Source organism: Tachypleus tridentatus, chromosome 10, assembly GCF_004210375.1.
Source record: "Tachypleus tridentatus isolate NWPU-2018 chromosome 10, ASM421037v1, whole genome shotgun sequence".
Taxonomy (NCBI): domain Eukaryota; kingdom Metazoa; phylum Arthropoda; class Merostomata; order Xiphosura; family Limulidae; genus Tachypleus; species Tachypleus tridentatus.
This window is the reverse complement of record NC_134834.1, coordinates 154352846-154419734: the sequence shown is the minus strand read 5'-3', so window position 1 is coordinate 154419734 and position 66889 is coordinate 154352846. Positions and strand designations below refer to the sequence as shown.

The window sequence follows — 66889 nt, the reverse complement described above, 5'->3', positions numbered from 1 at the left end:
TCACTTTGTATTTTAAATGTTGTTGTGTTATTTTTATCATTTTATCACTTTGTATTTTAAATGTTGTTGTGTTATTTTTATCATTTTATCACTTTGTATTTTTAAATGTTGTTGTGTTATTTTTATCATTTTATCACTTTGTATTTTAAATGTTGTTGTGTTATTTTTATCATTTTATCACTTTGTATTTTAAATGTTGTTTGTTTTTTATCATTTTATCACTTTGTATTTTTAAATGTTGTTTGTTATTTTTATCATTTTATCACTTTGTATTTTTAAATGTTGTTGTGTTATTTTTATCATTTTATCACTTTGTATTTTAAATGTTGTTGTGTTATTTTTATCATTTTATCACTTTTGTATTTTAAATGTGTTATTTTTATCATTTTATCACTTTGTATTTTAAATGTTTGTTTTTATCATTTTATCACTTTGTATTTTTAAATGTTGTGTTATTTTTATCATTTTATCACTTTGTATTTTAAATGTTGTTGTGTTTTTTTTATCATTTTATCACTTTGTATTTTTAAATGTTGTTGTGTTATTTTTATCATTTTATCACTTTGTATTTTAAATGTTGTTGTGTTATTTTTTATCATTTTATCACTTTGTATTTTAAATGTTGTTGTGTTATTTTTATCATTTTATCACTTTGTATTTTAAATGTTGTTTGTTATTTTTATCATTTTATCACTTTGTATTTTTAAATGTTGTTGTGTTATTTTTATCATTTTAACTTTGTATTTTTTAAATGTTGTTGTTTTTTTATCATTTTATCACTTTGTATTTTAAATGTTGTTGTGTTATTTTTATCATTTTATCACTTTGTATTTTAAATGTTGTTGTGTTATTTTTATCATTTTATCACTTTGTATTTTAAATGTTGTGTTATTTTTATCATTTTATCACTTTGTATTTTAAATGTTGTTGTGTTATTTTTATCATTTTATCACTTTGTATTTTAAATGTTGTTGTGTTATTTTTATCATTTTATCACTTTGTATTTTAAATGTTGTTGTGTTATTTTTATCATTTTATCACTTTGTATTTTAAATGTTGTGTTATTTTTATCATTTTATCACTTTGTATTTTAAATGTTGTTGTGTTATTTTTATCATTTTATCACTTTGTATTTTTAAATGTTGTTTGTTGTTTTTTATCATTTTATCACTTTGTATTTTAAATGTTGTTGTGTTATCATTTTATTGTATTTTAAATGTTTTGTATTTTTAAATGTTATTGTTATTTTTATTATTTTATCACTTTGTATTTTTAAATGTTGTTGTGTTATTTTTATCATTTTATCACTTTGTATTTTTAAATGTTGTTGTGTTATTTTTATCATTTTATCACTTTGTATTTTAAAATGTTGTGTTATTTTTATCATTTTATCACTTTGTATTTTTAAATGTTGTTATTGTTATTTTATCATTTTATCACTTTGTATTTTAAAATGTTGTGTTATTTTTATCATTTTATCACTTTGTATTTTAAATGTTGTTGTGTTATTTTTATCATTTTATCACTTTGTATTTTTAAATGTTGTTGTGTTATTTTTATCATTTTATCACTTTGTATTTTAAATGTTGTTGTTATTTTTATCATTTTATCACTTTGTATTTTTAAATGTTGTTGTGTTATTTTTTATCATTTTATCACTTTGTATTTTAAATGTTGTTGTGTTATTTTTATCATTTTATCACTTTGTATTTTAAATGTTGTTGTGTTATTTTTATCATTTTATCACTTTGTATTTTAAATGTTGTTGTGTTATTTTTTCATTTTATCACTTTGTATTTTAAATGTTGTTGTTTATTTTTATCATTTTATCACTTTGTATTTTAAAATGTTGTGTTATTTTTATCATTTTATCACTTTGTATTTTTAAATGTTGTGTTATTTTTATCATTTTATCACTTTGTATTTTTAAATGTTGTTGTGTTATTTTTATCATTTTATCACTTTGTATTTTAAATGTTGTTGTGTTATTTTTATCATTTTATCACTTTGTATTTTTAAATGTTGTTGTATTTTATTTTTATCATTTTATCACTTTGTATTTTTAAATGTTGTTGTGTTATTTTTATCATTTTATCACTTTGTATTTTTAAATGTTTGTTATTTTTATCATTTTATCACTTTGTATTTTTAAATGTTGTTGTTATTTTTTCATTTTATCACTTTGTATTTTGTTGTGTTATTTTTTATTTTTATCATTTTATCACTTTGTATTTTATCATTTTAAATTTTAAATGTTGTTTTTATTATCATTTTATCACTTTGTATTTTTAAATGTTGTTGTGTTATTTTTATCATTTTATCACTTTGTATTTTAAATGTTGTTGTGTTATTTTTATCATTTTATCACTTTGTATTTTAAATGTTCTTGTGTTATTTTTATCATTTTATCACTTTGTATTTTAAATGTTGTTGTGTTATTTTTATCATTTTATCACTTTGTATTTTAAATGTTGTGTGTTTTTTTATCATTTTATCACTTTGTATTTTAAATGTTGTTGTGTTATTTTTATCATTTTATCACTTTGTATTTTAAATGTTGTGTTATTTTTATCATTTTATCACTTTGTATTTTAAATGTTGTTGTGTTATTTTTATTTTTATCATTTTGTACTTTTGTTTTTAAATGTTGTTGTGTTATTTTTATCATTTTATCACTTTGTATTTTTAAATGTTTTTGTTGTTATTTTTATCATTTTATCACTTTGTATTTTAAATGTTGTTGTGTTATTTTTTATCATTTTATCACTTTGTATTTTAAATGTTTGTTATTTTTATCATTTTATCACTTTGTATTTTAAATGTTGTGTTGTTTTTTTATCATTTTATCACTTTGTATTTTTAAATGTTGTTGTGTTATTTTTATTTTTTATCACTTTGTATTTTAAATGTTGTTTGTTATTTTTATCATTTTATCACTTTGTATTTTTAAATGTTGTTGTGTTATTTTTATCATTTTATCACTTTGTATTTTTAAATGTTGTGTTATTTTTATCATTTTATCACTTTGTATTTTTTTAAATGTTGTGTTATTTTTATCATTTTATCACTTTGTATTTTTAAATGTTGTTGTGTTATTTTTATCATTTTATCACTTTGTATTTTAAATGTTGTTGTGTTATTTTTATCATTTTATCACTTTGTATTTTAAATGTTGTTGTGTTATTTTTATCATTTTATCACTTTGTATTTTAAATGTTGTTGTGTTATTTTTATCATTTTATCACTTTGTATTTTAAATGTTGTGTTGTTATTTTTATCATTTTATCACTTTGTATTTTTAAATGTTGTTGTGTTATTTTTATCATTTTATCACTTTGTATTTTAAATGTTGTTGTGTTATTTTTATCATTTTATCACTTTGTATTTTTAAATGTTGTTGTTTTTCATTTTATCACTTTGTATTTTTAAATGTTGTTGTGTTATTTTTATCATTTTATCACTTTGTATTTTTAAATGTTGTTGTGTTATTTTTATCACTTTGTATTTTAAATGTTGTTGTGTTATTTTTATCATTTTATCACTTTTTTTTTAAATGTTGTGTTATTTTTATCATTTTATCACTTTGTATTTTAAATGTTGTTGTGTTATTTTTATCACTTTGTGTTTTAAATGTATTTGTGTTATTTTTATCATTTTATCACTTTGTATTTTAAATGTTGTTGTGTTATTTTTATCATTTTATCACTTTGTATTTTAAATGTTGTTTGTTATTTTTATCATTTTATCACTTTGTGTTTTAAATGTTGTTGTGTTATTTTTATCATTTTATCACTTTGTATTTTAAATGTTGTGTTATTTTTATCATTTTATCACTTTGTATTTTTAAATGTTTGTTGTGTTATTTTTATCACTTTTATAACTTTGTTATTTTTAAATGTTGTTGTGTTATTTTTATCATTTTATCACTTTGTATTTTTCACTTTGTTTTTTGTTATTTTTATCATTTTATCACTTTGTATTTTTAAATGTTGTTTGTTATTTTTATCATTTTATCACTTTGTATTTTTAAATGTTGTTGTGTTATTTTTATCATTTTATCACTTTGTATTTTAAATGTTGTTTGTTATTTTTATCATTTTATCACTTTGTATTTTTAAATGTTGTTGTGTTATTTTTATCATTTTATCACTTTGTATTTTAAATGTTGTTGTGTTATTTTTATCATTTTATCACTTTGTATTTTTAAATGTTGTTGTGTTATTTTTTTCATTTTATCACTTTGTATTTTTAAATGTTGTTGTTTTTTATATTTTATCACTTTGTATTTTAAATGTTGTTGTGTTTTTTTATCATTTTATCACTTTGTATTTTAAATGTTGTTGTGTTATTTTTATCATTTTATCACTTTGTATTTTAAATGTTGTTGTGTTATTTTTATCATTTTATCACTTTGTATTTTAAATGTTGTTGTGTTATTTTTATCATTTTATCACTTTGTATTTTAAATGTTGTTGTGTTATTTTTATCATTTTATCACTTTGTATTTTAAATGTTGTTGTGTTATTTTTATCATTTTATCACTTTGTATTTTTAAATGTTCTTGTGTTATTTTTATCATTTTATCACTTTGTATTTTAAATGTTGTTGTGTTATTTTTATCATTTTATCACTTTGTATTTTAAATGTTCTTATGTTATTTTTATCATTTTATCACTTTGTATTTTTAAATGTTCTTGTGTTATTTTTATCATTTTATCACTTTGTATTTTAAATGTTGTTGTGTTATTTTTATCATTTTATCACTTTGTATTTTAAATGTTGTTGTGTTATTTTTATCATTTTATCACTTTGTATTTTAAATGTTGTTGTGTTATTTTTATCATTTTATCACTTTGTATTTTTAAATGTTCTTGTGTTATTTTTATCATTTTATCACTTTGTATTTTAAATGTTGTTGTGTTATTTTTATCATTTTATCACTTTGTATTTTAAATGTTGTGTTATTTTTATCATTTTATCACTTTGTATTTTAAATGTTGTTGTGTTATTTTTATTATTTTATCACTTTGTATTTTAAATGTTGTTGTGTTATTTTTATCATTGTATCACTTTGTATTTTAAATGTTGTTTGTTATTTTATCACTTTGTATTTTTAAATGTTGTTGTGTTATTTTTATCATTTTATTACTTTGTATTTTAAATGTTGTGTTATTTTTATCATTTTATCACTTTGTATTTTAAATGTTGTTGTGTTATTTTTATCATTTTATCACTTTGTATTTTAAATGTTGTGTTATTTTTTATCATTTTATCACTTTGTATTTTTAAATGTTGTTGTTTTTTATCATTTTATCACTTTGTATTTTTAAATGTTGTTGTGTTATTTTTATCATTTTATCACTTTGTATTTTTAAATGTTGTTGTGTTATTTTTATCATTTTATCACTTTGTATTTTTAAATGTTGTTGTGTTATGTTGTTTTTTATCATTTTATCACTTTGTATTTTAAATGTTGTTGTGTTATTTTTATCATTTTATCACTTTGTATTTTAAATGTTCTTATGTTATTTTTATCATTTTATCACTTTGTATTTTTAAATGTTCTTGTGTTATTTTTATCATTTTATCACTTTGTATTTTAAATGTTTTTGTGTTATTTTTATCATTTTATCACTTTGTATTTTAAATGTTGTTGTGTTATTTTTATCATTTTATCACTTTGTATTTTAAATGTTGTTGTGTTATTTTTATCATTTTATCACTTTGTATTTTAAATGTTGTGTTATTTTTATCATTTTATCACTTTGTATTTTAAATGTTGTTTGTTATTTTTATCATTTTATCACTTTGTATTTTAAATGTTGTTGTGTTATTTTTATCATTTTATAAACTTTGTGTTATTTTTAACTTTGTATTGTTGTGTTATTTTTATCATTTTATCACTTTGTTATTTTTTTTTATGTTGTTGTTAAATTTTTATCATTTTATCACTTTGTATTTTTAAATGTTGTTGTGTTATTTTTATCATTTTATCACTTTTTTTTTAAATGTTGTTGTGTTATTTTTATCATTTTATCACTTTGTATTTTAAATGTTGTTGTGTTATTTTTATCATTTTATCACTTTGTATTTTAAATGTTGTTGTGTTATTTTTATCATTTTATCACTTTGTATTTTAAATGTTGTTGTGTTATTTTTATCATTTTATCACTTTGTATTTTAAATGTTGTTGTGTTATTTTTATCATTTTATCACTTTGTATTTTAAATGTTGTGTTATTTTTATCATTTTATCACTTTGTATTTTAAATGTTGTTGTGTTATTTTTATCATTTTATCACTTTGTATTTTTAAATGTTGTTGTGTTATTTTTTATCATTTTATCACTTTGTATTTTAAATGTTGTTGTGTTATTTTTATCATTTTATCACTTTGTATTTTTAAATGTTGTTGTTATTTTTTATTTTATCACTTTGTATTTTAAATGTTGTGTTATTTTTATCATTTTATCACTTTGTATTTTAAATGTTGTGTTATTTTTATCATTTTATCACTTTGTATTTTAAATGTTTGTTATTTTTATCATTTTATCACTTTGTATTTTAAATGTTGTTGTGTTATTTTTATCATTTTATCACTTTGTATTTTAAATGTTGTTTGTCATTTTTATCACTTTGTATTTTTAAATGTTTGTGTTATTTTTATCATTTTATCACTTTGTATTTTAAATGTTGTTGTGTTATTTTTTTTTATCATTTTATCACTTTGTATTTTAAATGTTGTTGTGTTATTTTTATCATTTTATCACTTTGTATTTTAAATGTTGTGTTATTTTTATCATTTTATCACTTTGTATTTTTAAATGTTGTTGTGTTATTTTTATCATTTTATCACTTTGTATTTTTAAATGTTGTTGTTTATTTTTATCATTTTATCACTTTGTATTTTAAATGTTGTTGTTATTTTTATCATTTTATCACTTTGTATTTTAAATGTTGTTGTGTTATTTTTATCATTTTATCACTTTGTATTTTAAATGTTGTTGTGTTATTTTTATCATTTTATCACTTTGTATTTTTAAAATGTTGTGTTATTTTTATTTTTATCACTTTGTATTTTTAAATGTTGTTGTGTTATTTTTATTTTATCACTTTGTATTTTTAAATGTTGTTGTTATTTTTATCATTTTATCACTTTGTATTTTAAATGTTGTTTGTTGTTTTATTTTTATCACTTTGTATTTTTAAATGTTTTTGTTGTTGTTTTTTATCATTTTATCACTTTGTATTTTTAAATGTTGTTGTGTTATTTTTATCATTTTATCACTTTTGTATTTTTAAATCACTTTGTATTTTAAATGTTTATTTTTATCATTTTATCACTTTGTATTTTAAATGTTGTTGTGTTATTTTTATCATTTTATCACTTTGTATTTTAAATGTTGTTGTGTTATTTTTATCATTTTATCACTTTGTATTTTAAATGTTGTTGTGTTATTTTTATCATTTTATCACTTTGTATTTTAAATGTTGTTTGTTATTTTTTCATTTTATCACTTTGTATTTTAAATGTTGTGTTATTTTTATCATTTTATCACTTTGTATTTTTAAATGTTGTTGTGTTATTTTTATCATTTTATCACTTTGTATTTTAAATGTTGTTGTGTTATTTTTATCATTTTATCACTTTGTATTTTAAATGTTGTTGTGTTATTTTTATCATTTTATCACTTTGTATTTTTAAATGTTGTGTTATTTTTATCATTTTATCACTTTGTATTTTAAATGTTGTTGTGTTATTTTTATCATTTTATCACTTTGTATTTTTAAATGTTGTGTTATTTTTATCATTTTATCACTTTGTATTTTTAAATGTTGTTGTGTTATTTTTATCATTTTATCACTTTGTATTTTAAATGTTGTTGTGTTATTTTTATCATTTTATCACTTTGTATTTTTAAATGTTGTTGTGTTATTTTTATCATTTTATCACTTTGTATTTTTAAATGTTGTGTTATTTTTATCATTTTATCACTTTGTATTTTAAATGTTGTTGTGTTATTTTTATCATTTTATCACTTTGTATTTTAAATGTTTTGTTATTTTTATCATTTTATCACTTTGTATTTTAAATGTTTTTGTGTTATTTTTATCATTTTATCACTTTGTATTTTAAATGTTGTTGTGTTATTTTTATCATTTTATCACTTTGTATTTTTAAATGTTGTGTTATTTTATTTTTATCACTTTGTATTTTAAATGTTGTGTGTTATTTTTTATTTTATCACTTTGTATTTTAAATGTTGTTGTGTTATTTTTATCATTTTATCACTTTGTATTTTAAATGTTGTTGTGTTATTTTTATCATTTTATCACTTTGTATTTTAAACTTTGTTGTTTTAAATGTTGTTTTTTATCATTTTATCACTTTGTATTTTTAAATGTTGTTGTGTTATTTTTATCATTTTATCACTTTGTATTTTAAATGTTGTTGTGTTATTTTTATCATTTTATCACTTTGTATTTTTAAATGTTGTTGTGTTATTTTTATCATTTTATCACTTTGTATTTTAAATTTTGTGTTATTTTTATCATCACTTTGTATTTTAAATGTTGTTGTGTTGTTTTTTATCATTTTATCACTTTGTATTTTAAATGTTGTTGTGTTATTTTATCATTTTACTTTGTATTTTTAAATTTTTGTGTTGTTATTTTTATCATTTTATCACTTTGTATTTTTAAATGTTGTTGTGTTATTTTTATCATTTTATCACTTTGTATTTTTAAATGTTGTTGTGTTATTTTTATCATTTTATCACTTTGTATTTTTAAATGTTGTTGTGTTATTTTTATCATTTTATCACTTTGTATTTTTTAAATGTTGTGTTATTTTTATCATTTTATCACTTTGTATTTTTAAATGTTGTGTTATTTTTATCATTTTATCACTTTGTATTTTAAATGTTGTTGTGTTATTTTTATCATTTTATCACTTTGTATTTTAAATGTTGTTGTGTTATTTTTATCATTTTATCACTTTGTATTTTAAATGTTGTTGTGTTATTTTTATCACTTTTATTTTAAATTTGTATTTTAAACTTTGTATTTTAAATGTTGTGTTATTTTTATCATTTTATCACTTTGTATTTTAAATGTTGTTGTGTTATTTTTATCATTTTATCACTTTGTATTTTTAAATGTTGTTGTGTTATTTTTATCATTTTATCACTTTGTGTATTTTAAATGTTGTTGTGTTATTTTTATCATTTTATCACTTTGTATTTTAAAATGTTGTGTTATTTTTATCATTTTATCACTTTGTATTTTAAATGTTGTTGTTATTTTTATCATTTTATCACTTTGTATTTTAAATGTTGTTGTTATTTTTATCATTTTATCACTTTGTATTTTAAATGTTGTTATGTTATTTTTATCATTTTATCACTTTGTATTTTTAAATGTTCTTGTGTTATTTTTATCATTTTATCACTTTGTATTTTAAATGTTGTTGTGTTATTTTTATCATTTTATCACTTTGTATTTTAAATGTTCTTATGTTATTTTTATCATTTTATCACTTTGTATTTTTAAATGTTCTTGTGTTATTTTTATCATTTTATCACTTTGTATTTTTAAATGTTGTTTGTTATTTTTATCATTTTATCACTTTGTATTTTTTAAATTTAAATGTTGTGTTATTTTTATCATTTTATCACTTTGTATTTTAAATGTTGTTGTGTTATTTTTATCATTTTATCACTTTGTATTTTAAATGTTGTTGTGTTATTTTTATCACATTTTATACTTTGTATTTTAAATGTATTTTTGTGTTGTGTTTTTTATCATTTTATCACTTTGTATTTTTAAATGTTGTTGTGTTATTTTTTTATCATTTTATCACTTTGTATTTTAAATGTTGTTGTGTTATTTTTATCATTTTATCACTTTTGTATTTTAAATGTTGTGTTATTTTTATCATTTTATCACTTTGTATTTTAAATGTTGTTTTATTTTTTTAAACTTTGTATTTTAAATGTTGTTTTTTTATCATTTTATCACTTTGTATTTTTAAATGTTGTTGTGTTATTTTTATCATTTTATCACTTTGTATTTTTAAATGTTGTTGTGTTATTTTTATCATTTTATCACTTTGTATTTTTAAATGTTGTTGTGTTATTTTTATCACTTTATCACTTTGTATTTTAAATGTTGTTGTGTTATTTTTATCATTTTATCACTTTGTATTTTAAATGTTGTTTGTTGTTGTTTTTTATCATTTTATCACTTTGTATTTTAAATGTTGTGTTATTTTTATCATTTTATCACTTTGTATTTTAAATGTTGTTGTGTTATTTTTATCATTTTATCACTTTGTATTTTAAATGTTGTTGTGTTATTTTTATCATTTTATCACTTTGTATTTTTAAATGTTGTTGTGTTATTTTTATCATTTTATCACTTTGTATTTTAAAATGTTGTTATTGTTATTTTTATCACTTTTATTAACTTTGTATTTTAAATGTTGTTTTAAATGTTATTTTTATCATTTTATCACTTTGTATTTTTAAATGTTGTTGTGTTATTTTTATCATTTTATCACTTTGTATTTTAAATGTTGTTGTGTTATTTTTATCATTTTATCACTTTGTATTTTAAATGTTGTTGTGTTATTTTTATCATTTTATCACTTTGTATTTTAAATGTTTTTGTGTTATTTTTATCATTTTATCACTTTGTATTTTAAATGTTGTGTTATTTTTATCATTTTATCACTTTGTATTTTTAAATGTTGTTGTTATTTTTATCATTTTATCACTTTGTATTTTTAAATGTTGTTGTGTTATTTTTATCATTTTATCACTTTGTATTTTTTGTATTTTATTTTTATCAAATGTTGTTGTGTTATTTTTATCATTTTATCACTTTGTATTTTAAATGTTGTGTTATTTTTATCATTTTATCACTTTGTATTTTTTAAATGTTGTTGTGTTATTTTTATCATTTTATCACTTTGTATTTTTAAAATGTTGTGTTATTTTTATCATTTTATCACTTTGTATTTTTAAATGTTGTTGTGTTATTTTTATCATTTTATCACTTTGTATTTTAAATGTTGTGTTATTTTTATCATTTTATCACTTTGTATTTTAAATGTTGTTGTGTTATTTTTATCATTTTATATTTTTTTGTGTTATTTTTATCATCACTTTGTATTTTAAATGTTGTTGTGTTATTTTTTTTATCACTTTGTATTTTTAAATGTTGTTGTGTTATTTTTATCATTTTATCACTTTGTATTTTTAAATGTTGTTGTGTTATTTTTATCATTTTATCACTTTGTATTTTAAATGTTGTGTTATTTTTATCATTTTATCACTTTGTATTTTAAATGTTGTTGTGTTATTTTTATCATTTTATCACTTTGTTATTTTTAATGTTTTGTTTTATTTTTATCATTTTATCACTTTGTATTTTTAAATGTTTGTTATTTTTATCATTTTATCACTTTGTATTTTAAATGTTGTGTTTTTTTTATCATTTTATCACTTTGTATTTTTAAATGTTGTTGTGTTATTTTTATCATTTTATCACTTTGTATTTTTAAATGTTGTTGTGTTATTTTTATCATTTTATCACTTTGTTTTTTAAATGTTGTTGTGTTATGTTTTTTATCATTTTATCACTTTGTATTTTTTAAATGTTGTTGTTTTATTTTTATCACTTTTATCACTTTGTATTTTAAATGTTGTTGTGTTATTTTTATCATTTTATCACTTTGTATTTTAAATGTTGTGTTATTTTTATCATTTTATCACTTTGTATTTTTAAATGTTGTTGTGTTATTTTTATCATTTTATCACTTTGTATTTTTAAATGTTGTGTTATTTTTATCATTTTATCACTTTGTATTTTAAATGTTGTTGTGTTATTTTTATCATTTTATCACTTTGTATTTTAAATGTTTGTATTTTAAATGTTGTAAATGTTGTTATTTTTTATCATTTTATCACTTTGTATTTTAAATGTTGTTGTGTTATTTTTATCATTTTATCACTTTGTATTTTAAATGTTGTTGTGTTATTTTTATCATTTTATCACTTTGTATTTTAAATGTTGTTGTGTTATTTTTATCATTTTATCACTTTGTATTTTTTAAATGTTGTGTTATTTTTATCATTTTATCACTTTGTATTTTTAAATGTTGTGTTATTTTTATCATTTTATCACTTTGTATTTTAAATGTTGTTGTGTTATTTTTATCATTTTATCACTTTGTATTTTAAAATGTTGTGTTATTTTTATCATTTTATCACTTTGTATTTTAAATGTTGTGTTGTTTTTTATCATTTTATCACTTTGTATTTTTAAATCACTTTGTATTTTTGTGTTATTTTTATCATTTTATCACTTTGTATTTTTAAATGTTGTTGTGTTATTTTTATCACTTTGTATTTTTAAATGTTGTTGTTTTATTTTTATCACTTTGTATTTTAAATGTTGTTGTGTTATTTTTATCATTTTATCACTTTGTATTTTAAATGTTGTTGTGTTATTTTTATCATTTTATCACTTTGTATTTTTAAATGTTTGTTATTTTTATCATTTTATCACTTTGTATTTTTAAATGTTGTTATTGTTATTTTTATCATTTTTGTATTTTTAAATGTTGTTGTGTTATTTTTATCATTTTATCACTTTGTATTTTAAATGTTGTTATTTTTATCATTTTATCACTTTGTATTTTAAATGTTGTTGTGTTATTTTTATCATTTTATCACTTTGTATTTTAAATGTTGTGTTATTTTTATCATTTTATCACTTTGTATTTTAAATGTTGTGTTATTTTTATCATTTTATCACTTTGTATTTTAAATGTTGTGTTATTTTTATCATTTTATCACTTTGTATTTTAAATGTTGTTGTGTTATTTTTATCACTTTTTATCACTTTGTATTTTAAACTTTGTTTTTAAATGTTGTTGTGTTTTATCATTTTATCACTTTGTATTTTTAAATTGTGTTATTTCACTTATCATTTTATCACTTTGTATTTTTTAAATGTTTTTAAATGTTGTTGTTTATTTTTATCACTTTGTATTTTTAAATGTTGTTTGTTATTTTTATCATTTTATCACTTTTTGTTTTTAAATGTTGTTGTGTTATTTTTATCATTTTATCACTTTGTATTTTAAATGTTGTTGTGTTATTTTTATCACTTTGTGTTTTAAATGTTGTTGTGTTTTTTATCATTTTATCACTTTGTATTTTAAAAATGTTGTTATGTTTTTATCATTTTATCACTTTGTATTTTTAAATGTTTGTTATTTTTATCATTTTATCACTTTGTATTTTTAAATGTTGTTTGTTATTTTTATCACTTTTATCATGTTTGTTATTTTTAAATCACTTTGTTTTTAAATGTGTGTTATTTTTATCATTTTATCACTTTGTATTTTAAATGTTGTTGTGTTATTTTTATCATTTTATCACTTTGTATTTTAAATGTTGTTGTGTTATTTTTATCATTTTATCACTTTGTATTTTTAAATGTTGTTGTGTTATTTTTATTTTTATCACTTTGTATTTTTAAATGTTGTTGTGTTATTTTTATCATTTTATCACTTTGTATTTTTAAATGTTGTTTTTTTATCATTTTATCACTTTGTATTTTAAATGTTGTTGTGTTATTTTTATCATTTTAAATGTTGTTGTGTTATTTTAAATTTTAAATGTTGTTTTTTATCATTTTATCACTTTGTATTTTAAAATGTTTGTTATTTTTATCATTTTATCACTTTGTATTTTAAATGTTGTTTGTTATTTTTATCATTTTATCACTTTGTATTTTAAATGTTGTTGTGTTATTTTTATCATTTTATCACTTTTATTTTTTAAATGTTGTCATTTTTATCATTTTATCACTTTGTATTTTAAATGTTGTGTTATTTTTATCATTTTATCACTTTGTATTTTTAAATGTTGTGTTTGTTTTATCATTTTATCACTTTGTATTTTAAATGTTGTTGTGTTATTTTTATCACTTTGTATTTTAAATGTTGTTGTTTTTTATCATTTTATCACTTTGTATTTTAAATGTTGTGTTATTTTTATCATTTTATCACTTTGTATTTTTAAATGTTGTTGTGTTATTTTTATCATTTTATCACTTTGTATTTTAAATGTTGTTGTGTTATTTTTATCATTTTATCACTTTGTATTTTTAAATGTTGTTGTGTTATTTTTATCACTTTTATCACTTTGTATTTTTAAATGTTGTTGTTGTTGTTATTTTTATCATTTTATCACTTTGTATTTTTTAAATGTTGTTTTATGTTTTTTATCATTTTATCACTTTGTATTTTAAATGTTGTTGTGTTATTTTTATCATTTTATCACTTTGTATTTTAAATGTTGTTTGTGTTATTTTTATCATTTTATCACTTTGTATTTTAAATGTTGTTGTGTTATTTTTTATCATTTTATCACTTTGTATTTTAAATGTTGTTTTTTATCATTTTATCACTTTGTATTTTAAATGTTGTGTTATTTTTATCATTTTATCACTTTTATTTTTAAATGTTGTTGTGTTATTTTTATCATTTTATCACTTTGTATTTTAAATGTTTGTTATTTTTATCATTTTATCACTTTGTATTTTAAATGTTGTTGTGTTATTTTTATCATTTTATCACTTTGTATTTTAAAATGTTGTGTTATTTTTATCATTTTATCACTTTGTATTTTTAAATGTTGTGTTATTTTTATCATTTTATCACTTTGTATTTTAAATGTTTGTTGTGTTATTTTTATCATTTTATCACTTTGTATTTTTAAATGTTTTGTTGTTTTTTATCATTTTATCACTTTGTATTTTAAATGTTGTTGTTTATTTTTATCATTTTATCACTTTGTATTTTAAATGTTGTTGTTATTTTTATTTTTATCATTTTATCACTTTGTATTTTAAATGTTGTTGTGTTATTTTTATCACTTTATACTTTGTATTTTAAATGTTATTTTTATCACTTTGTATTTTTAAATGTTGTTTTTTTATCATTTTATCACTTTGTATTTTAAATGTTGTTGTGTTATTTTTATGTATTTTATCACTTTGTATTTTTTAAATGTTGTTTTTGTGTTATTTTTATCATTTTATCACTTTGTATTTTAAATGTTGTTGTGTTATTTTTATCACTTTGTATTTTAAATGTTGTTGTGTTATTTTTATCATTTTATCACTTTGTATTTTTAAATGTTGTTGTGTTATTTTTATCATTTTATCACTTTGTATTTTTAAATGTTGTGTTATTTTTATCATTTTATCACTTTGTATTTTAAATGTTGTTGTGTTATTTTTATCATTTTATCACTTTGTATTTTAAAATGTTGTGTTATTTTTATCATTTTATCACTTTGTATTTTTAAATGTTGTTGTGTTATTTTTTTATCACTTTTATTTTAAATGTTTTGTATTTTTATCATTTTATCACTTTGTTTTTGTGTTGTTTTTTTATCATTTTATCACTTTGTATTTTAAATGTTGTTGTGTTATTTTTATCATTTTATCACTTTGTATTTTTAAATGTTGTGTTATTTTTATCATTTTATCACTTTGTATTTTAAATGTTTGTGTTATTTTTATCATTTTATCACTTTGTATTTTTAAATGTTGTTTGTGTTATTTTTTTTATCATTTTATCACTTTGTATTTTAAATGTTGTTGTGTTAATGTTTTTTATCATTTTATCACTTTGTATTTTTAAATGTTGTTGTGTTATTTTTATCATTTTATCACTTTGTATTTTAAATGTTGTTGTGTTATTTTTATCATTTTATCACTTTGTATTTTAAATGTTGTTGTTTATTTTATCATTTTATCACTTTGTATTTTAAATGTTGTTGTGTTATTTTTATCACTTTGTATTTTTAAATGTTGTTTGTTATTTTTTCATTTTATCACTTTGTATTTTAAATGTTGTTGTGTTTTTTATCATTTTATCACTTTGTATTTTTAAATGTTGTTGTGTTATTTTTATCACTTTATCACTTTGTATTTTTAAATGTTGTTGTGTTATCATTTTATCACTTTGTATTTTTTTAAATGTTGTTATTTTTATCATTTTATCACTTTGTATTTTTAAATGTTGTGTTATTTTTATCATTTTATCACTTTGTATTTTAAATGTTGTTGTTATTTTTATCATCACTTTTTTATCACTTTGTATTTTAAATGTTGTTGTGTTATTTTTATCATTTTATCACTTTGTATTTTAAATGTTGTTGTGTTATTTTTATCATTTTATCACTTTGTATTTTAAATGTTGTTGTGTTATTTTTATCATTTTATCACTTTGTATTTTAAAATGTTGTTGTTATTTTTATCATTTTATCACTTTGTATTTTTAAATGTTGTTGTGTTATTTTTATCATTTTATCACTTTGTATTTTTAAATGTTGTTGTGTTATTTTTATCATTTTATCACTTTGTATTTTTTTTAAATGTTGTTTTTTTATCATTTTATCACTTTGTATTTTTAAATGTTGTTGTGTTATTTTTATCATTTTATCACTTTGTATTTTAAATGTTGTTGTTATTTTTATCATTTTATCACTTTGTATTTTAAATGTTGTTATTTTTTATTTTTATCACTTTGTATTTTAAATGTTGTTGTGTTATTTTTTATTTTATCACTTTGTATTTTAAATGTTGTTGTGTTATTTTTATCATTTTATCACTTTGTATTTTAAATGTTGTTTGTGTTATTTTTATCATTTTATCACTTTGTATTTTAAATGTTGTTGTGTTATTTTTATCATTTTATCACTTTGTATTTTAAATGTTGTTGTGTTATTTTTATGTATTTTATCACTTTGTATCACTTTTTTTAAATGTTGTTGTGTTGTTTTTTATCATTTTATCACTTTGTATTTTAAATGTTGTTGTGTTATTTTTATCACTTTTATTTTAAACTTTTTATCATTTTATCACTTTGTATTTTAAATGTTGTTGTTGTTTTTTTATCATTTTATCACTTTGTATTTTAAAATGTTGTGTTATTTTTATCATTTTATCACTTTGTATTTTTAAATGTTGTGTTATTTTTATCATTTTATCACTTTGTATTTTTAAATGTTGTTGTGTTATTTTTATCATTTTATCACTTTGTATTTTTAAATGTTTTGTGTTATTTTTATCATTTTATCACTTTGTATTTTTTTAAATGTTGTTGTGTTTGTTTTTTATCATTTTATCACTTTGTATTTTTAAATGTTGTTGTGTTATTTTTATCATTTTATCACTTTGTATTTTTAAATGTTGTTATTTTTATCATTTTATCACTTTGTATTTTTAAATGTTGTTGTGTTGTTTTTTATCATTTTATCACTTTGTATTTTTAAATGTTGTTGTGTTATTTTTATCATTTTATCACTTTTATTTTTAAATGTTGTGTTATTTTTATCATTTTATCACTTTGTATTTTAAAATGTTTGTTATTTTTATCATTTTATCACTTTGTATTTTAAATGTTGTGTGTTATTTTTTATCATTTTATCACTTTGTATTTTTAAATGTTGTTTGTTATTTTTATCATTTTATCACTTTGTATTTTAAATGTTGTTGTGTTATTTTTATCATTTTATCACTTTGTATTTTTAAATGTTGTTGTGTTATTTTTATCATTTTATCACTTTGTATTTTTAAATGTTGTTGTGTTATTTTTATCATTTTATCACTTTGTATTTTAAATGTTGTTGTGTTATTTTTATCATTTTATCACTTTGTATTTTAAATGTTGTTGTGTTATTTTTATCATTTTATCACTTTGTATTTTAAATGTTGTTGTGTTATTTTTATCATTTTATCACTTTGTATTTTAAATGTTGTTGTGTTATTTTTATTTTTATTGTTTTTTATCATTTTATCACTTTGTATTTTAAATGTTGTTGTTATTTTTATCATTTTATCACTTTGTATTTTTAAATTTTTTGTTATTTTTATCATTTTATCACTTTGTATTTTAAATGTTGTTGTGTTATTTTTATCACTTTATCACTTTGTATTTTAAATGTTGTGTTATTTTTATCATTTTATCACTTTGTATTTTAAATGTTGTTGTGTTATTTTTATCACTTTGTATTTTAAATGTTGTTGTGTTTATTTTTATCACTTTCTATTTTAAATGTTGTTGTGATATTTTTTATTTTTAAATGTTGTTGTGTTATTTTTATCATTTTATCACTTTGTATTTTAAATGTTGTTGTGTTATTTTTATCATTTTATCACTTTGTATTTTAAATGTTGTTGTGTTATTTTTATCATTTTATCACTTTGTACTTTTTTTAAATGTTGTTGTGTTATTTTTATCATTTTATCACTTTGTATTTTTAAATGTTGTTGTGTTATTTTTATCATTTTATCACTTTGTATTTTAAATGTTGTTGTGTTATTTTTATCATTTTATCACTTTGTATTTTAAATGTTGTTGTGTTATTTTTATCATTTTATCACTTTGTATTTTTAAATGTTGTTGTGTTATCATTTTATCACTTTGTATTTTTAAATGTTGTTGTGTTATTTTTATCATTTTATCACTTTGTATTTTTAAATGTTGTTGTGTTATTTTTATCATTTTATCACTTTGTATTTTAAATGTTGTGTTTTTATTTTTATCACTTTGTATTTTAAATGTTGTTGTTATTTTTATCATTTTATCACTTTGTATTTTTAAATGTTGTTGTGTTTTTTTTTATCATTTTATCACTTTGTATTTTAAATGTGTTTGTTATTTTTATCATTTTATCACTTTGTATTTTAAATGTTGTTGTGTTGTTTTTTATCATTTTATCACTTTGTATTTTAAATGTTGTTGTGTTATTTTTATCATTTTATCACTTTGTATTTTAAATGTTGTTGTGTTATTTTTATCATTTTATCACTTTTGTATTTTAAATGTTGTTGTGTTATTTTTATCATTTTATCACTTTGTATTTTTAAATGTTGTGTTATTTTTATCATTTTATCACTTTGTATTTTAAATGTTGTTGTGTTATTTTTATCATTTTATCACTTTGTATTTTAAATGTTGTTGTGTTATTTTTATCATTTTATCACTTTGTATTTTTAAATGTTGTTGTGTTATTTTTATTTTTATCATCACTTTGTATTTTAAATGTTGTTGTGTTATTTTTATCACTTTGTACTTTTTAAATGTTGTTGTGTTATTTTTATCATTTTGTATTTGTTTTTTTGTTTTTATTTTTATCATTTTATCACTTTGTATTTTAAATGTTGTTGTGTTATTTTTATCATTTTATCACTTTGTGTTTTTGTAAATGTTGTTATTTTTATCATTTTATCACTTTGTATTTTAAATGTTGTTGTGTTATTTTTATCATTTTATCACTTTGTATTTTAAATGTTGTTGTGTTTTTTATCATTTTATCACTTTGTATTTTAAAATGTTTGTTATTTTTATCATTTTATCACTTTGTATTTTTTTTAAATGTTTGTTATTTTTATCATTTTATCACTTTGTATTTTTAAATGTTGTTGTGTTATTTTTATCATTTTATCACTTTGTATTTTAAATGTTGTTTTTTTATCATTTTATCACTTTGTATTTTTAAATGTTGTTGTGTTATTTTTATTTTTATCACTTTGTATTTTAAATGTTGTGTGTGTTATCATTTTATCACTTTGTATTTTTAAATGTTGTGTTATTTTTATCATTTTATCACTTTGTATTTTTAAATGTTGTTGTGTTATTTTTATCATTTTATCACTTTGTATTTTTAAATGTTGTTGTGTTATTTTTATCATTTTATCACTTTGTTTTTAAATGTTGTGTTATTTTTATCATTTTATCACTTTGTATTTTTAAATGTTGTTGTGTTATTTTTTATCATTTTATCACTTTGTATTTTAAATGTTGTTGTGTTATTTTTATCATTTTATCACTTTGTATTTTAAATGTTGTTGTGTTATTTTTATCATTTTATCACTTTGTATTTTAAATGTTGTTGTGTTATTTTTATGTATTTTAAATTTTATCATCTTTGTATTTTAAATGTTGTTGTGTTATTTTTATTTTTATCACTTTGTATTTTTAAATGTTGTTGTGTTATTTTTATCATTTTATCACTTTGTATTTTTAAATGTTGTTTATTATCATTTTATCACTTTGTATTTTAAATGTTGTTGTGTTATTTTTATCATTTTATCACTTTGTATTTTAAATGTTGTTGTGTTATTTTTATCATTTTATCACTTTGTATTTTTAAATGTTGTTGTGTTATTTTTATCATTTTATCACTTTGTATTTTTAAATGTTGTTGTGTTATTTTATCACTTTGTATTTTAAATGTTGTTGTGTTATTTTTATCATTTTATCACTTTGTATTTTATCAATGTTCACTTTTATTTTAAATGTTTTATCATTTTATCACTTTGTATTTTAAATGTTGTTTGTTATTTTTATCATTTTATCACTTTGTATTTTAAATGTTGTTTGTTATTTTTATCATTTTATCACTTTGTATTTTTAAATGTTGTTGTGTTATTTTTATCATTTTATCACTTTGTATTTTAAATGTTGTTGTGTTATTTTTATCATTTTATCACTTTGTATTTTTAAATGTTGTGTTATTTTTATCATTTTATCACTTTGTATTTTAAATGTTGTTTGTTATTTTTATCATTTTATCACTTTGTATTTTAAATGTTGTTATTTTTATCATTTTATCACTTTGTATTTTAAATGTTGTTGTGTTATTTTTATTTTTATCACTTTGTATTTTTAAATGTTTTGTATTTTTAAACTTTGTTTGTTGTTTATTATTTTATCACTTTGTATTTTAAATGTTGTTGTGTTATTTTTATCATTTTATCACTTTGTATTTTTAAATGTTGTTGTGTTATTTTTATCATTTTATCACTTTGTATTTTTAAATGTTGTTGTGTTATTTTTATTTTTATCACTTTGTATTTTAAATGTTGTTGTGTTATTTTATCACTTTGTATTTTAAATGTTGTTGTGTTATTTTTATCACTTTGTATTTTAAATGTTGTTGTGTTATTTTTTATCACTTTGTATTTTAAATGTTTGTTATTTTTATCATTTTATCACTTTGTATTTTAAATGTTGTTGTGTTATTTTTATCATTTTATAAACTTTGTTATTTTTATCATTTTATTTTTAAATGTTGTTATTTTTATCATTTTATCACTTTGTATTTTTAAATGTTGTTATTTTTATCATTTTATCACTTTGTATTTTAAATGTTGTTGTTATTTTTATCATTTTATCACTTTGTATTTTAAATGTTGTTTGTGTTATTTTTATCATTTTATCACTTTGTATTTTTAAATGTTGTGTTATTTTTATCATTTTATCACTTTGTATTTTTAAATGTTGTGTTATTTTTATCATTTTATCACTTTGTATTTTTAAATGTTGTTGTGTTATTTTTATCACTTTGTATTTTAAATGTTGTTGTGTTATTTTTATCATTTTATCACTTTTATTTATTTTGTTGTTTGTTATTTTTATCATTTTATCACTTTGTATTTTTAAATGTTGTTGTGTTATTTTTATCATTTTAAATTTTTAAATGTTTGTATTTTTATCAATGTTGTTGTTTTAAATGTTGTTTTGTTATTTTTATCACTTTGTATTTTAAATGTTGTTGTGTTATTTTTATCATTTTATCACTTTGTATTTTAAATGTTGTTGTGTTATTTTTATCATTTTATCACTTTGTATTTTTAAATGTTGTTGTGTTATTTTTATCACTTTTATTTTAAATGTTTTGTGTTATTTTTATCATTTTATTGTTTTTGTATTTTATCACTTTGTATTTTAAATGTTGTTTATTTTTATCATTTTATCACTTTGTATTTTAAATGTTGTTATTTTTATCATTTTATCACTTTGTATTTTTAAATGTTGTTGTGTTATTTTTATCATTTTATCACTTTGTATTTTTAAATGTTGTTGTGTTATTTTTATCATTTTATCACTTTGTATTTTAAATGTTGTTTGTTATTTTTATCATTTTATCACTTTGTATTTTAAATGTTGTTTGTTTTTTTATCATTTTATCACTTTGTATTTTAAATGTTGTTGTGTTTATTTTTATCACTTTGTATTTTAAATGTTGTTGTGTTATTTTTATCACTTTGTATTTTAAATGTTGTTGTGTTATTTTTTATCACTTTTGTATTTTAAATGTTGTTGTTATTTTTTATTTTTATCACTTTGTATTTTAAATGTTGTTGTGTTATTTTTTATTTTTATCACTTTGTATTTTTAAATGTTGTTGTGTTATTTTTATCATTTTATCACTTTGTATTTTAAATGTTGTTGTGTTATTTTTATCATTTTATCACTTTGTATTTTAAATGTTTGTTATTTTTATCATTTTATCACTTTGTATTTTAAATGTTTGTTATTTTTATCATTTTATCACTTTGTATTTTTAAATGTTGTTGTGTTTTTTATCATTTTATCACTTTGTATTTTTAAATGTTGTATTGTTATGTTTTTTCATTTTATCACTTTGTATTTTAAATGTTGTTGTGTTATTTTTATCATTTTATCACTTTGTATTTTAAATGTTGTTGTGTTATTTTTATTTTTATCACTTTGTATTTTAAATGTTGTTGTATTTTTATCATTTTATCACTTTGTATTTTAAATGTTGTGATTTTTATTATTTTATCACTTTGTATTTTAAATGTTGTTGTGTTATTTTTATCATTTTATCACTTTGTATTTTAAATGTTGTTGTGTTATTTTTATCATTTTATCACTTTGTTATTTTTATTTTAAATGTTTTAAATGTGTTATTTTTATCATTTTATCACTTTGTATTTTTAAATGTTGTTGTGTTATTTTTATCATTTTATCACTTTGTATTTTTAAATGTTTGTGTTATTTTTATCATTTTATCACTTTGTATTTTAAATGTTGTTGTTATTTTTTATCATTTTATCACTTTTATTTTTAAATGTTGTGTTATTGTTATCATTTTATCACTTTGTATTTTTAAATGTTGTTGTGTTATTTTTATCATTTTATCACTTTGTATTTTAAAAATGTTGTGTTATTTTTATCATTTTATCACTTTGTATTTTTAAATGTTGTTGTGTTATTTTTATCATTTTATCACTTTGTATTTTAAATGTTTTGTTATTTTTATCATTTTATCACTTTGTATTTTAAATGTTGTTGTGTTATTTTTATCATTTTATCACTTTGTATTTTAAATGTTGTTGTGTTATTTTTATCACTTTGTATTTTAAATGTTGTTATTGTTATTTTTATCACTTTGTATTTTAAATGTTGTGTTATTTTTATCATTTTATCACTTTGTATTTTAAATGTTGTTGTGTTATTTTTATCATTTTATCACTTGATATTTTAAATGTTGTTGTGTTATTTTTATCACTTTATCACTTTGTATTTTTAAATGTTGTTGTGTTTTTATTTTATCACTTTTATCACTTTGTTATTTTTATCATTTTATCACTTTGTATTTTAAATGTTTGTTTTTTTATCATTTTATCACTTTGTATTTTAAATGTTGTTGTGTTATTTTTATCATTTTATCACTTTGTATTTTAAATGTTGTTGTGTTATTTTTATCATTTTATCACTTTGTATTTTTAAATGTTGTTGTGTTATTTTTTCATTTTATCACTTTGTATTTTATCACTTTGTATTTTTAAATGTTTTTAAATGTTGTTGTGTTATTTTTTATCATTTTATCACTTTGTATTTTAAATGTTGTTGTGTTATTTTTATCATTGTTGTGTTTTTTTTTATCACTTTGTATTTTAAATGTTGTTGTATTATTTTTATCACTTTGTATTTTTAAATGTTGTTGTGTTATTTTTATCATTTTATCACTTTGTATTTTTAAATGTTGTTGTTTTATCATTTTATCACTTTGTATTTTAAATGTTGTTGTGTTATTTTTATCATTTTATCACTTTGTATTTTAAATGTTGTTGTTATTTTATCATTTTATCACTTTGTATTTTAAAATGTTGTGTTATTTTTATCATTTTATCACTTTGTATTTTTAAATGTTGTTGTGTTATTTTTATCATTTTATCACTTTGTATTTTAAATGTTGTTGTTATTTTTATCATTTTATCACTTTGTATTTTAAATGTTGTTGTGTTATTTTTATCATTTTATCACTTTGTATTTTTAAATGTTGTTGTGTTTTTTTTTATCACTTTGTATTTTAAACTTTGTTATTTTATTTTATTGTATTGTGTTATTTTTATCATTTTTATCACTTTGTATTTTAAATGTTGTTGTGTATTTTTATCATTTTATCACTTTGTATTTTAAATGTTGTTGTTATTTTTATCATTTTATCACTTTGTATTTTAAAATGTTGTGTTATTTTTATCATTTTATCACTTTGTATTTTAAAATGTTGTGTTATTTTTATCATTTTATCACTTTGTATTTTAAATGTTGTTGTGTTATTTTTATCATTTTATCACTTTGTATTTTAAATGTTGTTGTGTTATTTTTATCATTTTATCTTTGTATTTTGTGTTTTTATCATTGTTGTTGTGTTAAATGTTTTTTTATCATTTTATCACTTTGTATTTTTAAATGTTGTTGTGTTATTTTTATCATTTTATCACTTTGTATTTTTAACTTTGTTTGTTATGTTTTTATATTATTTTATCACTTTGTATTTTAAATGTTGTTGTGTTATTTTTATCATTTTATCACTTTGTATTTTTAAATGTTGTGTTATTTTTATCATTTTATCACTTTGTATTTTTAAATGTTGTTGTTGTTATTTTTATCATTTTATCACTTTGTATTTTAAATGTTGTTGTGTTATTTTTATCATTTTATCACTTTGTATTTTTAAATGTTGTTTGTTTTTTATCATTTTATCACTTTGTATTTTTAAATGTTGTTGTTATTTTTATCATTTTATCACTTTGTATTTTAAATGTTGTTGTGTTATTTTTATCATTTTATCACTTTTTTTTAAATGTTGTTGTGTTATTTTTATCATTTTATCACTTTGTATTTTAAATGTTGTTGTGTTATTTTTATCATTTTATCACTTTGTATTTTAAATGTTGTTGTGTTATTTTTATCACTTTATCACTTGATATTTTAAATGTTGTTGTGTTATTTTTATCACTTTGTATTTTAAATGTTGTTGTGTTATTTTTATCACTTTGTATTTTAAATGTTTGTTATTGTGTTATATTTTTATCACTTTGTATTTTAAATGTTGTTGTGTTATTTTTATCATTTTATCACTTTGTATTTTAAATGTTGTTGTGTTATTTTTATCATTTTATCACTTTGTATTTTAAATGTTGTTGTGTTATTTTTATCATTTTATCACTTTGTATTTTAAATGTTGTTGTGTTATTTTTATCATTTTATCACTTTGTATTTTAAATGTTGTTGTGTTATTTTTATCATTTTATCACTTTGTATTTTAAATGTTGTTGTGTTATTTTTATCATTTTATCACTTTGTATTTTAAATGTTGTGTTTTTTTATCATTTTATCACTTTGTATTTTAAATGTTGTTGTGTTATTTTTATCATTTTATCACTTTGTATTTTAAATGTTGTTGTGTTATTTTTATCATTTTATCACTTTGTATTTTTAAATGTTGTTGTGTTATTTTTATCATTTTATCACTTTGTATTTTTAAATGTTGTTGTGTTATTTTTATCATTTTATCACTTTGTATTTTTAAATGTTGTTGTGTTATTTTTATCATTTTATCACTTTGTATTTTTAAATGTTTGTTATTTTTATTTTTATCACTTTGTATTTTAAATGTTTGTTATTTTTATCATTTTTTATCACTTTGTATTTTAAATGTTGTTGTGTTATTTTTATATCACTTTGTATTTTTAAATGTTGTTGTGTTATTTTTATCATTTTATCACTTTGTATTTTAAAATGTTGTTGTGTTATCATTTTATCACTTTGTATTTTAAATGTTGTTGTGTTTTTATTTTATCACTTTGTATTTTAAATGTTGTTGTTGTTTTATTTTTATCACTTTGTATTTTAAATGTTGTTGTGTTATTTTTATCATTTTGTACTTTGTATTTTAAATGTTGTGTTATTTTTATCATTTTATCACTTTGTATTTTAAATGTTGTTGTGTTATTTTTATTTTATCACTTTGTATTTTAAATGTTGTTGTGTTATTTTTATCATTTTATCACTTTGTATTTTAAATGTTGTTGTGTTATTTTTATCACTTTGTATTTTAAATGTTGTTTATGTTTTTTATCATTTTATCACTTTGTATTTTAAATGTTGTGTTATTTTTATCATTTTATCACTTTGTATTTTAAATGTTGTTGTGTTATTTTTATCATTTTATCACTTTGTATTTTTAAATGTTGTTGTGTTATTTTTATCACTTTGTTTTTAATGTTGTTTTTAAATGTTGTGTTGTGTTTTTTATCATTTTATCACTTTGTATTTTATCACTTTGTATTTTAAATGTTGTTATTTTTATCATTTTATCACTTTGTATTTTAAATGTTGTTGTGTTATTTTTATCATTTTATCACTTTTGTTTTTAAATGTTGTTGTTATTTTTATCATTTTATCACTTTGTATTTTTAAATGTTGTTGTGTTATTTTTATCATTTTATCACTTTGTATTTTTAAATGTTGTTGTGTTATTTTTATCATTTTATCACTTTGTATTTTTAAATGTTGTTTGTTATTTTTATCATTTTATCACTTTGTATTTTTAAATGTTGTTGTGTTATTTTTATCACTTTTATCACTTTGTATTTTGTTGTGTTATTTTTATTATCATTTTATCACTTTGTATTTTAAATGTTGTTGTGTTATTTTTATCATTTTATCACTTTGTGTATTTTTAAATGTTGTTGTTATTTTTATCATTTTATCACTTTGTATTTTAAATGTTGTTGTGTTATTTTTATCATTTTATCACTTTGTATTTTAAATGTTGTTTGTTATTTTTATCATTTTATCACTTTGTATTTTTAAATGTTGTTGTGTTGTATTTTTTTTATCATTTTATCACTTTGTATTTTTAAATGTTTGTTATTTTTTATCATTTTATCACTTTGTATTTTAAATGTTGTTGTGTTATTTTTATCATTTTATCACTTTGTATTTTAAATGTTGTTGTGTTATTTTTATCATTTTATCACTTTGTATTTTTAAATGTTGTGTTATTGTTATCATTTTATCACTTTGTATTTTTAAATGTTTGTTATTTTTATCATTTTATCACTTTGTATTTTAAATGTTGTTGTGTTATTTTTATCATTTTATCACTTTGTATTTTAAATGTTGTTGTGTTATTTTTATCACTTTGTATTTTTAAATGTTGTTGTGTTATTTTTATCATTTTGTATTTTAAATGTTGTTGTGTTATTTTTATTTTTATTTTTAAATGTTGTCACTTTTTATTTTAAATGTTTTAAATGTTGTTGTTTTATCATTTTATCACTTTGTATTTTAAATGTTGTTGTGTTATTTTTATCATTTTATCACTTTGTATTTTAAATGTTGTTATTTTTATCATTTTATCACTTTGTATTTTAAATGTTGTTGTGTTATTTTTATCATTTTATCATTTGTATTTTAAATGTTGTTGTTATTTTTATCATTTTATCACTTTGTATTTTAAATGTTGTTGTGTTATTTTTATCATTTTATCACTTTGTATTTTAAATGTTGTTGTGTTATTTTTATCATTTTATCACTTTGTATTTTAAATGTTGTTGTGTTATTTTTATCATTTTATCACTTTGTATTTTAAATGTTTGTTGTTTTATCATTTTATCACTTTGTATTTTAAATGTTGTTGTGTTATTTTTATCACTTTGTATTTTAAATGTTGTTGTGTTATTTTTAAATGTTGTAAATGTTGTATTTTTTATTTTTATCACTTTGTATTTTAAATGTTGTTGTGTTATTTTTTTATTTTTAAATCACTTTGTATTTTAAATGTTGTATTTTAAATGTTGTTTGTTATTTTTATCATTTTATCACTTTGTATTTTTAAATGTTGTTGTGTTATTTTTATCATTTTATCACTTTGTATTTTTAAATGTTGTTGTTATTTTTATCATTTTATCACTTTGTATTTTAAATGTTGTTGTGTTATTTTTATCATTTTATCACTTTGTATTTTAAATGTTGTTTGTTATTTTTATCATTTTATCACTTTGTATTTTAAATGTTGTTGTGTTATTTTTATCACTTTGTATTTTAAATGTTGTTGTGTTATTTTTATCATTTTGTATTTTAAATGTTGTTGTGTTATTTTTATCATTTTATCACTTTGTATTTTAAATGTTGTTGTGTTATTTTTATCATTTTATCACTTTGTATTTTTAAACTTTGTTTGTTTTTTAAATGTTGTTTGTTATTTTATCACTTTGTATTTTTAAATGTTGTTGTGTTATTTTTATCATTTTATCACTTTGTATTTTAAATGTTGTTGTGTTATTTTTATCATTTTATCACTTTGTATTTTTAAATGTTGTTTGTTTTTTATCATTTTATCACTTTGTATTTTAAATGTTGTTGTGTTATTTTTATCATTTTATCACTTTGTATTTTTAAATGTTGTTGTGTTATTTTTATCATTTTATCACTTTTGTATTTTAAATGTTGTTGTTATTTTTATCATTTTATCACTTTGTATTTTAAATGTTGTTATTTTTATCATTTTATCACTTTGTATTTTTAAATGTTGTTGTTATTTTTATCATTTTATCACTTTGTATTTTAAATGTTGTTATTTTTATCATTTTATCACTTTGTATTTTAAATGTTGTTGTGTTATTTTTATCATTTTATCACTTTGTATTTTAAATGTTGTTGTGTTATTTTTATCATTTTATCACTTTGTATTTTAAATGTTGTTTGTTATTTTTATCATTTTATCACTTTGTATTTTTAAATGTTGTTGTGTTATTTTTATCATTTTATCACTTTGTTTTTTAAATGTGTTTGTTAAATTTTATCATTTTATCACTTTGTATTTTTAAATGTTGTTGTTTTATCATTTTATCACTTTGTATTTTTTAAATGTTGTTGTGTTATTTTTATCATTTTATCACTTTGTATTTTTAAATGTTGTTGTGTTATTTTTATCATTTTATCACTTTGTATTTTTAAATGTTGTGTTATTTTTATCATTTTATCACTTTGTATTTTAAATGTTTTTGTGTTATTTTTATCATTTTATCACTTTGTATTTTAAATGTTGTTGTGTTATTTTTATCATTTTATCACTTTTATTTTTAAATGTTTGTTGTGTTATTTTTATCACTTTGTATTTTAAATGTTGTTGTGTTATTTTTATCATTTTATCACTTTGTATTTTAAATGTTGTTGTTGTTATTTTATCACTTTGTATTTTTAAATGTTGTGTTATTTTTATCATTTATCACTTTGTTTTTTAAATGTTGTTGTGTTATTTTTATCACTTTGTATTTTAAATGTTGTTGTGTTATTTTTATCATTTTATCACTTTGTATTTTTAAATGTTGTTGTGTTATTTTTATTTTTATCACTTTGTATTTTTAAATGTTGTTGTGTTATTTTTATCACTTTGTATTTTAAATGTTGTTGTGTTATTTTTATCAACTTTGTATTTTAAATGTTGTTTGTTATTTTTATCATTTTATCACTTTTGTATTTTAAATGTTTGTTATTTTTTATTTTATCACTTTGTATTTTATTTTTATCATTTTATCACTTTGTATTTTTTAAATGTTGTTTGTTATTTTTTATCATTTTATCACTTTTGTATTTTAAATGTTGTTGTGTTATTTTTATCATTTTATCACTTTGTATTTTAAATGTTTGTTGTTTTATTTTTATCACTTTGTATTTTAAATGTTGTTGTGTTATTTTTATCACTTTGTATTTTAAATGTTGTGTTATTTTTATCATTTTATCACTTTGTATTTTAAATGTTGTTGTGTTATTTTTATCATTTTATCACTTTGTATTTTAAATGTTGTTGTGTTATTTTTATTTTTATCACTTTGTATTTTAAATGTTGTATTGTTATGTTTTTATTATTTTATCACTTTGTATTTTAAATGTTGTTGTTATTTTTTTATATTTTATCACTTTGTATTTTTAAATGTTGTTTTTTTATCATTTTATCACTTTGTATTTTTAAATGTTGTTTGTGTTTTTTATTTTTTATCACTTTGTATTTTTAAATGTTGTTGTTGTTATTTTTATCACTTTGTATTTTTAAATGTTGTGTTATTTTTATCATTTTATCACTTTGTATTTTTAAATGTTGTGTTATTTTTATCATTTTATCACTTTGTATTTTAAATGTTGTTGTGTTATTTTTATCATTTTATCACTTTGTATTTTTAAATGTTGTTGTGTTATTTTTATCATTTTATCACTTTGTATTTTTAAATGTTGTTATTTTATTTTTATCACTTTGTATTTTAAATGTTGTTGTGTTATTTTTATTTTTATCACTTTGTATTTTAAAATGTTGTTATTTTTTATTTTATCACTTTGTATTTTAAATGTTGTTTGTTATTTTTATCATTTTATCACTTTGTATTTTAAAATGTTGTGTTATTTTTATCATTTTATCACTTTGTATTTTAAATGTTGTTGTTTTATCATTTTATCACTTTTATTTTTTTTAACTTTGTTTTTTATGTTATTTTTATCACTTTGTATTTTAAATGTTGTTGTTATTTGTTATTTTTATCACTTTGTATTTTAAATGTTGTTGTGTTATTTATATCATTTTATCACTTTGTATTTTAAATGTTGTTGTGTTATTTTTATCACTTTGTATTTTAAATGTTGTTGTGTTATTTTTATCACTTTGTATTTTAAATGTTGTTGTTATTTTTATTTTATCACTTTGTATTTTTAAATGTTGTTGTGTTATTTTTATCATTTTATCACTTTGTATTTTAAATGTTGTTGTGTTATTTTTATCATTTTATCACTTTGTCACTTTGTTTTTAAAATGTTGTTATTTTTATTTTTTATCACTTTGTATTTTAAATGTTGTGTGTATTTTTATCATTTTATCACTTTGTATTTTTAAATGTTGTTTGTTATTTTTATCATTTTATCACTTTGTATTTTAAATGTTGTTGTGTTATTTTTATCATTTTATCACTTTGTATTTTTAAATGTTGTTTGTTATTTTTATCATTTTATCACTTTGTATTTTAAATGTTGTTTGTTTTTTTATCATTTTATCACTTTGTATTTTTAAATGTTTGTTATTTTTATCATTTTATCACTTTGTATTTTTAAATGTTGTTGTGTTATCATTTTATCACTTTGTATTTTAAATGTTGTGTTATTTTTATCATTTTATCACTTTGTATTTTAAATGTTTTTGTGTTATTTTTATCATTTTATCACTTTGTATTTTAAATGTTGTTGTGTTATTTTTATCATTTTATCACTTTGTATTTTAAATGTTGTTGTGTTATTTTTATCATTTTATCACTTTGTATTTTAAATGTTGTTGTGTTATTTTTATCATTTTATCACTTTGTATTTTAAATGTTGTCATTTTTATCATTTTATCACTTTGTATTTTAAATGTTGTCATTTTTATCATTTTATCACTTTGTATTTTAAATGTTGTTGTGTTATTTTTATTTTTACTTTGTATTTTAAATGTTGTTGTGTTATTTTTATCATTTTATCACTTTGTATTTTTAAATGTTGTTAAATGTTGTTGTTTATTTTTATCACTTTGTATTTTAAATGTTGTTGTGTTATTTTTATCATTTTTGTATTTTAAATGTTGTTGTGTTATTTTTATCACTTTTATTTTTAAATGTTGTTGTTATTTTTATATTTTTAAAATGTTGTTGTAATTTGTTGTTTTATCATTTTATCACTTTGTATTTTTTTAAATGTTGTGTTATTTTTATCATTTTATCACTTTGTATTTTAAATGTTGTTGTGTTATTTTTATCATTTTATCACTTTGTATTTTAAATGTTGTTGTGTTATTTTTATCATTTTATCACTTTGTATTTTAAATGTTGTTGTGTTATTTTTATCATTTTATCACTTTGTATTTTAAATGTTGTTGTGTTATTTTTATCATTTTATCACTTTGTATTTTAAATGTTTGTTATTTTTTATCATTTTATCACTTTGTATTTTAAATGTTGTGTTATTTTTATCATTTTATCACTTTGTATTTTTAATGTTGTTTGTTATTTTTATCATTTTATCACTTTGTATTTTAAATGTTGTTGTGTTATTTTTATCATTTTATCACTTTGTATTTTAAATGTTGTTGTGTTATTTTTATCACTTTGTATTTTAAATGTTGTGTTATTTTTATCACTTTATCACTTGATATTTTAAATGTTGTTGTGTTATTTTTATCATTTTATAAATTTGTTTTTAAATGTTATTGTGTTATTTTTTTATCATTTTATCACTTTGTATTTTTAAATGTTGTTGTGTTATTTTTATCATTTTATCACTTTGTATTTTAAATGTTGTTGTGTTATTTTTTATCATTTTATCACTTTGTATTTTAAATGTTGTTTGTTATTTTTATCATTTTATCACTTTGTATTTTAAATGTTGTGTGTTATTTTTATCATTTTATCACTTTGTATTTTAAATGTTGTTGTTATTTTTATCATTTTATCACTTTGTATTTTTAAATGTTGTTGTGTTATTTTTATCATTTTTGTACTTTGTATTTTTGTTGTTGTTGTGTTATTTTTTATCACTTTGTATTTTAAATCACTTTGTATTTTTATAATTTTATCACTTTGTTTTTAAATGTTGTTGTGTTATTTTTATCATTTTTGTATTTTAAATGTTGTGTTATTTTTATCATTTTATCACTTTGTATTTTTAAATGTTGTGTTATTTTTATCATTTTATCACTTTGTATTTTAAATGTTGTTGTGTTATTTTATCATTTTATCACTTTGTATTTTAAATGTTGTTGTGTTTTTTATCATTTTATCACTTTGTATTTTAAAATGTTTGTTATTTTTATCATTTTATCACTTTGTATTTTAAATGTTGTTATTGTTATCATTTTATCACTTTGTATTTTAAATGTTGTTGTGTTATTTTTATCACTTTGTATTTTAAATGTTGTTGTGTTATTTTTATCATTTTATCACTTTTTTTTAAATGTTGTTTGTTATTTTTATCATTTTATCACTTTGTATTTTAAATGTTGTTGTGTTATTTTTATCATTTTATCACTTTGTTTTTAAATGTTGTTGTGTTATTTTTATCATTTTATCACTTTGTATTTTAAATGTTGTTGTGTTATTTTTATCATTTTATCACTTTGTATTTTTAAATGTTTGTTATTTTTATCATTTTATCACTTTGTATTTTAAATGTTGTTGTGTTATTTTTATCATTTTATCACTTTGTATTTTAAATGTTGTTGTGTTATTTTTATCATTTTATCACTTTGTATTTTAAATGTTGTTGTGTTATTTTTATCACTTTGTATTTTAAATGTTGTTGTGTTATTTTTATCTTTTTATCACTTTGTATTTTTAAATGTTGTTGTTGTTTTATTATTTTTATCACTTTGTATTTTAAATGTTGTGTGTTATTTTTATCATTTTATCACTTTGTATTTTAAATGTTGTGTTATTTTTATCATTTTATCACTTTGTATTTTAAATGTTGTTGTTATTTTTATCACTTTGTATTTTAAATGTTGTTATTTTTATCATTTTATCACTTTGTATTTTAAATGTTGTTGTGTTATTTTTATTTTTATCACTTTGTATTTTAAATGTTGTTGTGTTATTTTTATCATTTTATCACTTTGTATTTTAAATGTTGTTGTGTTATTTTTATCATTTTATCACTTTGTATTTTAAATGTTGTTGTGTTATTTTTATCATTTTATCACTTTGTATTTTAAATGTTGTTGTGTTTTATCATTTTATCACTTTGTATTTTTAAATGTTGTTGTGTTATTTTTATCACTTTGTATTTTAAATGTTGTTGTGTTATTTTTATCACTTTGTATTTTAAATGTTGTTGTGTTATTTATATCACTTTATCACTTTGTATTTTAAATGTTGTGTTATTTTTATCATTTTATCACTTTGTATTTTTTAAATGTTGTTGTGTTATTTTTATCATTTTATCACTTTGTATTTTAAATGTTGTTGTGTTATCATTTTATCACTTTGTATTTTTAAATGTTGTTGTGTTATTTTTTATCACTTTGTATTTTTAAATGTTGTTGTGTTATTTTTATCATTTTATCACTTTGTATTTTTAAATGTTGTTGTGTTATTTTTATTTTTATCACTTTGTATTTTTAAATGTTGTGTTATCATTTTTTTATCATTTTATCACTTTGTATTTTAAATGTTGTTGTGTTATGTTTTATTATTTTTATCACTTTGTATTTTAAAATGTTGTTATTTTTATCATTTTATCACTTTGTATTTTAAATGTTGTTGTTTTTTTATCATTTTATCACTTTGTATTTTTAAATGTTGTTGTGTTATTTTTATCATTTTATCACTTTGTATTTTAAATGTTGTTGTGTTATTTTTATCATTTTATCACTTTGTATTTTAAATGTTGTTGTTATTTTTATCATTTTATCACTTTGTATTTTAAATGTTGTTGTGTTATTTTTATTTTATCACTTTGTATTTTAAATGTTGTTGTGTTATTTTTATCATTTTATCACTTTGTATTTTAAATGTTGTTGTGTTATTTTTATCATTTTATCACTTTGTATTTTAAATGTTGTTGTGTTATTTTTTATCATTTTATCACTTTGTATTTTAAATGTTGTTGTGTTATTTTTATCATTTTATCTTTTGTATTTTAAATGTTGTTGTGTTATTTTTATCACTTTGTATTTTAAATGTTGTTGTTTTTTTATCATTTTATCACTTTGTATTTTAAATGTTTGTTGTTTTATCATTTTATCACTTTGTATTTTAAATGTTGTTGTGTTATTTTTTATCATTTTATCACTTTGTATTTTAAATGTTGTTGTGTTATTTTTATCACTTTGTATTTTAAATGTTGTTGTGTTATTTTTATCATTTTGTATTTTAAAATGTTGTGTTATTTTTATCATTTTATCACTTTGTATTTTAAATGTTGTTTTTGTTATTTTTATCATTTTATCACTTTGTATTTTAAATGTTGTTGTGTTATTTTTATCACTTTGTATTTTAAATGTTTGTTGTTTTATTTTTTATCACTTTGTATTTTAAATGTTGTTGTGTTATTTTTATCATTTTATCACTTTGTATTTTAAATGTTGTTGTGTTATTTTTATCATTTTATCACTTTGTATTTTAAATGTTGTTATTTTTATCATTTTATCACTTTGTATTTTAAATGTTGTTGTTATTTTTATTTTTATCACTTTGTATTTTAAATGTTGTTGTGTTATTTTTATCATTTTACTTTGTATTTTTAAATGTTGTGTTATTTTTATCATTTTATCACTTTGTATTTTTAAATGTTGTTGTGTTATTTTTATCATTTTATAAATGTTGTTTTATTATTTTAACTTTTATTTTAAATGTTGTGTTATTTTTATCATTTTATCACTTTGTATTTTAAATGTTGTTGTTTGTTATCATTTTATCACTTTGTATTTTAAATGTTGTTGTGTTATTTTTATTATTTTATCACTTTGTATTTTTAAATGTTGTTGTGTTATTTTTATCATTTTATCACTTTGTATTTTAAATGTTGTTGTGTTATTTTTATCATTTATTTTATCACTTTGTATTTTTTAAATGTTGTTGTTATGTTATTTTTATCACTTTGTATTTTTTAAATGTTGTTGTGTTATTTTTATCATTTTATCACTTTGTATTTTAAATGTTGTTGTGTTATTTTATCACTTTGTATTTTTAAATGTTGTTGTGTTATTTTTATCACTTTGTATTTTTAAATGTTGTGTTATTTTTATCATTTTATCACTTTGTATTTTAAATGTTGTTGTGTTATTTTTATCATTTTATCACTTTGTATTTTAAATGTTGTTTTTTATCATTTTATCACTTTGTATTTTAAATGTTGTTGTGTTATTTTTATCATTTTATCACTTTGTATTTTAAATGTTGTTGTTATTTTTATTTTTATCACTTTGTATTTTTAAATGTTGTTATTTTTATCATTTTATCACTTTGTATTTTAAATGTTGTTTGTTGTTTTTTATCATTTTATCACTTTGTATTTTAAATGTTGTTGTGTTATTTTTTATCATTTTATCACTTTGTATTTTAAATGTTGTTGTGTTATTTTTATCATTTTATCACTTTGTATTTTTAAATGTTTGTTTATTTTATCATTTTATCACTTTGTATTTTAAATGTTGTTGTGTTATTTTTTATCATTTTATCACTTTGTATTTTAAAATGTTGTGTTATTTTTATCATTTTATCACTTTGTATTTTAAATGTTGTTTGTTATTTTTATCATTTTATCACTTTGTATTTTAAATGTTGTTGTGTGTTTTTATCATTTTATCACTTTGTATTTTAAATGTTGTTGTGTTATTTTTATCATTTTATCACTTTGTATTTTAAATGTATTTGTTGTGTTATTTTTATCATTTTATCACTTTGTATTTTTAAATGTTGTTGTGTATTTTTATCATTTTATCACTTTGTATTTTAAATGTTGTTATTTTTATCATTTTATCACTTTGTATTTTAAATGTTGTTGTGTTATTTTTATCACTTTGTATTTTAAATGTTGTTGTGTTATTTTTATCATTTTATCACTTTGTATTTTAAATGTTGTTGTGTTATTTTTATCACTTTGTATTTTAAATGTTGTTGTGTTATTTTTATTTTATCACTTTGTATTTTAAATGTTGTTGTGTTATTTTTATCATTTTATCACTTTTATTTTAAATGTTGTTATTTTTATTTTTATCACTTTGTATTTTAAATGTTGTTGTTGTTATTTTTATCACTTTGTATTTTAAATGTTGTTGTGTTATTTTTATCATTTTATCACTTTGTTTTTAAATGTTGTTGTTATTTTTATCATTTTATCACTTTGTATTTTAAATGTTGTTGTGTTATTTTTTATCATTTTATCACTTTGTATTTTAAATGTTGTTGTGTTATTTTTATCATTTTATCACTTTGTATTTTAAATGTTGTTGTGTTATTTTTATCATTTTATCACTTTGTATTTTAAATGTTGTTGTGTTATTTTTATCATTTTATCACTTTGTATTTTAAATGTTGTTGTTATTTTTATCATTTTATCACTTTGTATTTTAAATGTTGTTGTGTTATTTTTATCATTTTATCACTTTGTATTTTAAATGTTGTTGTGTTATTTTTATCATTTTATCACTTTGTATTTTAAATGTTGTTATTTGTTATTTTTATCACTTTGTATTTTAAATGTTGTTGTGTTATTTTTATCACTTTGTATTTTAAATGTTGTTGTGTTATTTTTATCATTTTATCACTTTGTATTTTAAATGTTGTTGTGTTATTTTTATTATTTTTATTTTATCACTTTGTATTTTTTAAATGTTGTGTGTTATTTTTTATTTTTATCATTTTATCACTTTGTATTTTAAATGTTGTTGTGTTATTTTTATCATTTTATCACTTTGTATTTTAAATGTTGTTGTGTTATTTTTATCATTTTATCACTTTGTATTTTAAATGTTGTTGTGTTATTTTTATCACTTTGTATTTTAAAATGTTGTTTTTTATATTTTTATCACTTTGTATTTTAAATGTTGTTGTTATTTTTATCATTTTTGTGTATTTTAAATGTTGTTGTGTTTTATTTTTATCACTTTGTATTTTAAATGTTGTTGTTTTTTATCATTTTATCACTTTGTATTTTAAATGTTGTTGTTATTGTTATTTTTATCACTTTGTATTTTAAATGTTGTTGTGTTATTTTTTTATCACTTTGTATTTTAAATGTTGTTGTGTTATTTTTTATCACTTTGTATTTTTAAATGTTGTGTTATTTTTTATCATTTTATCACTTTGTATTTTAAATGTTGTTGTGTTATTTTTATCATTTTATCACTTTGTATTTTAAATGTTGTTGTTTTATCATTTTATCACTTTGTATTTTAAATGTTTGTGTTATTTTTAAATGTTGTTGTGTTATTTTTATCACTTTGTATTTTAAATGTTGTTGTGTTATTTTATCACTTTGTATTTTAAATGTTGTTGTTTTATTTTTATCACTTTGTACTTTGTATTTTAAATGTTGTTGTGTTATTTTTATCACTTTGTATTTTAAATGTTGTTTGTTATCATTTTATCACTTTGTATTTTAAATGTTGTTTGTGTTATTTTTTATCACTTTGTATTTTAAATGTTGTTGTGTTATTTTTATCATTTTTGTTTGTATTTTAAATGTTATTTTTATCATTTTACTTTTGTATTTTAAATGTTGTTGTGTTATTTTTTATCACTTTGTATTTTAAATGTTGTTGTGTTATTTTTATCATTTTATCACTTTGTATTTTAAATGTTGTTGTGTTATTTTTATCATTTTATCACTTTGTATTTTAAATGTTGTTGTGTTATTTTTATCACTTTATCACTTGATATTTTAAATGTTGTTGTGTTATTTTTATCACTTTGTATTTTAAATGTTGTTGTGTTATTTTTATCACTTTGTATTTTAAATGTTGTTGTGTTATTTTTATCACTTTGTATTTTAAATGTTGTTTGTGTTATTTTTTATCACTTTGTATTTTAAATGTTGTTGTGTTATTTTTATCATTTTATCACTTTGTATTTTAAATGTTTGTTGTGTTATTTTTATCACTTTGTATTTTAAATGTTGTTGTGTTATTTTTATCATTTTATACTTTGTTTTTTAAATGTTGTTGTGTTATTTTTTATCACTTTTCACTTTGTATTTTAAATGTTGTTGTGTTATTTTTTATCACTTTGTATTTTAAATGTTGTTGTGTTATTTTTTATCACTTTGTATTTTAAATGTTGTTGTGTTATTTTATCACTTTGTATTTTAAATGTTGTTGTGTTATTTTTATCATTTATCACTTTGTATTTTAAATGTTGTTGTGTTATTTTTATCACTTTGTATTTTAAATGTTGTTGTTATTTTTATCATTTTATCACTTTGTATTTTAAATGTTGTTGTTATTTTTATCATTTTATCACTTTGTATTTTAAATGTTGTTGTTATTTTATCATTTTATCACTTTGTATTTTAAATGTTGTTGTGTTATCATTTTATCACTTTGTATTTTAAATGTTGTTGTGTTATTTTTCATTTTATCACTTTGTATTTTAAATGTTGTTGTGTTATTTTTATCATTTTATCACTTTGTATTTTAAATGTTGTTGTGTTTTATCATTTTATCACTTTGTATTTTAAATGTTGTTGTGTTATTTTATCACTTTGTATTTTTAAATGTTGTTGTGTTATTTTTTATCACTTTGTATTTTAAATGTTGTTGTGTTATTTTATCACTTTTTTATCACTTTGTATTTTAAATGTTGTTGTGTTATTTTTATCATTTTATCACTTTGTATTTTAAATGTTGTTGTGTTATTTTTATCACTTTGTATTTTAAATGTTGTTGTGTTATTTTTATCACTTTGTATTTTAAATGTTGTTGTGTTATTTTTTATCATTTTATCACTTTGTATTTTAAATGTTGTTGTGTTATTTTTATCATTTTATCACTTTGTATTTTAAATGTTGTTGTGTTATTTTTATCATTTTATCACTTTGTATTTTAAATGTTGTTGTGTTATTTTTATCACTTTGTATTTTAAATGTTGTTGTGTTATTTTTATCACTTTGTATTTTAAAAAATTTTTTTATTTTATTTTTGTTGTTGTTATTTTTATCACTTTGTTTTTAAATGTTGTTGTGTTATTTTATCACTTTGTATTTTAAATGTTGTTGTGTTATTTTTATCACTTTGTATTTTAAATGTTGTTGTGTTATTTTTATCACTTTGTATTTTAAAATGTTGTTGTGTTATTTTTATCACTTTGTATTTTAAATGTTGTTTGTTATTTTATCACTTTGTTTTAAATGTTGTTGTGTTATTTTTTATCACTTTGTATTTTAAAATGTTGTTGTGTTATTTTTATCACTTTGTATTTTAAATGTTGTTGTGTTATTTTTATCACTTTGTATTTTAAATGTTGTTGTGTTATTTTATCACTTTGTATTTTAAATGTTGTTGTGTTATTTTTATCACTTTGTATTTTAAATGTTGTTGTGTTTTTTTTTTATCACTTTGTATTTTAAATGTTGTTTGTTATTTTTATCACTTTGTATTTTAAATGTTGTTGTGTTATTTTTATCACTTTGTATTTTAAATGTTGTTATTGTTATTTTTTATCACTTTGTATTTTAAATGTTGTTGTGTTATTTTTATCACTTTGTATTTTAAATGTTGTTGTGTTATTTTTATCATTTTGTATTTTAAATGTTGTTATTTTTATCATTTTATCACTTTGTATTTTAAATGTTGTTGTGTTATTTTTATCACTTTGTATTTTAAAATGTTGTTATTTTATCATTTTATCACTTTGTATTTTAAATGTTGTTGTTTTATTTTTATCACTTTGTATTTTAAATGTTGTTGTGTTTTTTTATCACTTTGTATTTTAAATGTTGTTGTGTTATTTTTATCACTTTGTATTTTTGTTATTTTAAATATTTTTGTGTTGTGTTTTTTTTATCACTTTGTATTTTAAATGTTGTTGTGTTATTTTTATCATTTTATCACTTTAATTTTTTAAATGTTGTTGTGTTATTTTTATCACTTTATTTTTTATTTTAAATGTTGTTGTGTTATTTTTATCACTTTGTATTTTAAATGTTGTTGTGTTATTTTATTTTTATCACTTTGTATTTTAAATGTTTTTGTTATTTTATCACTTTGTATTTTAAATGTTGTTGTGTTATTTTTATCACTTTGTATTTTTTAAATGTTGTTATTTTTATCATTTTATCACTTTGTATTTTTAAATTTTATTTTGTTGTTTTTATTTTTATCACTTTGTATTTTAAATGTTGTTGTGTTATTTTTATCATTTTTTGTATTTTAAATGTTGTTGTGTTATTTTTATCACTTTGTATTTTAAATGTTGTTGTGTTATCATTTTATCACTTTGTATTTTAAATGTTGTTGTTGTGTTATTTTTTATCACTTTGTATTTTAAATGTTGTTGTGTTATTTTATTTTTATCACTTTGTATTTTAAATGTTGTTGTGTTATTTTTATCATTTTTGTATTTTAAATGTTGTTGTGTTATTTTTATCACTTTGTATTTTAAATGTTGTTGTGTTATTTTTATCACTTTGTATTTTAAATGTTGTTGTGTTATTTTTATCACTTTGTATTTTAAATGTTGTTGTGTTATTTTTATCACTTTGTATTTTAAATGTTGTTGTGTTATTTTATCACTTTGTATTTTAAATGTTGTTGTGTTATTTTTATCACTTTGTATTTTAAATGTTGTTGTGTTATTTTTATCACTTTGTATTTTAAATGTTGTTGTGTTATTTTTTTTATCACTTTGTATTTTAAATGTTGTTGTGTTATTTTTATCACTTTTGTATTTTAAATGTTGTTGTGTTATTTTTATCACTTTGTATTTTAAATGTTGTTGTGTTATTTTTATCACTTTGTATTTTAAATGTTGTTGTGTTATTTTTATCACTTTGTATTTTAAATGTTGTTGTGTTATTTTTATCATTTTTTTGTATTTTAAATGTTGTTGTGTTATTTTTATCATTTTGTATTTTAAATGTTGTTATTTTTATCATTTTATCACTTTGTATTTTAAATGTTGTTTGTTATTTTTATCATTTTATCACTTTGTATTTTAAATGTTGTTGTGTTATTTTTTATCACTTTGTATTTTAAATGTTGTTGTGTTATTTTTATCATTTTATCACTTTGTATTTTAAATGTTGTTGTGTTATTTTTATCATTTTATCACTTTGTATTTTAAATGTTGTTGTGTTATTTTTATCATTTTATCACTTTGTATTTTAAATGTTGTTGTGTTATTTTTATCACTTTGTATTTTAAATGTTGTTGTGTTATTTTTTTATCACTTTGTATTTTTTAAATGTTGTTGTGTTATTTTTATCACTTTGTATTTTAAATGTTGTTGTGTTATTTTTATCACTTTGTATTTTAAATGTTGTTGTGTTTTTTATTTTTATCACTTTTTGTATTTTATGTTGTTGTTTTTTTATTTTATCACTTTGTATTTTAAATGTTGTTGTTTTATTTTTATCACTTTGTATTTTAAATGTTGTTGTTTATTTTATCATTTTATCACTTTGTATTTTAAATGTTGTTTTTTTTATCATTTTATCACTTTGTATTTTAAATGTTGTTATTTTTATCATTTTATCACTTTGTATTTTAAATGTTGTTGTTATTTTTTATCACTTTTATTTTCAATGTTGTATTTTAAACTTTGTATTTTAAATGTTGTTGTGTTATTTTTATCACTTTGTATTTTAAATGTTGTTGTTATTTTTATCATTTTATTATTTTTATCATTTTGTATTTTAATGTTGTGTTATTTTTATCACTTTGTATTTTAAATGTTGTTGTGTTATTTTTATCACTTTGTATTTTAAATGTTGTGTTATTTTTATCACTTTGTATTTTAAATGTTGTTGTTGTGTTATTTTATCACTTTGTATTTTAAATGTTGTTGTGTTATTTTTATCACTTTGTATTTTAAATGTTGTTGTGTTATTTTTATCACTTTGTATTTTAAATGTTGTTGTGTTATTTTTATCACTTTGTATTTTAAATGTTGTTGTGTTATTTTTATCACTTTGTATTTTAAATGTTGTTGTGTTATTTTATCACTTTGTATTTTAAATGTTGTTGTGTTATTTTTATCACTTTGTATTTTAAATGTTGTTGTGTTATTTTTATCACTTTGTATTTTAAATGTTGTTGTTTTTATTTTTATCACTTTGTATTTTAAATGTTGTTGTGTTATTTTTCATTTTATCACTTTGTATTTTAAATGTTGTTGTGTTATTTTTATCACTTTGTATTTTAAATGTTGTTGTTTATTTTATCACTTTATCACTTTGTATTTTAAATGTTGTTATTTTTATCATTTTATCACTTTGTATTTTAAATGTTATTTTATCATTTTATCACTTTGTATTTTAAATGTTGTTTGTTTTTATCATTTTATCACTTTGTATTTTAAAATGTTGTTTTTTATTATTTTTATTTTATCATTTTTTTGTATTTTGTATTTTAAATGTTGTTGTGTTATTTTTATCACTTTGTATTTTAAATGTTGTTGTGTTATTTTATCACTTTGTATTTTAAATGTTGTTGTGTTATTTTTTATCACTTTGTATTTTAAATGTTGTTGTGTTATTTTTATCACTTTGTATTTTAAATGTTGTTGTGTTATATTTTATCACTTTGTATTTTAAATGTTGTTGTGTTATTTTTATCACTTTGTATTTTAAATGTTGTTGTGTTATTTTTATCACTTTGTATTTTAAATGTTGTTATGTTATCATTTTATCACTTTGTATTTTAAATGTTGTTGTGTTATTTTATTTTTATCACTTTGTATTTTAAATGTTGTTTGTTTTATCATTTTATCACTTTGTATTTTTGTATTTTAAATGTTGTTAAATGTTGTTTTATTTTTATCACTTTGTATTTTAAATGTTGTTGTGTTATTTTTATCACTTTGTATTTTAAATGTTGTTGTGTTATTTTTTTTTTATCAACTTTGTATTTTAAATGTTGTTGTGTTATTTTTATCACTTTGTATTTTAAATGTTGTTGTGTTATTTTTATCACTTTGTATTTTAAATGTTGTTGTGTTATTTTTATCACTTTGTATTTTTAAATGTTGTTGTGTTATTTTTATCACTTTGTATTTTAAATGTTGTTGTGTTATTTTTTATCACTTTGTATTTTAAATGTTGTTGTGTTATTTTTATCACTTTGTATTTTAAATGTTGTTGTGTTATTTTTTATCATTTTGTATTTTAAATGTTGTTGTGTTATTTTTATCACTTTTGTATTTTAAATGTTGTTGTGTTTTTATTTTTATCACTTTGTATTTTAAATGTTGTTGTGTTATTTTTATCACTTTTGTATTTTAAATGTTGTTGTGTTATTTTTATCATTTTATCACTTTGTATTTTAAATGTTGTTGTGTTATTTTTTATCATTTTATCACTTTGTATTTTAAATGTTGTTGTTATTTTTTATTTTTATCACTTTGTATTTTAAATGTTGTTGTTGTTATTTTATCACTTTGTATTTTAAATGTTGTTGTGTTATTTTATCACTTTGTATTTTAAATGTTGTTGTGTTATATTTTTATCACTTTGTATTTTAAATGTTGTTGTGTTTTATTTTTATCACTTTGTATTTTAAATGTTGTTGTGTTATTTTTATCACTTTGTATTTTAAATGTTGTTGTGTTTTATTTTTATCACTTTGTATTTTAAATGTTGTTATTTTATCATTTTATCACTTTGTATTTTAAATGTTGTTATTTTTATCATTTTATCACTTTGTATTTTAAATGTTGTTATTTTTATCATTTTATCACTTTGTATTTTAAATGTTGTTGTGTTATTTTTATCACTTTGTATTTTAAATGTTGTTATTTTTATCATTTTATCACTTTGTATTTTAAATGTTGTTGTGTTATTTTTATCACTTTGTATTTTAAATGTTGTTGTGTTATTTTTATCACTTTGTATTTTAAATGTTGTTGTTTATTTTATCACTTTATCAATTTGTATTTTAAATGTTGTTGTTTTTATCATTTTATCATTTTTTGTATTTTAAATGTTGTTGTGTTATTTTTATCACTTTTGTATTTTAAATGTTGTTGTGTTATTTTTTTATCACTTTGTATTTTAAATGTTGTTGTGTTATTTTTATCACTTTGTATTTTAAATGTTGTTGTGTTATTTTTATCACTTTGTATTTTAAATGTTGTTGTGTTATTTTTATCACTTTGTATTTTAAATGTTGTTGTGTTATTTTTATCACTTTGTATTTTAAATGTTGTTGTGTTATATTTTTATCACTTTTGTATTTTAAATGTTGTTGTGTTATTTTATTTTTATCACTTTGTATTTTAAATGTTGTTGTGTTATTTTTTATCATTTTATCACTTTGTATTTTAAATGTTGTTGTGTTATTATTTTTTATCACTTTTGTATTTTAAATGTTGTTATTTTTATCATTTTATCACTTTGTATTTTAAATGTTGTTGTGTTATTTTTATCACTTTGTATTTTAAATGTTGTTGTGTTATTTTTATCACTTTGTATTTTAAATGTTGTTGTGTTATTTTTATTTTATCACTTTGTATTTTAAATGTTGTTGTGTTATTTTATCACTTTGTATTTTAAATGTTGTTGTGTTATTTTTATCACTTTGTATTTTAAATGTTGTTGTGTTATTTTTATCACTTTTTGTATTTTAAATGTTGTTGTGTTATTTTTATCACTTTGTATTTTAAATGTTGTTGTGTTATTTTTTTTTATCACTTTGTATTTTAAATGTTGTTGTGTTATTTTTATCACTTTGTATTTTAAATGTTGTTGTGTTATTTTTATCACTTTGTATTTTAAATGTTGTTGTGTTATTTTTATCACTTTGTATTTTAAATGTTGTTGTGTTATTTTATCACTTTGTATTTTAAATGTTGTTGTGTTATTTTTATCACTTTGTATTTTAAATGTTGTTGTGTTATTTTTATCACTTTGTATTTTAAATGTTGTTGTGTTATTTTTATCACTTTGTATTTTAAATGTTGTTGTGTTATTTTTATCACTTTGTATTTTAAATGTTGTTGTGTTATTTTTATCACTTTGTATTTTAAATGTTGTTGTGTTATTTTTTATCACTTTGTATTTTAAATGTTGTTGTGTTATTTTTATCACTTTGTATTTTAAATGTTGTTATTTTTATCATTTTATCACTTTGTATTTTAAATGTTGTTATTTTTATCATTTTATCACTTTGTATTTTAAATGTTGTGTTATTTTTATCACTTTGTATTTTAAATGTTGTGTTATTTTTATCACTTTGTATTTTAAATGTTGTTATTTTTATCATTTTATCACTTTGTATTTTAAATGTTGTTATTTTTATCACTTTGTATTTTAAATGTTGTTGTGTTATTTTTATCACTTTGTATTTTATATGTTGTTGTTTATTTTATCACTTTATCACTTTGTATTTTAAATGTTGTTATTTTTATCATTTTATCACTTTGTATTTTAAATGTTGTTTATTTTTATCATTTTATCACTTTGTATTTTAAATGTTGTTGTTATTTTTATCACTTTGTATTTTAAATGTTGTTTTTTATCATTTTATCACTTTGTATTTTAAATGTTGTTATTTTTATCATTTTATCACTTTGTATTTTAAATGTTGTGTTATTTTTATCACTTTGTATTTTAAATGTTGTTATTTTTATCATTTTATCACTTTGTATTTTAAATGTTGTTGTGTTATTTTTATCACTTTGTATTTTAAATGTTGTTGTGTTATTTTTTATCACTTTGTATTTTAAATGTTGTTGTGTTATTTTTATCACTTTGTATTTTAAATGTTGTTGTGTTATTTTTATCACTTTGTATTTTAAATGTTGTTGTGTTATTTTTATCACTTTGTATTTTAAATGTTGTTGTGTTATTTTTATCACTTTGTATTTTAAATGTTGTTGTGTTATTTTATCACTTTGTATTTTAAATGTTGTTGTGTTATTTTTATCACTTTGTATTTTAAATGTTGTTGTGTTATTTTTATCACTTTGTATTTTAAATGTTGTTATTTTTATCATTTTATCACTTTGTATTTTAAATGTTGTTGTGTTATTTTTATCACTTTATATTTTAAATGTTGTTGTGTTATTTTTATCACTTTGTATTTTAAATGTTGTTGTGTTATTTTTATCACTTTGTATTTTAAATGTTGTTGTGTTATTTTTATCACTTTGTATTTTAAATGTTGTTGTGTTATTTTTATCACTTTGTATTTTAAATGTTGTTGTGTTATTTTTTATCACTTTGTATTTTAAATGTTGTTGTGTTATTTTTATCACTTTGTATTTTAAATGTTGTTGTGTTATTTTTATCACTTTGTATTTTAAATGTTGTTGTGTTATTTTTATCACTTTGTATTTTAAATGTTGTTGTGTTATTTTTATCACTTTGTATTTTAAATGTTGTTGTGTTATTTTTTATCACTTTGTATTTTAAATGTTGTTGTGTTATTTTTATCACTTTGTATTTTAAATGTTGTTGTGTTATTTTTATCACTTTGTATTTTAAATGTTGTTGTGTTATTTTTATCACTTTGTATTTTAAATGTTGTTGTGTTATTTTTATCACTTTGTATTTTAAATGTTGTTGTGTTATTTTTATCATTTTATCACTTTGTATTTTAAATGTTGTTGTGTTATTTTTATCATTTTATCACTTTGTATTTTAAATGTTGTTGTGTTATTTTTATCCTAATAAACGTTTGTGAAAATCACCATACAGTTAAAGTGCACGAAAATTGTATATAACTTAGAAGAACGTTACAAAGTGAATGGTGTCTCACACCCACATAGATATGAAGATCTAATAATTTATACTAAAGAATGAACTATCCAATCATGTCCTTTAAAGATAAATAGAAAAATATATTTAGTCTAAAATGAACCACAAATAAGACCTGACATCTAATGATGAAGTGAATTTTAAATATAAAATTATTTTAAGGTATATTAAGTTTATTGTTTTTCATTTTTTAAATGATATACTTCATCTTTAACAATTTTCAAAGTGTTCTATATGTAAAGCATTCACATTACTTACTACACTTTAACAAAACCAAAGTATTTTTTATATGAGCAGAAAAGCTATGTCTGTTCAAAGTGGGAGGGTGTCGAACTTTAACCCTTAGGTGGCATTTTTTTTGTAAATTATGTAACCTTCACATGTCAGTACAACTTACAGATCAGGTAACCGTTATGTAACTCTTTAATTTCCGGTCATCTGGTGTCCTATAACTCATACAATATACCTTGGGTACGATAACTACTGTTGTGTCTTTGAGCATAACACTTTACCCAAATTGTTTTTGTTTATCCAGCTGAAATTTCAGCACTGACTCCTATGAACGGTATGGCAAATGATGTATATTTCACATGTGGGATATATCCCAAACTAGAATACAAACCTGTGTACATTATATGCGTGGTCTGTATCCAAAATTAATATACATGCCTATGTAAATTAAATACACATTTACTAAATGTCTTCACATTTGAAAATTTCAGGTCAACATGAAATGTACACTAGACTAAAGTATAAAGAACAGGGGAAACTAGCCTACTGTAGATATTACATCAATAAAACTTGGTAATAAATTATACTAATCATTACTCCTGATCACATGCATTTCAGTAGTAAACTCTGGGGCTTAAAATGTTACAAGTCACTGATTGGGCACAGAAAAGGTTGCTCACAGTGTAGATCTGTGCTTCAACATGAACAAGTAAACTTATGTGGGACAAGTGTGATCTTGTTCTTCCAACTTAACAGTCAGGTTTCCTTTAAATGTGTTGTTGTGCCCTTTACCATAATACTTTCTGATAAAATAAGGCCTTTGAATCCAAAATTCAGCCAAAGTATTCCATCAATTGTAACACAGTGGTTCCTTAAGTTCACATTTGAACCTGAAAACATCTAGTTTGAGAGTGACCAAAGAAATAGTGTATGTAAAGCGTGCATACAGCATTACAAAACAAAGGAAGTGACTACAACCTCAACAATACAAGCAGGTAAAGATACTCCTGCAACAGAAATTAGCAAGAAGCAGGATATCTACTATACACAACCATAGTTGTTGGTGAGCTATTCCAAATCCACAAGAATATCAGACATATTTTGGTGAGCCACAATAAAAAGAAGCAAAAAAACAGGAATATGAGAATGAGAGAGTGTAGAGCACATAAACTCCCAAGAAACTGGAAAACATTAACTAAAAGGTTAAAAATAAATAGAAATTCAACATATCACTGCAAGTGAAGTTGAATAATGATAACTATGGATATCAAAATACCTTGTGAAGGATTAGAGAACAGTGGTTCTAGTAGAGTGAAAAGAGGATTTTGGTTATTAACCAAAGAGTTATTGATTGAAGAGTATGTAGCAGTGTAGTGTCAGTGTTTGTTCTCTTTCATTTTTAAAAAGTTATATCAATAACACTGGTTATTTTTCTCATTTGTTGTTACCTACAAAATAGATATTATTCTGCTTTTAATTTTCACAATAACAAAGTATCTCAATAAATTACATTTTCAACTACGCTGTGTCACAATTTTAAATTTTAAGCAGCTTTGTTAACAAAAAATAATTTTATTCCAAATATCTAGTGAACAACAGGACAATAAAAACTTTACCATACTCCATTCTTGGATTTCTGTTTGATTACACAAAAATGTATATTAACAAGTGTATTCTATGAAAGAATTTTCTGTATTTGTTGTTAAGAGTATCAACTGTTTAGGTGGAGAAAAATTTTGATCATGCATAACTTTTGCATAAATAAATTAAACATTTTATACAAACTTGAAATATATCTCAAACATAACATAATATAGTAGTTTGGGACAACATGAAACCTATTGATCCATCTTGTTTGTCTCATCCTCTAAATTAAACTAAAACTATTTATAAATAAATTTTTAAAAAATCTTAAAGCTAGCCCTTATCATTCATATACTTTTCAAAATTTCTCTTAAAATTACTTTAAATTACTGCTTCCACACCATCAGGCAACTCTTCCAAATAACTACTACATTAAGAAAGTGAAAACAACTCCTATCCTGCAGAAATTTACATTTACGTCTCTCAGTCCTACCAATCTCACCATGAAGTACAAAACAGATGTTGCATCAACACTATCAATTTCATTAGTAGTCTTGAACATTTCAATCAGATTCCCTCTTACTATTCTCTTTTTTCAAGAGAAAAAGAACTGTATCAAGTGGCTCACATATTCAATTTCTAACCTGCATCAAATTACTTGGCTAAATATGTGCTATATTAAAATCAAGAAAGTTGGTGAAACAGGAAGTTAAGACATTGAAAAGGATGAAAGCAGAAGATTGGCTGAAAATATAAAAATAACAGTTTGGATTTCTTTAAATATATAAAGTGTAAACAAAATGCCAGGATGCAGTGGAACTCTTAAGGGGTGATAAAGAAAGACTTGTATATGATGATTACGAGATGAATGGGTTGTTAATTGTTTTTGCTTTTTATTCTGTTTCTACTATTGAAGATTTAAGCAATATTCTACATTTTGAAGATGGAAACAAGGATGGCTGCATTAATACTGAGCTAGTCAAGGCAAAATTTCAAAGTTTAAAGGAAAATAAATCTGTTGGCTAAATAATATTTTCCCGAGGGTTTTGAAGGTGGTTAAAAAACTGGATATGTCAGCCACTTGCAACTATTTTTTGTCAGTCCTTCAACATTAACCATGTACTAGAGATTGGAAGTTAGCTGATGATGCTCCTCTTTTTAAAGGAAGTGGAGAATATTGTTTCAGTTATTATAGGTCCATTAGTCTTAAGTCAGTTATGTACAACTTTTTGAAAAGTTGCACAAAAGAAGCTTTGCAAAACCATTTAACAAAGTTTAGAGTTTCATTGGATTGTCAACATGATTTCACTGAGGAAAAGCACAAACTTACAAATCTTTTAACATTCTTGAAAAAAGGTTACTGTTGTAGAAGGGGACTCTTAACATTCTTTGAGATATATAGAGTGCAAATCATTTTCAATTCCTCAGGGAAACTTGCAGGCATTTATCAATAATGCATTTCAGGTCAGGTACCTACTCGTCTTCTTATAAGACGTGGATAATAATGCTATAATGAATCTCGGAAGAAACCCCTCATAATTTCAAACGTTACAATATCATATTTCTTGGCAGTCAACATGAATGGAATGTAGATTCACAAATGTCCTTAATATCAGATACAGATGACTGTTTGTATTCACAAAGCTATGAAGCATTATTCAGATGAATGGGAAAACAATTTTAAGATCAAGAAATTGTTACAAATCACAACGAATATTCAAGAGCATAAACATTCTTTGTTTTTGGTCTTACACTGGATCTATCCATTGATTTGCTCTTTCTTTTGGTGAAACAGGGAAATTTATGAGTTCTTATAATATTTGGTGAAACATTAATAACACTATAAACATTCTTGCCATGCAGATTTTTGGTCAATTTTAGAAATTTATCAGTCTAGAAACATCATCACTGATATATGAAAAGCAATGAACATTATACATATTTATTCTCTACTCTCAGAAGATTTGGGTTCGCAAAATATGCTGGGAATTGTGTTTGCTAGTAATCAGTTACTTAACTATATAGACATCAACAATTTGTATCTAAATTATAAATGTCGAAGTCACTGGATCTGTATCTACTTTGTCGAAATAAAATAAAGAATATTCTGATTTTCTTACTCTGCTTCCACGTAAAAATTAACCAAATAGAACTATCTAAAATAGACTTACAATATGAAGGTTGAGGACCTTATTAGACAATGTGTGGCGAATATTGCATATGACATGGCTATTAAAGACGTAGACATATTTCCAAACAAAATCTGTTATCATAGTTTGAATTTCATGAAGATATTAATGTTTGTTCATAATTTTGTTACATGGTGATTTAGTGTAAAAATGTTTTTACCAGATATGCCTTTTCACAAAGATCAAATATCCAACTGATTTTTAAACAAAGATTAATGAAGGGTTTTAAAATGAAAATACTATCAGAAAGCATTACATTAATCTGTTTTATATAGCAGGTATGAATCTTAAATCATGATAGCCTTAGTTATAGATCATGTGATGATTTATACTCTAATTTCCTGGAGTTACTGCTAATAAATGGCTTCACATCACAAGAAGCTGTCACTACATAACATAATTAGATTTGATTTATTCATGCAAACCTGTAATTATTGTCAATGATTCACATCACTTCCTCTAATTATCTGTCATTTCATTTTGCAAGCTAAATTTTATATCTAATTAATCAGGTTAATTAACTGTTTCAGCCATTATGCCCCAGTAGGACTTCAGAGTTCAATGACTTTTGTGCCAAATTAATTAAAGAGTGATTAATTAATTGGGTGGTTAATGTATACAAGATATGCAAATTGAGATAAATAACTGTTCCATTCTTTACACCTTTATGTCCTTGGGTGGTGTTAACTTACTTTTGGCTCCAGAGTCCCATACTAACCATTCCACTAGAAGTCTGGTCTCGATAATTGTGGTGGGCAGAGCACACATAGCCCCTTTTGAGCTTAACTTCAAACATACAAAGAGTCACAGACTAGGTATTAAAGTATTGTCAATATTTTTGCCTCATTTTAATGTGTAATAAAAAAACAACGTATTTCATAAAGAAAAGCAAATTATTGATGATTTTTTATTTTGATGGTTCTTAGGCCTTCTATAATTCATGAGATGTATCAGGACAACAACTTTCTAGCCTCAATTTCTTTTGGCGACTTTACTAGTGTGTCCTCATATTGAGTAGAGAGATATCCATGAAATTGTCCAGCTGCTTCACGTATGAGTGCTGAAATCACATGATGTGGAATCAACTTGTGTACATGCAACTTGTGTCTCTTCACTTGGTATCATGTGACATGTGACTGGGACACTTGGATACATTTTACCACTAACCTTTGTGTTTGTGAATTATTATTGTCACCACATTTTCTTACCATGGTTGAGACAAACTTATTGCAGGTGTCTTTCTGGATGGTCCTGGTTACCTAATTTCATCTATATTTCCCTGTTTTCCGTGAGTGTCCAATACCGTAAAGTGTAAGTTAAATATTGGCCTTGGAAATTCCAAATTCTTGATCTGAATAAATTTTATGATTTGATGTGGGAATATACTGTGCAGGATAAGGCTGTTACATACTCTTCTCAAAAGTGATCATTTTAAATGACATCACACTACCTACACACCACAAAGCAATTTTAAAAAAGTAGTTTTGATGCATTCTGTTCGATTGCAACTTCTTACGGGCTGAAACTGTCAAATGGCTGGCTGAGTTGCATATTCAAATTGTTTTAATACAATGTACTTAACATTATATTGTTACTCTTATGCAATATTGTGAAGTATATGTATAAAAAATTAACATTTACATACAAAGCAATGGACTTGACAAGAATAATTATTACACTCTCATACATTTCTGGTAAAAAGGTGTGTCATAACAAATTGTAGTGCCTTATTCACGAACGCAAACGATGGTTATCTGCACCTTGCAAGAATGATGCATATTATGTCATGTTTTCCTCTTGAAATTACTTCCTTTGTCATTTACTGTGCACACTATAGTACCAATAATTAACCTATACTGTAACAACTTTATGTAAAAGGCTTGAAGTTGATTTTAGATTTCACATGTTAACAAATTTATCCCAAACTTGGCCTTCATGCAAATGGAAGACTACACAAAAATCCACTTACATTTCACTAGGGCATTTGAAGGGCTTGTGGACAAATAGAATAGCTTTAATTGTCTCATCTTTCATGTCCATTCTCATGAAAACTGATGTTTATATGGAGGTGTGACTAGAAACTTATGATCTTTCACCCACTTCATATTCTTCACAACCAGAAGATGTAACCAGATGAGACATCGCAGCAGCTTTTTATGTCACAAAGTTATATTTTGAAACTTCATTTTCTTTCTGTTGCTCCGTATTAACTTGAATGACATTTTGTGATATTTTATTGTTAACATTCTATTGTACAAGTGTTTCTTCTTCCGTGTAGAGCATTGCAACCTCTAGTTTTCAGACTGCTGTGGTTTCGGCTCTGTATAATTTATCAATCTCTCTATGCTTATATCTTTCTTGGGAAATGGTTGTGACATATTCCCCTATCCATAACGATACCAGTGGCATTACATTTATACTGAATATGACATATATGCTAAATAGATTGCTCATAGAGTATCAATTCCTATCTGCACAAAAGTCAATGTATTAATATATGCAAATCGTTCTTGTAAATTGCAGTTATCTTTCTATATTATTGTCATAAATAAGCTGCATTTATATATTAAAGTTTCATTTCTATTAAATGTTACAGGTAATTTTTGAAAGTAGACTAAAACTTGTATTTACCAAAATACGTTCACTTCTTTCCATAGCAATAAGAAGTTTTCTGCAGAACTATCTTGAGTAATTTGATAATAAAAGACCCAGCATGGCCTGGTGGTTAAAGCACTCGACTCATATTCTGAGAGCTGCAGGTTTGAATCCCCTTCGCACCAAACACGCTCGCCCTTTCAGCCATAGGGGTGTTATAATGTGACAGTCAATCCCACTTTTCATGTGTCATATAGTAGTCCAGGAGTTGACAGTGGCTGTTGATGACTAGTTGTCTTCCCTCTAGTTTTACACTGCTAAATTAGGGACGGCTGGCACAGATAGCCCTAGAGTAGCTTTGCATGAAATTCAAAACAAAACAAACAGTCAATCGAAAGCAAAAACATGCAATACAATCCTGCATATTTATTTTGTGTAATTATTTTAACTACCATCAGGTGAAGATGAGATAAAAGTATGAGGAGAAAAGTGCAGTAAATAATGGCAACAATGTTTATTTTAATTCTCTCTACACACACATATGTACACACTAAATGTTCAGGTAGTGGGATCTATGCAGTATGTTTGTTTCTTTGTGTTGTAACTCCACAATCCAACTGCTGTGTCACTGGAAGGTCTAAGCAGAAGCAAAACAAGAAAACTGAGAGAAAGGATATATGTTTATGCTGCAGAAATGAAAAAAATATTCATATATATTTAATCAGATAACACTTAAATAGCCTGAGTAAAGACACTGAAGAAACAAACATGAATGCTCTTACGAGTACAAAAAAGTAGTAATGAACATTGACAAAACAAATCCTAATGAGTTACATGTTAAGAAGTCGTAAAGAACTTGAAAACAGTATGTTCTATGTTGACAAGGAGTAAGAACCAGAACTAAACTTTAATAAGGATGTGTTTGGGGCAAGGAATAACTTACAAAGGCTATGCTTAACTTCTACGTATAAAATGTAATGAACGAGAAACAGGAATAAAAGATCTTACTTTGAAAGACAGAGTGTATGTCAATATCTATGTATGTCACCAAAACTGCTGTGTCATCTAGTTAATGGCATCACAGACAAATGTAAAATTCACATTTTGAATGTTTAAGATTCATGCAATTAGAAAATAACTGTGGTATGTTCAACAACCATTTCTTTATGACAGAACACAATTTTCAATACCCCGTATTTTCCTCAACAAGAATGCAACTTTCACTATGACTGTACTTCATGCAGTACTGAGAACCTGGAATTCTTTAAAAGCTTATTATTCTTTATTAAATATGATAGTATCACTTTTAATTCATGAAATTATTACAGTTAATGTCAGTAAAACTTAAAAAATGTTTGAGCTGTACACATTGAATCATTTTCATGCAGTGAATTACATATGACTAAAAAGCATAATTGAAACACATTTTCCATGCAGTACTTACTTCCTGGAAAAGAAAATAGTTTTTTAAAAAATATTCACTTTTAATAAATTATTTCAATGAGACACGAATTCTGTAATTAGACAAACAGCTGCCTGTAGGACAGCATTTCTGAGAGTTAATATATATACACACAAGGTTTCATCAGTTAAGACTAAGCTAACCTATCAAGCATACATGTGCAGAAACAATGAACAATATATGAACATTACCTCCTAGTCAGACATATTTATGAGTAATAAACCAGAATAAAATATCAACAATAATGCATTTTAATTTAAAGAGCAATAACAAGTAACTAAACATTAATTTCTAAGTATACATGTGACAGACATGTAAATTATAACTAACCATAATATAAGTAAATATCATATGTTAAGGGGCAAGTAACCATTATTAAACATTATTGTCTAAGTACTAAAACTTAAGGAATAACAAACTAGTTCTAAATAATATATCATATGCAGACGTGCAGGAGTAATCCACAATGTCAAAACTGCAAGTCCTCTGAGTTACAAATTCAGTAAGAACAAACTATATCTAAACAATAACTTTTACATGTTAACTGACAAGGCAGAAAGCAGCTAGAGCAAAGTAAAACATGAAGTAAATGCCAGGTGCAGCATCAACAAGGGAGAAGAAAAGAAACAATGGATAGAAAGCATATGAAAGGCAGGAAAGTTGAGAGATAATTAGTAGGTAGATAAGCATTATGAGGAAAAGTTGCTAGATTTAGTTCTCTTTAACTTAAACTTCAAAATCTGTAAAAGAAAATGTGTGACAAAGACAGAAGAACAAGGTCCAGCTGGCAACATGGACTCCATCAAGTGGTAGACTATTTTATATTGCTCTTCTTCTTACTGTATTTTCATCTTGAACATCATAAATAGTTGGTAACTGGATGTCACATGTAATCACATCAGTAGAAAAAACAATTCACATTACCCTGTTAATTCATACTGGAAGATTGAAAGTATGAAATAAAGTAAATATTTCAAGAAGTCTTAGCAAATATATAGATGTCTAAGTGAAACTGTTTTGAGGAGAAAGATTTCAATTGTGAATGTAGTGGGAACATCTCAGCAAGAAGGTTTATTGCACTCTTACTGGTGGAGGGTTTTGCTGAATGATACATCATGACTAGTGCAAATTCATATGTCCCACATGAATTTTAGATGGGTCTTTCATAATACTGGTGGCATTCAAATCTCAAAGACAAAAATAGCTAATATGTGCATGAAGGGAAGTCACAATATCAGAATTTTATGGTTTCACTGCTCTTATAACCATGTCTTACTAATTCTTGTACCATAAAAGTTGTAACTCACCAAACAAATGTGTATCTCACAATGATCATAAGAGCAACTTATGAGCTGCTCGTGAGTGTACCTTACCTAACCTTATCCAAACTATTAACTTTTGAATTTTAGATACTTTATAACAACAAATAAAACACATGAAGAGCAAGAGATATAGCACTTACCTGTTCTTTCCTTATTGTGTCAATTTTCAATGAAACCTAAGCCTATTCATTTACACTGTGTGTTTGTGTGTATTTCTTCACAATAAAGCCACATAGGGCTATCTGTTGAGTCCACTGAGGATAATCTTTTACACTAATAATTAAATACTTTTTGACATATAATGCTCTTAAGAACATTGAATAATAACAAGAAAAAGTCAACAATGTCCTATATCTATTATGTTTCTTTCAGCATTCTAATATATAAAATAAGAGACTTTAAATATCCAGCAAAGCTAGTCAGTATGATTTCTGTAAAAGCAAATTAGAAAGTGAACAAAGAAGTAGACTATATGTCATACTGAAAACAATGTAAAAAATATGTAATTTATTAAATTAAAACTCTGGCTTTCTATTGGTCATAAATAATATAATACAAAATATATGAGAAAACTGCTGGCAATTTGTAAAAGAGAGGATATTACAAGGGGTGTGGTAAGCGAGTCTGATTTTCTTGTTCGTGGTTCACTAAACAAATAAATTTTAATGGTTTGTTTCTGTTTCCTTATAGCAAAGCCACATTGTGCTATCTGCTGAGCCCACAAAGGGGAATCGAACCCCTGATTTTAGTGTTGTAAATCCGTAGACTTACCCCTGTACTAGCAGGGGACAATTTTTTTAATGATATAAAATTTGTACTTTGTCTCAAAAATATTTAAATAATAACATATAATTTAAGGCTAATTTTCAGAAAAGTGGAAAATAAATTAGTGAAGAGGGAAAATCTAGAAAACATTTCTCATCTGTGAGGAGAGTGAGAATTTTCCATATATTTCCTTATAAAATTAAGTTAGATTTAAATATAATTCTTTAAAAGTCGTGACACATGCAGTTTGACCAATCTATAGCAAGAGGGTTAAATCTATGAGTTTTAAATTATTTTATCTACCCTAACACTAAACGGACTACTACAGTAAAATCAGACAAAATATTTATAAATTACTCTTTCTTCTTTCTAGAAAGACTGCAGATAACAGAAAAATACATTTATCTATCCTAACCTGATTCAGGCTCATAGTAATATGCATCTATTTTTATTTAATTTTATCGTTTTACTGATCTATGAACTGTGTCTAACTCGTGAACCCTTCAAGAAGCCATAAAAACTTAAAACAATACAGCAAACATGTAGCTAAGTTGCAGTATTAACTTGTGTAATACACGTGCACTAGCACGAAGACCTCACCAATAAATTTTTACTTACGTTTTGTATCTAATCCAATAATGTAATAAATTTTAGATTTTATTTAATTTTTACAATGGTAAATGAAAAACGTAAAAAAAATTAATATCTACATCTTGCCTCACTTCTTTGCCCTCAGCCTCTGACAAAACTTAACCCTACTTTTCTGTAACAAAGGTTGTAGTCTATAAAATTTTTATTTTATATAACTAATGCAAAATAATAACATTCACATACCATGCAATCTCCTGTATTATAATTTAGCTGCTTTCTAACTTAAAAATATGTGCCTTAAAATTATTCATTTACATGGTCAATGTGAATTTTGCAATATCTAAAATCAATCTGAAAATCAAATCAAACACTGTCGTCAAAACGAGTTAACCATATACAGAACCAAGAGAAAATATTTTGATCTACTTGGTACTGTACATGGTTAACTCGTTTTGCGCGAAATTAAAAAACAAACAATCATTTTATTTTTAAGAGATTTTGCAGCTCCAACATGGATAACTGTAAGCAATAAAATAATTAAAACCAAACTACAAACAATCCAAAACACACTACTCACAACTGCATACAGAGTTCCAAGAACTATATCATCTCAGTTCATTCACAAATACTCGAACATACCAACCACACCAGATAGATTCCTACATATTACAATAACGTACTTTAATAAGAATTGGATGAAAAACGAATTACTATGCGAACTAGACAGGTACCTCATACATGATGAAGCTAGTCCTAAATACCTCTCCCCAGTTAACTTATATTTTAAATATAAAAGTAAAGGAAAAAGAAAAAATATATAAATTTTAAATAATAATTAAAAAATAATAATATTAAAAATATATATTCATATATATATATATATATGTATTAAACAATAAAAAAATGCCACCAACAAACTTGACATTCTGCTGATAGAATAAAATAATCACTGTATACGAGCCACAATATATGTACATTGCCCTGAAAAGGATCAAAATGTTTTGTTTATTTTTGAATTTCGCACAAAGCTACTCGAGGGATATCTGTGCTAACCGTCCATAATTTAGCAGTGTAAGACTAGAGGGAAGGCAGTTAGTCATCACCACCCACCGCCAACTCTTGGGCTACTCTTTTACCAACGAGTAGTGGGATTGACCGTATCATTATAACGCCCCCACGGCTGAAAGGGCGAGCATGTTTGGCGCGACGGGAATGCGAACCCGCGCCCCTCAGATTACGAGTCGCATGCCTTAACACGCTTGGCCATGCCGGGCCGAGGGGATCAAAATAATATTCAGTTCTACAGTTAGAAATACCGATCCGTCAAGAACATAAGTACGGGGAGTAGGAAGAGGTCACAGAGAACATGACCCTCCAGGGTATGAACTTTTCTTACCCAAACACCGACGACATTCTTCTTCTTTACGAGATAAATTTGTGTTTCATTTGATTATCTTGCTTTTAGATTTTAGTTTGCACATATATTTATTTTAAAAGCTATAAACTAAAATAAAAAATACTTTTCATAAGTTTCAAGTATTAATTAATTCCAGTATTCGAGTCAACATCCTAAACTTTAAAAAGTACACGCTATAAATATATCGAGATATTTCTGTTAACTATACAATATATTATGGAATTAATTTATTTTTCAGAGTGAATTAAAAACAATAAAACAACATAACTTATAAATTAAAACTTTTAGCTTTTATTTTTATGTACCTTAGATACTTTTCAAAATTTCACCACATGTATAGAATTCACAGTTGACAAATAATCAAAGCTGACAGAAGGTTCTCGCGCTTTCGTAAAGTGCATTTTTTAGCTGACTAATAAAGACCAAAAGTTCGGTCCCTAAATTTATTGTTTCCTTTTTTACTGAGAGGGCACGTCCTGGGGTTATAGTACCTGAAAGGTTCAAAGTTCACGTCCCGTTGTCATAAAAACTTGCTCACAACTTAAAAAAGTGGGACTGCTATAAGGTGGACAGTAAAACTCCCATGTGCGTCAAACAGTTGACTATGGATTCTCTTGATTTACTACCTTTCCTCTAGTTCAAATTCAAAGACTACTGTTCTCAGAAAGTCCAAGCTTAGCTTTACGTTAAAATTCTGAAACAAATACCTTCACTATGTTTTTTCCATGTATTACAACAGACACGTAAGAGTATTTGTTATAATAGTTTTCATGGTGTCACGTTAAGCTACTGGATGAGGATGGGGGAGATGCGTTATTAACAGAAAAAAAGTATCTTTGGAAGAACTCTTTCATGCGCTGGACGAAATAAAACCTGTATATGACGGACCTGCTGAAAATAAGACAATCTCAATGATACAAAATGGTAAATTGTATGAACTTAATTCAGTTTATATAAATAAATTTAGATATGAGAAAGTTACAAACAATAAATATCAGTCAGAATTTTCGTCTATTTATCCATTGCTTTTGGTTTGTAGTTACATGATAGAGAAATAGAATTAATAGCCTTTCCTGGTACAATTAAACCCTCTCTTACTATCAATTTCGAACTACAATAAACTTGAATGATTTATCTAATAAAAGAATCAACATGTGTTATATTGACTTATATCTCGAATGAAAACTACTTAACTACCTTTGGTTTTCGTGTCGGTACAGACTGGTATTAAAATTGCCCATAACTGACACTTCCAAAAGCTCCTTTTATGTGACCATCTAGAGCAGGGTTCCAAACCGGTGGGTCGCGACCCCCTGGCGGGTCACGAAGCCTTGGCAGGGGAGTCGCGTAGCCTTGTTTGAAGTAGCTTGGGATAACATTATTTTTATTTCATCAATTATATTTTCATGCCCTTACATTTTTTTTGTTTCGGTGCAAAGCAAAACGTGTGCTACGTTAGTTCAATGTCATTAGGTGATATTATGGGTGTATGTATGCGTGCCTGTGAGTGAATGTGCCTGTGTTAATGTGTATGTGTCTGCAACTGTATGTATGTGTGTACTAGTGAGTAGCGAGTATGTGAGTGCACGCGCATGTACGTATGCTTGTGTGTCTGTTTAGCTGTGATTAAGAGTGTGTGTGCTCGTTGTCGACACGTGAGTCACATGTCCGTTGATGATTGGTGGACGAATCGCGCGACTGGCAACGCTCCCTTTCCTCCCAATACTTACCTCATTATTACTCTACTTGCACCCCCCACAAGTAGTCAGTGTAAGATCTACAGTTGCCAAAACGTTCCTTATTCAACATTTTTATTTTATTTTAACAAGGAGATAAGTAAGCAGTAGAGGTGAGTTGTGTCCATGGCTAAATGGCGCAGATACTCAGAATGCTACCTTAACATTGGCTTCACCACTGTGCTCGCCAACGACGGCATCGAGAAACCACAGTGTGTTTTGTGCCATGCTGTCCTGAGTGCAGAGTCAATGAAACCATCAAAACTTAAGCGTCATCTCGAGACGAAACATCCAGAACACGCAAAGAAGGGTTTGGATTTCTTCAAACGGCATGAACGGTGTCTTAAAAGCCAATGAATCGATAGAAGTGAGTCGTTTCAGCAGCTGTAGTGGAAGCTTCATATGAGATTGCATTCGAAATTGCTAAACAAAAAAGCCTCACACGATTGGAGAAACACTTCTTAAACCCTACATGATGAAAGCAGTAAATCTTATTCTTGGAGAAGCCAGTGCAAAGCAGATGCAGCAAGTATCCCTGTCAAATAATACTATACAGAGGCGCATTTCTAAAATGTCTATGGATATGAAGGAACAGGTTTTGACTGAAATCAAGGGTTCCCCTTTGTTCTCCTTTCAGCTCGACGAGTCAACAGATGTAAGTTCATGTTCTCAGTTGCTTGTCTTCGTGAGATACATTAATTCAGGTGACATCAAAGATGAATTCTTATTCTGCAGTGCACTTGAAACCACAACAAAAGCTGGTGATGTCATGGAAAAAGTTTCAACTTTTTTTTAAGACGAAGGTCTTCAATGGGAAAACGTGTGTGGGGTTTGTACGGATGGGGCACTGGCTATGCTGGGATCGAATTCAGGATTCCAGTCGAGAGTGAAGAAACTAGCACCTCAAGCAAAGGGCATCCACTGCATGATTCACCGATATGCTCTCGCCAGTAAGACTCTCCCTGCCTCTCTGCAGGAAGTGCTTGAATCTGTAATCAAAATTGTAAATTATGTGAAGACTCAAGTACTCAACACTCGCCTATTCAAAGAACTATGCAAAGACATGAATGCTGATCACGAAGTCCTTCTCTTCTACACAGCAGTACGTTGGTTGTCGAAAGGAAACATTATTAATCGTGTCTTTGAAATGAAAGATGAAATAAAGCTATTCCTGGAGACTCAAGAAAGGAAAGATCTTGTAGCTCACTTCGAAGATGAAGCATGGAATAAAAGGGTTGCGTACCTAGCCGACATTTTTGACCAGCTGAACAAGCTCAATTTGAAGTTTCAAGGAAGGGAAACACATGTTCTTCTTTTTCAAGATAGTCTTCGGGCCTTTGTTTCCGAACTGTAGAACTGGCGTCCGAAAACCAATCTTGGAAACATCACTATGTTTGAAAAACTTTGTGGAGTGACGGATGAGTCTCAGATCTAACTGGACCAGTTCCTCAAGGATGAGATTACCGAACATCTTCAGTCTCTAGAAAAGAAAGTCGAACGTTACTTCCCTGAGCTATCACAGGAACAGGAGGCCCTGGTAAAAAAACCCATTTTGTACTGAACTTGATGCATCCAGCATCCCAGATGATATCCAAGATGAATTTTTGGATCTAAGGAACGACTCTTCAGCTCGTGATCTCTTCAAGGTGAAATTCGTGACTCAGTTCTGGTGCGCTATGTATCAGTCATACTCCAAAGTCAGCATGATAGCTTTACGTGTCCTTGTTCCATTTGCTTCTATCTACTTGTGTGAGGCGGGATTTTCCACTCTTGTCAATATAAAAACAAAGAATAGGAACAGATTGGATGTTGGAGATGACATGAGACTGGCTCTAACAAACGCTCGGCCACGAATTTCAAAGCTTGCTGCTGAAATGCAACATCAGGCATCTCACTAGCTGGGTTGGATAGCTGTTCAAACCTATGTTAATATTATTTTAAGAAATATATGTTCTTTTTGTGAATTCAGGTTGGACCAATGTGATTTAATTTGCTAATAAATAATTACAGAATTTTAAAATATTTTTTAGATGTTTAGTTCCCTCTCCTTCACAGAAAATAAAAGAAAAATTAAGCTGCTGATAGTAAGCCCTAAGTAGGGGGTCACATGGGTTTCAAACTTTTATGTAAGGGGTCGCGAGTGCCAAAAGGTTGGGAACCCCTGCTCTAGGTCCTACTAGCGCCCATATCAGAAGAGCAAATGTGTGATGCATAGAAACAACCGATTTGACAACAGGAATATTGTTGTTTATTAGAGACTAGTGAAGACAAGCAAAATATTTACGGTCAAATAAGAATTTTTTATTGGAAAAATACTGAAATATTCTAATCACAAATAGCAAATTATACAAATCAGTTTGTCTTAAGCCTAATATTAGTCAATCCTGCATTCAGCTAAGTACGGCTTATATGCGATAGTAGGGGGTCACATGGGTTTCAAACTTTTAGGTACGGGGTCGCGAGTGCCAAAAGGTTGGGAACCCCTGATCTAGAGATAAAGTTTTGTAATTTTCTCTCAATGGTTATATCTAATATCACATTTCCGACATCATTTTGTATGAAAATGTGGCAATATGAGTTTTTAAATGTAATTATTCTGGTTTACTTCAGATAAAAACTTTATGAATCAACTATTGCATAATATGAGCGAAAAAAAAATTGATTGAACTTTGATGTATTCTGTTCCTTGACAAATGTATACTGACTTTTTTATAGATAAAACGTATAATACACTTCATTTCCTACCGTCAGAGACCCGGCATGGCCAGATGGTTAGGGCGCTCGTCTCGTAACCTGAGGGTTCCGGGTTCGAATCCCCGTCTCGCCAAACATGCTGCCCTTTGAGGGGTGAGGGCTTTATAATGTGATGGTCAATCCCTCTATTCGTTGGTAGAATATTAACCCAAGAGTTTGCGATGGGTGGTGATGACTAGCTGCCTTCCCTCTAGTGTTACATTACACAATTCGGGACGGCTAGCGTAAATAGCTCTCGTGTAGCTTTGAGCGAAATTCAAAAACAAACCAACAAACCTACCATCACTTCTTATTTCTGATATTTAAGAAATAAAGATCAAGTTGGCCACTATGCAATAAATACTTAAAATTAGTTTTATTTTATTTTTATGGTTTTTATTTATTATTATTTTTCTTTCTTTCCTTTCTTTTTATTTTATTTTTTATTATTATTATTTTAATTTTTCCAATAAATATATATGGAAAAAGGGAATATATATATATATATATACATATATATAAGTGGAAGAAAAAAGAATAGAAGTAAAAAAATGGATAAAGGAAACAAAATAGGGCAAATCAAGACAATACATGGACATTGCATGAAAAGGGCCGGAGTACTGTGGAATACTCTGGCCCAAACTTTACAACAACAACAAATTCTTAGTTGTAGCTGACATGAAAACTAGGGATGGAGGAAGAGGTCTTGTGCACCTGACCCTCCTGAGTATTCAAATATTTAAGATACCCAAGTACCCACAAAGAAGAAGCAAAGCGTCACTTCTGAATTCTCGTCGTTGTGAGAGTCGAGGCATTCCCGAGCAAAAACCGTATACAGGTTTACAGTTGTAATATAAAAGTTTACATTCATTTAGAAACTGTTAATCTGTACTTTAGTAAACAATTATTTCATTTTCAACAGTACATTCTAACTACACTTGTGTGTATATATATATACACAAGGTTTAAAAGCTGAAATATTTATATAAAGTACATCTAACTCTTACTGACGAAATATATTTGCCAAATTAAAAACATTAAGACAGTTAATTTATCTTGAGTAATTTACTGAACCTACTAACTGAATAAAATAATTCTGCCTCTGAAGAAAGTGCTAGACTTCAAATTACTTTTCGAAGTAAGATATTGTGTATGAAGACATACTGTCAGCTACAAAGCTTTATTCATTTTATTTTTACATATCAGTTTGTTTTTCAGATAGCAATGTCTTTTTACTGTAAAGAGATTTAGCAAAATCAATCAGATTAGTTAACTTTTATTCCCATTGTTGTTTAAATGTATTTAATGTTAAAGAATATGTCCACTGAAGAAGAGCCCTCAGAGCTAGAAGTTTCTTGTTGTGACGTGATGCTATAAACAACACTACAGAAATAATCTTTAGTTATACTACAGACTAACATGTTAGGTTTTCAAAAATGTTACTTAAAGAGTACTTGAAGAATGACATTGGACAATCTTTAGGAAGCAGAAGCACATTTTTACCCAAGTCATGTTAAAGCTGTTTTATTATTTTCTGAAAAGCTTGCGTTTTTCGTTTGTTTTTTGCTGATGTTTTCTTGAAAAAAAACATATATACATCACAAGTTATTATATCCCATCATTTTTATTTTTATACATAATTCTAGTTACATTAATTCTCGGGAACGTAAAAAAAAACTGTGTGTACAGATGTCACAGATAATGCAAATGCCAGTTGGAAAATAAACTGAAGTTCAACATGGACAATATGCACTGATAAATGAAAATAAATTAAAAAAAATTACAATTTAATATCCTTAAAATGACCGGATAGTTTGTTTCAAACAGCAGACCCGGCATGGCCAAACGTGTTAAGCGTGCGATTCGTACTCTGAGGGTCGCGGGTTCGCATCCCCGTCGCGCCAAACATGCTCGCCCTTTCAGCCGTGGGTGCGTTATAATGTAACGGTCGTACCATCGTATGATAGTACATTTTGGTCTACATATTTTTACGCCTCAGGATTATGAAAATACTTATCGTTGTCGCAAAATAGCTCTATTTAACAAACGTTACTGTTATTCTACATTAGTTTTCTGATTCTGCGACATGTTAGCAAAGCAGCTTTCCACGTGTTTCAGAAAAACTACGGCATCTTCTGGAGAAGCGTTTCAAATTGTTTGATATCTGTGGCTGCTGCTCTTACTTTGAACATTTTTGTGTCTCGTGAAAAAGAAATTACCGAACTGTTGAAACTATTAAACAAGTCTTAGTAGTCCATTGTCAGAAGGTTATAAAATCCTTGGGTAAAACATACAAGTTTATAACTGTAGTCTTTTTCATTTATCTTTTCACTTTTCTTATTATAGTCATTATCAAACTTTAATTTATAAAATCATCAAAGATGTGTTTTACAATACTTATTATTTGAAAGCTAATGAAATACTAAATTTTCTGATATATATATTTGTTGCTTTCGACTATAACCTGTACTTGGTCAGCAGGTATAGTGTACTAATGGTTATTACAGGGGTCTATCTTTCAGTGGTGATGATACTGGAACAGAGACTGAAAGTGTGATATAATGAGTTGGCTTATTCTTTCGGTCATTTTGTTTGTTCTGAAAAGTTTACTGTACAAATAATAATGTTCATCTGGATTGTTTGGTT

The 66889-nt window shown here is 22.1% G+C and overlaps 1 long non-coding RNA gene across 1 annotated transcript; it reads right to left on the bottom strand.

The window, feature by feature from the left end:
- Positions 1-49477: 49477 nt before the first annotated feature.
- LOC143230678 (uncharacterized) lies at positions 49478-59082 on the bottom strand. Its single transcript, XR_013016593.1, has 2 exons — positions 58935-59082; positions 49478-54854 (listed from the first exon to the last, which is right to left on the bottom strand). It is a non-coding gene; the product is annotated as an uncharacterized LOC143230678 (long non-coding RNA).
- Between the last annotated feature and the right edge of the window lie 7807 nt (positions 59083-66889).